Source organism: Triticum aestivum, chromosome 6B, assembly GCF_018294505.1.
Source record: "Triticum aestivum cultivar Chinese Spring chromosome 6B, IWGSC CS RefSeq v2.1, whole genome shotgun sequence".
NCBI classification, from domain to species: Eukaryota; Viridiplantae; Streptophyta; class Magnoliopsida; order Poales; family Poaceae; genus Triticum; species Triticum aestivum.
In genome coordinates this window covers 67,061,028-67,133,116 of record NC_057810.1, presented here as the reverse complement: position 1 = coordinate 67,133,116, position 72,089 = coordinate 67,061,028, and the positions used below count along the sequence as shown (strand labels likewise).

General features: G+C 44.6%; 3 protein-coding genes and 1 pseudogene across 5 annotated transcripts; 3 read left to right on the top strand and 1 right to left on the bottom strand.

The window, feature by feature from the left end:
- The first annotated feature begins 11,710 nt into the window (after positions 1 to 11,710).
- On the top strand, positions 11,711 to 12,259 carry LOC123133505 (uncharacterized). The gene has a single exon (XM_044552987.1). It carries the CDS (start codon positions 11,798 to 11,800, stop codon positions 12,062 to 12,064), a length of 267 nt encoding a protein of 88 aa, XP_044408922.1. The 5' UTR covers positions 11,711 to 11,797; the 3' UTR covers positions 12,065 to 12,259.
- Positions 12,260 to 35,586: 23,327 nt separating this feature from the next.
- Positions 35,587 to 36,222, top strand: LOC123133503 (uncharacterized). Its single transcript, XM_044552986.1, has one exon. It carries the CDS (start codon positions 35,768 to 35,770, stop codon positions 36,029 to 36,031), a length of 264 nt encoding a protein of 87 aa, XP_044408921.1. The 5' UTR covers positions 35,587 to 35,767; the 3' UTR covers positions 36,032 to 36,222.
- Positions 36,223 to 44,092: 7,870 nt separating this feature from the next.
- On the top strand, positions 44,093 to 44,761 carry LOC123133504 (uncharacterized; annotated as a pseudogene). Its single transcript, XR_006465275.1, has one exon. The product of XR_006465275.1 is annotated as an uncharacterized protein (transcript).
- Positions 44,762 to 61,445: 16,684 nt separating this feature from the next.
- Positions 61,446 to 65,119, bottom strand: LOC123135821 (F-box protein At5g03970). Of its 2 annotated transcripts, XR_006466246.1 has the most exons (4): positions 63,912 to 65,119; positions 63,563 to 63,611; positions 62,794 to 62,893; positions 61,446 to 61,787 (listed from the first exon to the last, which is right to left on the bottom strand). XR_006466246.1 is itself a non-coding variant. In XM_044555045.1 (3 exons), the coding sequence occupies exons 1-2, from the start codon at positions 65,056 to 65,058 to the stop codon at positions 62,841 to 62,843; spliced, it is 1,200 nt and encodes a 399-aa protein (XP_044410980.1). In that variant the 5' UTR covers positions 65,059 to 65,119; the 3' UTR covers positions 61,446 to 61,787; positions 62,794 to 62,840. The 2 variants fall into 2 exon arrangements, 1 of the variants encoding a protein (XP_044410980.1); XM_044555045.1 differs by lacking the exon at positions 63,563 to 63,611.
- Positions 65,120 to 72,089: the final 6,970 nt, after the last annotated feature.

The window sequence follows — 72,089 nt, the reverse complement described above, 5'->3', positions numbered from 1 at the left end:
AACGACGAACTTTCGCAACGGTGCACAGTTAGGGGGAGCACTTTCTTGAAATTTAAATGAGGGATCATCTTATTTACTACCGTCGTTCTAAGCAAATAAGAGGTATAAACATGATAAACATCACATGCAATCAAATAGTGACATGATATGGCCAATATCATTTTGCTCCTTATGATCTCCATCTTCGGGGCTCCATGATCATCATCGTCACCGGCATGACATCATGATCTCCATCATCGTGTCTCCATGAAGTTGTCTCGCCAAATTATTACTTCTACTACTATGGCTACCGGTTAGCAATAAAGTAAAGTAATTACATGGCATTGTTCAATGACACGCAGGTCATACAATAAATAAAGACAACTCCTATGGCTCCTGCCGGTTGTCATACTCATCGACATGCAAGTCGTGATTCCTATTACAAGAACATGATCAATCTCATACATCACATATCATTCATCACATTCTTCTTGGCCATATCACATCACATAGCATACCCTGCAAAAACAAGTTAGACGTCCTCTAATTGTTGTTTGCATGTTTTACGTGGCTGCTATGGGTTTCTAGCAAGAACGTTTCTTACCTACGCAAAAACCACAACGTGATATGTCAATTGCTATTTACCCTTCATAAGGACCCTTTTCATCAAATCCGATCCGACTAAAGTGGGATAGACTGGCACCCGCTAGCCACCTTATGCAACAAGTGCATGTCAGTCGGTGGAACCTGTCTCACGTAAGTATACGTGTAAGGTCGGTCCGGACCGCTTCATCCCACAATGCCGCCGAATCAAGATTGGACTAGTAATGGTAAGCATATTGAACAAAATCAACGCCCACAACTACTTTGCGTTCTACTCGTGCAAAGAATCTACGCAATAGACCTAGCTCGTGATGCCACTGTTGGGGAACGTCGCAGAACATCAAAATTTTCCTACGTGTCACCAAGATCTATCTATGGAGAAACCAGCAACGAGGGGAAGGAGAGTGCATCTACATACCCTTGTAGATTGCTAAGCGTAATCGTTCAAGAGAACGGGGTTGAAGGAGTCGTACTCATCGTGATCCAAATCACCGGAGATCCTAGTGCCAAACGGACGGCACCTCCACGTTCAACACACGTACAGCCCGGTGACGTCTCCCATGCCTTGGTCCAGCAAGGAGAGAGGGAGAGGCTGAGGAAGATTCCGTCCAGCAGTAGCACAACGGCGTGGTGGTGGTGGAGGAGCGTGGCAATCCTGCAGGGCTTCACCAAGCACCGCGAGATATGAGGAGAAAGAGATGTAGGGCTGCGCCAACAGGTGAAGAACTTCGTGTGTTGGGCTGCTCCTTTGCCTCCACTATATATAGGGGGAGATGTTGGAAATATGCCCTAGAGGCAATAATAAAAGTGTTATTATTATATTTCTTTGTTCATGATAATAGTCTTTTATTCATGCTATAACTGTATTATCCGGAAATCGTAATACACGTGTGAATACATAGACCACAACATGTCCCTAGTGAGCCTCTAGTTGACTAGCTCGTTGTGATCAACAGATAGTCATGGTTTCCTGGATATGGACATTGGATGTCGTTGATAACAGGATCACATCATTAGGAGAATGATGTGATGGACAAGACCCAATCCTAAGCCTAGCACAAAGATCGTGGAGTTCGTATGCTAAAGCTTTTCTAATGTCAAGTATCTTTTCCTTAGACCATGAGATTGTGCAACTCCCGGATACCGTAGGAATGCTTTGGGTGTACCAAACGTCACAACGTAACTGGGTGACTATAAAGGTGCATTACAGGTATCTCCGAAAGTGTCTGTTGGGTTGGCACGAATCGAGACTGGGATTTGTCACTCCGTGTAAGCGGAGAGGTATCTCTGGGCCCACTCGGTAGGACATCATCATAATGTGCACAATGTGACCAAGGGGTTGATCACGGGATGATGTGTTACGAAACGAGTAAAGAGACTTGCCAGTAACGAGATTGAACAAGGTATCGGTATACCGACGATCGAATCTCGGGCAAGTACAATACCGCTAGACAAAGGGAATTGTATACGGGATCGATTGAGTCCTTGACATCGTGGTTCATCCGATGAGATCATCGTGGAACATGTGGGAGCCAACATGGGTATCCAGATCCCGCTGTTGGTTATTGACCGGAGAACGTCTCGGTCATGTCTGCATGGTTCCCGAACCCGTAGGGTCTACACACTTAAGGTTCGATGACGCTAGGGTTATAAAGGAAGTTTGTATGTGGTTACCGAATGTTGTTCGGAGTCCCGGATGAGATCCCGGACGTCACGAGGAGTTCCGGAATGGTCCGGAGGTAAAGATTTATATACGGGAAGTCCTAGGGCTGGCCGCACCCCTTGGGGTGGGAAACCCTAAAGGGGGCGCAGCCCCCTTCCCCCCTATGTATACTTGAGGTTTTGGGGCTGCCAACACATGAGAACTTCTCCCTCTTGGTGCAGCCCTACCTCTCTCCCTACTCCTCCTCTCCCGTGGTGCTTGGCGAAGCCCTGCTGGATTGCCACGCTCCTCCACCACCACCACGCCGTTGTGCTGCTGTTGGATGGAGTCTTCCTCAACCTCTCCCTCTCTCCTTGCTGGATCAAGGCGTGGGAGACGTCACCGGGCTGTACGTGTGTTGAACGCGGAGGTGCCGTCCGTTCGGCATTAAGATCTCCGGTGATTTGAATCACGACGAGTACGACTCCTTCAACCCCGTTCTCTTGAACGCTTCCGCTTAATGATCTACAAGGGTATGTAGATGCACTCTCCTTCCCTCGTTGCTAGTTTCTCCATAGATAGATCTTGGTGATACGTAGGAAAATTTTGAATTTCTGCTACGTTCCCCAACAGGAGAGGGGGCTGTGCCCCCACCTAGGTTTCCACCCCTAGGGGCGGTGGCCAGCCCTAGATCCCATCTAGGGGGCGGCCAAGGGGGGGAGAGGGGGAAAATTGCCCCCCAAGTCAGGTGGAGGCGCCCCCTCCCCAAACCCTAGGCGCCTTGGGCCCTTGTGGGGGGGGGCGCACCAGCCCACCTGGGGCTGGTCCCCTCGCACACTTGGCCCATGCAGCCCTCCGGGGATGGTGGCCCCACTTGGTGGACCCCCGGGACCCTCCCGGTGGTCCCGGTACGTTACCGATAAAACCCGAAACTTTTCCGGTGACCAAAATAGGACTTCCCATATATAAATCTTTACCTCCAGACCATTCCGGAACTCCTCGTGACGTCTGTGATCTCATCCGGGACTCCGAACAACATTCAGTAACCACATATAAACTTCCTTTATAACCCTAGCGTCATCGAACCTTAAGTGTGTAGACCCTACGGGTTCGGGAACCATGCAGACATGATCGAGACGTTCTCAGGTCAATAACCAACAGCGGGATCTGGATACCCATGTTGGCTCCCACATGTTCCATGATGATCTCATCGGATGAACCACGATGTCAAGGACTCAATCAATCCCGTATACAATTCCCTTTGTCTAGCGGTATTGTACTTGCCCGAGATTCGATCGTCGGTATTTCGATACCTTGTTCAATCTCATTACCGGCAAGTCTCTTTACTCGTTCCTTAACACATCATCCTGTGATCAACCCCTTGGTCACATTGTGCACATTATGATGATGTCCTACCGAGTGGGCCCAGAGATACCTCTCCGTTACACGGAGTGACAAATCCCAGTCTCGATTCGTGCCAACCCAACAGACACTTTCGGAGATACCCGTAGTGCACCTTTATAGCCACCCAGTTACGTTGTGACGTTTGGTACACCCAAAGCATTCCTACGGTATCCGGGAGTTGCACAATCTCATGGTCTAAGGAAATGATACTTGACATTAGAAAAGCTTTAGCATACGAACTACATGATCTTTGTGCTAGGCTTAGGATTGGGTCTTGTCCATCACATCATTCTCCTAATGATGTGATCCCGTTATCAACGACATCCAATGTCCATGGTCAGGAAACTGTAACCATCTATTGATCAACGAGCTAGTCAACTAGAGGCTTACTAGGGACATGGTGTTGTCTATGTACCCACACATGTATCTGAGTTTCCTATCAATACAATTATAGCATGGATAATAAACGATTATCATGAAAAGGAAATATGATAATAATAACTAATTTATTATTGTCTCTATGGCATATTTCCAACAAAGGTTTATATGGTAGATGTATTAACATGCCTATCAGTCATGTTGGTGACAGACATAGGTTTCACTCAAACCACACGGTGATCAGTACAGCCTGTTATCATGCATGTTTTATGATCTGTTGTAAGGGTACTAATTGGTCTCTTCTGCTGCTTATCAGAGATGGGGGAAAGCAGCCACCGCCGCTCTGCCACACCGCAGTACGAGTTGGATACTTCCGAGTTCTTCAGTATCATACTTGGGACTTCAGTATCATCCATGACGTAGGTATATAAAACGAGAGATCTCCCCTTCACCCATCTCATTATGATATCTGTTGTTTGCTACATCACTCATTGTCCCAAACTGCAGAGGTTGCCTGACAGTTTTATGAACATGCTGGGTGAAGATCCGCCAAATAATGTGAAGCTGCGATAGGCCGGCAGCGGGTTACACAGGCTGTGGGATGTGTAGTTGGTGATCAAGGAGGGCCACATGTACTTGTATCGTGGGTGGGAGAAGTTCTACCATGCCTACGACCTGCGGCTGGGGTACTTCCTTCTCTTCAGGTATGACGACGACGCCACCATGCTCATCGTGAAGGTGTTCAACGCGACTATGTGTCGCATGCGCTACGCTGACGATGATGATGCCAGTACGTTCTGCCTCTTCTTATTCCTCTACATTTGGCTTTGTCTCACATCGATTGTTAACGGTCATTGTTGCATTTGGACAGGCAATGGGAGCAGCAGCAGCGACACTGGCTACAGCCAAAGCAGCAGTGACTATGGCTGTAGCAAAAGCAACAACGATTCTGGCTTTAGCGAAAGCAGTAGCAATTCTGGCAGCAGCAAAGACAACAAGAAGGATGATCTGGACTGGAGTGCGGGAGAAGAGGAGCAGAGTGGGGATGAGGAGCTGCAGGATGATGATGGGCATCAGGCTGAGGATGACCTAGCGCTGGTGGTGGCTGACCAAGGGCAAGAGATGGTGGTCGCTGACCATGGGCAAGAGATGGTGGTGGCTGACCATGGGCAAGAGATGGAGGTGGCTGAAGATGACCTAGCGATGTTCGTGCCCATCCTGCCTGAAGGTGGCCTCGCGATGGTGGTGGTGCCTGACAATGACCACGCACCGGTGGTGGCGCCGGCGATCCCACAACTGGGTGACATGACCACGCCAATTGTGGTAGAAGACTATATTCCACTGCCTCCACCGCCTCGCCGTTCTTGGCGCATCAGGCTGAGGAAGGAGAAGGAGAAGAACAATGAGAACTGAACTATGGCAGGTATGTCAGATCTCCAAAATGATATATATATATATATACTTAGTTACCTATGTTATCTCTAATATGCTTAGTTTCCTATAGGTTAGCTTCATTTTACCTAAGTTGTCTCTAATATGCTAACTTAGAGCTTATATGCTTAGATTCCTATAGGTTAGCTCCAAAGTTACTTATGTTAGCACAAAATGATCAAGTTTACATAATAAGCTTATAGTCTTCTTCTTATTCTTCTTCTTTTCCAAAATGACATAGGTTAGCTTCATTTTACCTAAGTTGGCTCTAATATGCTAACTTATAGCTTATATGCTTAGTTTCCTATAGGTTAGCTCCAAAATTACTTATGTTAGCACAAAATGATCAAGTTTACATAATAAGCTTATAGTCTTCTTCTTATTCTTCTTATTCTTCTTCTTATTTTTCTTCTAGTATTCTTCTAGTCTTCTTCTTCTTCTCTTCTTCTTCTTCTTCTTCTTCTTCTTCTTCTTCTTCTTCTTCTTCTTCTTCTAACTTCTTGTTTATCATTTTACAGATTTGATTTAATTCACGGAAGCTTGCATGGATGGAGTGCTTCTTTTCCATTTGTGTTTTTATATTGTATCAATGTGAAACTTTTGTGAATTGATGGATAACAGTGTTGGATGAACAATGTGAAACTTTGTAATATGTAACGATGGAACTATGTGTTAGCTATGTATGTATATATGATGAAACTTGTGTGTTGGATATGATTGTTATATGGATGCTTGTAGTATATATATGTGTTGGATATCTCATATGTGAAATAGTGACCTGAGATTAAGAATTTTTTAAAAAAAATTAAAAAAAATTGTTACTAATAGCGCACTACCATGTGATGCGCCATTAGTATAGCAGATACTAGTGGCGCATTGTGGGAAATACTAATGGCGCACTATGTGGTGCGCCATTAGAACACCAGATACTAATGGCGCACCAGTGGTGCGCCATTAGAATTTAATTCTAATGGCATGATGCTAGTGGCGCACCAGTAGTGCGCCATTAGAAGGCAAAACTGGTGCACCACTAGCATGCCTTTTCCTAGTGTTTCTATAAGTTCTGCAGGGCAGTGGTGGCAGTGTTTGGACCGCAGTACTTGCGAACACCCAATGCGGAAGACACTGCTCGGATCCTAGCATAGAATGCAACAAGAGGATTTCCTGGGATGCTTGGAAGCATCGACTGCATGCATTGGAAATGGAAGAACTGTCAATTTGCTTGGCAGGGGTTGTACAAAGGCGCCAAAAGCGGTTGCAGTGTGGTACTTGAGGCAGTGGCCACACAGGACCTCTGGATTTGTCGCTCTTTCTTTGGGATGCCAGGAACTCACAATGACATCAACGTCCCTGCAGTGCTCCCCAGTCTTTGCCAAGCTTGTTGAAGGTCATTCTCCTTCGGTGAACTTCGAGGTCAATGGGCGGCATTACAACAAGGGGTACTATCTAGCTGAGGGCATCTATCCGAGATGGTCGACGTTTATGAAGACCATCTCAAACCCTGTGCCAGGAGGCAAGAACGCCTGGTTTGCGAAGGTTCGGGAGGCTTGCGAGAAGGATGTCGAGCGGGCATTTGGTGTGCTCCAATCTCGATTTGCTGTTGTTCGGTTCCCTGCTCTGACCTGGTCGAAAGATCAAATGTGGGAGATCATAACTTGCTGTGTCATCTTGCACAACATGATCATTGAGAGCGAGCAGGAAGAGCCAGTGTTTGAGACTGAACCATATTACAGGCAGAGTCCTCTTGCCCAAGTTGATCACCAGCTACCGGCAAACTGGACTGACTACCTCAATATACGTCACGAGATCCGAGACCCACAGGTGCATCAAGAACTGCAACACGATCTGGTGGAGCACCTATGGAGGCTCAAGGGCGAGGCCGAGGCGACGCGGGAATGACGTGTGATGAAACTTGATTTTTTATTTGTTAAACTATATAATTTGTATTGAACTATTTGCTGAACTATTTGATTTATGTGATGAAACACACCGAAACACGCCGAAACACGGCGAACCATGCCGAACTATGTGACGAACTAATTGATTTCTATTTGTATGCGAAAATTCACGCCGAAACTGAAGGAAATATGCCTAGAGACAATATTAAAGTTATTTTTATTTCCTTATATCATGATAAATGTTTATTATTCATGCTAGAATTGTATTAACTAGAAACTTAGTACATGTGTGAATACATAGACAAAACATATTGTCCCTAGTATGCCTCTACTTGACTAGCCCGTTTACCAAAGATGGTTGTGTTTCCTAACCATAGACATGTGTTGTCATTTGATGAACATGAGCACATCACTAGTAGAATAATGTGATGGACATGACCCATCTGTTAGCTTAGCATTAGGATCATTTCAGTTTCATTGCTACAGCTCTCTTCATGACTTATACATGTTCCTCAGACTATGAGATATGCAACTCCTGAATATCGGAGGAACACTTTGTGTGCTACCAAACGTTACAACGTAAATGGGTGATTATAAAGGTGCTCTACAGGTGTCTCCGATGGTGTTTGTTGAGTTGGCATAGATCGAGATTAGAATTTGTCACTCTGATTGTCGGAGAGGTATTTCTGGGCCCTCTCGGTAATGCACATCACTATAAGCCTTGCAAGCAATGTGACTAATGAGTTAGTTACGGGATGATGCATTACGGAACGAGTAAAGAGACTTGTCGGTAACGAGATTGAACTAGGTATTGAGATATCGATGATCGAATCTCGGGCAAGTAACATACCGATGACAAAAGGAACAACGTATGTTGTTATGCGGTTTGACCGATAAAGATCTTCATACAATATGTAGGAACCAATATGAGCATCCAAGTTCCGCTATTGGTTATTGACCAGAGATGAGTCTCGGTCATGGTTACATAGTTATCGAACCCGTAGGGTCCGCACGCTTAACGTTCTGTGATGATTTGTATTATGAGTTATGTGATTTGATGACCGAAGTTTGTTTGGAGTTTCGGATGAGATCGGGGACATGACGAGGAGTCTCGAAATGGTCGAGACGTAAAGATCGATATATTGAAAGGCTATATTCGGACATCGGAAATGTTCCGAGTGATTCGGGTATTTTCGGAGTACCGGAGGGTTACGGGAATTCGTATTGGGGCTTAATGGGCCATACGGGAAAGGAGAGAAAGGCCTCAAGGCTAGCCGCGCCCCTTCCCTATGGACTGGTCTGAATTGGACTAGGGAAAGGGGACACCCCCTTCCTTCCTTCTCCTTCTCCCTTCCCTTTTTCCTATTCCATGTGGGAGGTGGAATCCTACTAGGACTAGGGAGTCCTAGTAGGACTCCACACTTTGGGCGCGCCCTATGAGGGCCGGCCTCCTTCTCCCTCCATCTTTTATATACGTGGCCAGGGGGCACTGATACGTCTTCAACGTATCTATAATTTTTGATTGTTCCATGCTATTATATTACCCTTTTTGGATGTTTATGGGCTTTATTTTACACATTTATATCATTTTTGGACTAACCTACTAACCGGAGGCCCAGCCCGTATTGCTGTTTTTTTTGCCTATTTCAGTATTTCGAAGAAAAAAGGAATATCAAACGGAGTCCAAACGGAATGAAACCTTCGAAAGCGTGATTTTTGGAACGAACATGATCCAGAGGACTTGGAGTGCAAGTCAAGAAGCAGCCGAGGCGGCCACGAGAGGGTAGGGCGCGCCCCCTGTCTCGTGGGCCCCTCGGGCGGCCATCGACGTACTTCTTCCTCCTATATAAGCCTATGTACCTCGAAAACATCCAGGGAGCCAACGAAACACAATTTCCACCACCATAACCTTATGTATCCGCGAGATCCCATCTTGGAGCCTTCGCCGGCGCTCCGCCGGAGGGGGAATCCGACCACGGAGGGCTTCTACATCAACACCATAGCCCTTCCGATGAGTTGTGAGTAGTTTACCACAGACCTTCGGGTCCATAGTTATTAGCTATATGACTTCTTCTCTCTTTTTGGATCTCAATACAATGTTCTCCCCCTCTCTTGTGGAGATCTATTCGATGTAAACTCTTTTTGCGGTGTGTTTGTCGAGATCCGATGAATTGTGGGTTTATGATCAAGTTTATCTATGAGAAATATTTGAATCTCCTCTGAATTCTTTTATGTATGATTGAGTTATCTTTGCAAGTCTCTTCGAATTATCAGTTTGGTTTGGCCTGCTAGATTGATCTTTCTTGCCATGGGAGAAGTGCTTAGCTTTGGGTTCAAACTTGCGGTGTCCTTACCCAGTGACAGAAAGGGTTGCAAGGCACGTATTGTATTGTTGCCATCGAGGTTAAAAATATGGGGTTTATATCATATTGCATGAGTTTATCCCTCTACATCATGTCATGTTGCTTAATGCGTTACTCTGTTCTTTATGAACTTAATACTCTAGATGCAGGCAGGAGTCGGTCGATGTCTGGAGTAATAGTAGTAGATGCAGGCAGGAGTCGGTCTACTTGTCGTGGACGTGATGCCTATATACATGATCATGCCTAGATAATCTCATAATTATTCACTTTTCTATCAATTGCTTGACAGTAATTTGTTCACACACCATAATACTTATGCTATCTTGAGAGAAGCCTCTAGTGAAACCTATGGCCCCCGGGTCTATCTCTTATCATATTTGCTTCCAATCTACTTTTATTTGCATCTTTACTTTTTGCATCTATATTATAGAATATCAAAAATATATTTATCTTATCATACTATCTCTATTAGATCTCACTTTCGCAAGTGGCCGTGAAGGGATTGACAACCCCTTTATTGTGTTGGTTGCGAGTTCTTTGTTTGTTTGTGTAGGTGCGTGGGACTTTTGAGGAGCCTCCTACTGGATTGATACCTTGGTTCTCAAAAATTGAGGTTAATACTTATGCTACTATTGCTGCATCACCCTTTCCTCTTCAAGGAAAACCAACGCAAGCTCAAGGCGTAGCAGGCACCCCATAGACACACAAATTGATCATTGATCTCTTAGCCGTGTGCAGTGCCCCACTCCACCATAATCCACCTCGGTCATATCGTTGCAGTGCTTAGGCGATGCCCTGCGCCGGTAGCTTCATCATCACCGTCATCACGCCGCCGTGCTGACGAAACTCTCCCTCGACACTATGTTGGATCGTGAGTTCGTGGGACCTCACTAAACCGAACGTGTGCAGCGCGGAGGTGCCGTACTTTCGGTACTAAGATCGATCGGATCGTGAAGACGTACGACTACATCAACCGCGTTGTCATAACGCTTCCGCTTACAGTCTACGAGGGTACGTGGACAACACTCTCCCGCTCGTAGCTATGCATCACCATGATTTTGCGTGTGCGTAGGAAATTTTTGAAATTACTACATTTCCCAACAGAAACATGCCGAACCGCGCCGAATATGGGCTGATTCACGCAGATATCGAGCCTTTTTGGACATAATTGGGCCGAAATAGGCGCTGGAGGCTACATGGGGGGCAACGGCTGGGTGCCGAACCGCCCCCGGCGCCGAGTTTATCGCCGGCTCACCCCAGATTGCTCTTTTTCGACGCCCTGCAGGACCAAACGGCTGGAGATGCTCTGATTAAGGTGTACTCCCTCTGTCCTTGAAAAAGTACACTTCCAACTTTGTTGGAGGGTCAAATTATCACAAAGTTTAACCGAGTTTGTGCAAAAATATATCAATGTTTGTGAAACCAAATAGATATATAATAAAAATATATTTTATCATGAATTTAATACTAGTAGTTTGATGGTATAAATGTTGATGTTTTGTTGTATAAATAAATACGATCAAACATAAAAGGTTTAACTTTTCAATAAAGTTGAAAATACACACTTTTATGTACAGAGGGAGCATGCGGACTACCAAACACATCCATAGCTAACTTGTGCGCGACTTTGTTCGCCAGATCGTCGCACTCAGCTCACAACTCCACGTTCCAGGAAGGAAGTGGAGACAGTGGTCGTGCCTTGCGTCGCGCGGCAACGCTGACCGCACGACTCATGAGATCGACGGTCAATAACAGGAGGACAAATACGTGCCACTCTCCCACTCCGCTTCTTCCGGCGCGTTTCCTCGCGGCGACAAAATCCTACGGTGCCTGCTCGCTTGGTCTTGTACGTCACGGGTGACATGACTTTTCCCCGTGCTCCCCAAGTTGCCTCGATCCTTCTTCTTTTGCTTTAACTTTTCCGCGCCTCAGCTTGCATGCCAAGTCTAGTCTAATCTTCCCGCCGCGCCTCCATCCATCCACCAGGGCGGGCCTATATAAACGGCCGGGCACGCGCCTCAACTCAACCCTCCCACGCAAGTCCCAAAGCAATTTGGAAGCAGCAAGCAGCGCAAGAAGAATTTGTTAGAGAAACTGATATGGCGTCCATGATGGGAGGAGACTTTGTGGAGGCCTACGTGCTCAAGAACGCCTACAAGGAGAAGCTGAGGCGCATGGACCAAGCCGAAGCCGCGGCGGCGGCGCTCGACGGCGCGAAGAGCAGGAAGGACATGGAGGCCGCCGGCGCCGCTGGAGAGAATAAGGCTGCTGTTGGTGGTGGTGCGAGCAGCAGGGGAGGCTTCTTTGGCCTCATCAAGAAGAAGGTGCACCCCAAACCCAAAGCAGCGGCGGCTACTTCCTCTTGATTATATTGCTGTTCTGACATGCCACGAAGTTGTAAGCCACAGCTGCTAGAGCTGCCGCGCCTTTCTTCTAGCTAGGATCAGGAGCGGGTGTGTAGAGTTTGTTGTTTCGATCAGCTTCTCTTGGAAGAGTGTGTGTAAAGCAAGTTCTTTTGTTATTTGGTCAAAAAAAGTTGACAAAAACTAAGCGAAGAGTAATCCTGCATCAATTGAGTTGACCTCCGTTTCTACTTGTCTTGGCTGTTTGGTTCCTCGTTCGTTTGGGCAAAGCGTTTCTGTTCAAGCAAGGTTTTTTATTTTAATTTTCTTTTACGAAAAGAGGGGACTACCCGGCCTCTGCATCAGAACGATGCATACGGCCACCTTTATAAATAAGCAAATAGGTTCAAACTTCTGTTCAAACAAGGTCCCATGCATAAACTGCCCGACTGCATATTGAGCTGAGTTCAGCCACTAAAGGAGATCAAGTTGATTCTCTGTTAGAGCACTATTGCGTTTGGGGCTGATACTATGCCTTCTCGCTCTCTTGTTGTTGTTGTTGATGATGATGATGATCATCATTGTTGGAATTCCACCCTCAATTTAACGATTGGTAATCATTATTATTATTATTATTATTATTATTATTATTAAAACCTACAGTTTTGTCTCCCGCAAAAGAAAAGAAAAACTATAGCTTTCTAACAACTTGTCTTGCTCTCGATTGGCGTGTATCGAGTGATATTTGATCATACCCCGAAGAGAAGGCCGGGTGCATGCTCGTTGTATTTGTATTTCTTTAATGCTTTATTTTGTGACAATAAAATCCACTCTTCGTAAAAAAAAGGTGATGTTTAATAATAATGACAAGGACATCAATATTGGCAGCTACAGTAGACGGCAAGAACTTAAATGAAGACGATGATGCGCTATCGTGTCCTTGTCAGAAATTGGCACATCAGCTAAAAAGTATGATTGCATTATCAATATGAAGGTGGGGTGCCTATGAAGTTTTTTATGAAAAGGGGGTTTCTCCGGCCTCTGCATCAGAATGATGCATACGGCCAACTTAACTAATAAGCAAATAGGTTCAACAAAGGTCTTAAAGTCTCAACAAAAAGGAAAAAAAGCTCACATAGAGCATAAAAAATAAGTAGACATAAAGCCACAACCGGCTGGCATAAGAAAGATAGGAAAACTAATTGCCTATCCTATTACATGACCGTCATCCAAACCGATTGAAAATAGCCCGTGCTACCATCTCCCACCGGATAGATCCAGTAACCAAAACGCTCCCTGGCCTTCATCGGAGTGAGTAGCGATCACATACGGATCAACGCAGTGACTCGGAAGATAACCTGCAAAAAATAAATATTTGTTGTTCTGTTAAAAATCAAATCATTTCTGCAGTTTCAGACTGCCCACAATAAAGCACATACTCCTAGGCGAATGTGTCTGGCTGTTTCGGAATCTATCCCGTTAAGCCACGTCCCAAATAACGTGCTGACAGAATTCGAGGGAGTAATGTTAAAGGCTATGTGAACCGTCCGCCATAATTTTTTTTCCCAACGGGCAGCCAAGAAAGAGGTGTTTCATAGATTCATCCCGATCACAAATATTACACCTTGTAGGTCCTGTCCAGTTGCGCTTTACCAGATTGTCCTTAGTTAAAATGACTTAGTTAATATATTTTTTGGAACCGATGACTTGGTTAATATGAAGGCGAGGTGCCTATGAAGTATGTTTACTTGTAATATCAACATCAAAGGTTGAGATTGCTAATCAGACCCGCCGTCTGGTAAATTGGCATATCAACTAATCGGATATTGCTCCCCACACAAAAATAAAAGCTAAACAGATATTGCTAGAATTAATTGATGAATTTGACAACTCAAGGTCACAAGAATGGGACGCTCGGGCACCCCCGCCATGGAGGACCCGGGCCATGATGGCCCACCTGACCTCACATAAGTTTCTCCCCATCCGCTCGTCAGTCCAAACCCTAGCCATTTCATTCCCCTTCCGTCTAATCCCCTCCGCCACCCAAGCTTATCTTCCCCTCCTTCCGACCGTCTCCGGCATGGCGGGCAGCGGATCCGAGTCTCAGCTTCAGATCCGTCGACCCCGAACTAATCCCACGCGGCCCCGAGGAGGAGATGGCCGTCTGGCTTGCGCTCTGCCGTGTCTTGGAGGAGGCCCGTGCACGGCTGCGCTAGGAAATCGATTGCGTCCGCCCAAATGGCACATGAATCCGGCGCTAGGCCAGCTGTAGTTGCCTCGCCGGAGGCCATGCGGTCTGTCTGGCGTCCGAACGCGTTGGCGGACGTGCAACCCCTCCGTTGGCGCGCCGATATTCAGGACGCACCATCGTCCCACGAGGCCATGGCACGGCGTGCCCGCCGTGCAAGGCACCGGGCGCGGGAGGCGGCGGAAGCCCTCGCGGCGGCGGACGTCGGCGAGGTGGAGTCCGTCATGGGGCATCAGTCCGGGCAACGCAACCGTATCGTGGTGGACGTCGGCGGCTCATCCCCGGATGGATTCGTCATTGATCTGACATCCACCGGCACCATTTGGGTTTCGGGCTCCGACTAGGAAGAGTAGGGCATGCGAGATGGCAACGCCTCGAGTCCCGTGAGTCAGCTCGTGTCCTATGCCCTACTTTACTTTGCTGGTGACCGGACCAACACTTTGAGGAGCGCAGCCGGCCGCTGGACATGGCCAGGGCGGAGCCGGGCGAGCGGGGAGCGTAATCGGACGAGCTTCGCTTAGATTAGATTTTACGTTGCATGTAATAATATGGATTTGAGGTATCTAGATGTGAAATGCACTTTTTAAGGTGTGACCGGTGCCAAGTCCGGCTTTAGATGCTCTAATCTCCCACGCTTTCTATCTCCAACTCCAACCCATCGTCACGCATGACCTTCGATAAGATCAAGACGTCTGCCTCGTGCCATATGTGAGCAGCAAGGAGTTACCATTTCCTTTCAGCTGACATCGTGTTTGGACATATCAGGCACGACGAAGCATTGAAGCGTACGCGTGTCCGTCGATTGGCATGCAGCGGCCAACGCTTGCTGTCATATTTGACACACCGGTGCCGGACAAGCATGCTGACACAGCCGGATCTGCGCACCATGCTGAAAAATGATTTGCTGCCTAGCTACTTCCTTGACATTTCCAGGACAGTGCATTTTTTTTCCAGGACAGTGCATCACACGTTGACATTAGAATGTTTGGCAGTTGCAGCTATAGCCAAAGCAAAGTCAGCTTATACCTGTGTATCACATGCTTAAGCTGTGGAGAGGATGTCTCCAGAAGTGGCTTATTTATGATGCCTTGCAGGCAGAATTGGAAAAGAGAGCCACTTCCGTACGTATCTTCACACTCGAAAGTCCACGATCACAACAGCTCAGAAGTGAAGCTATTATGCAATGGTGCGAAAAGGAGAGATAGTGTGCATCAAAAGTCTGCGGAGAAGATCAAGATGGTTACACCAGCTTAAGTTGTGATACAGAATACGTGATGGTATACATCGACCAAATTCTTCAAGTCCAATCCTTCACTACACAAGTACATTCACTATAATACAAGTATATCAACCAAAAAGTCTAAGGTGGGAAGACGTATGTCCACCCATCCGCCAACGCTTCTCCAGCGGCGCGACTATTGGAAGATCCTTCGTCGAAAGTCCACGATCACAAGCTCAGAAGCAGGGCCGGTCCTGGGAAGGGGCGAACGGGGCGGCCGCCCCGGGCCCCCAAAAGTCACGGGGCCCCTCCCAGGTATACGTACGTACGTATATACAGGTCTTCGATCGGGAAAAACTGAAACTAATCTTCTCTCACGTCTCAGCGCTCCTCGCTCAGCTTCTGGCCGATCGCCCGATCACTACTAGCCTGGAAAGTAAAGACATGTTGGGCCTGGCCCATGTTTGTACGTAGTCACGTGGAATCCGGAGATAGGAAAAGGAATCGTTGGATTGATTTACTCCTGTAAACTTTGGATCGATTGTTCCCTGCCCTTTTTTCCTGTTTGTCTAATCTCTTCGACTCTGCCTCCTCACGAACGACGCGGCGACTGCGGCAGGTACATCTGGTCACGCCCTCTTCCCTCACATGATCTTTGTCCTATTTCTTTTCTTTCTAATCCTAATTTCCAATTTCTCGATCGATCGAACAGCTTAACAGGGACTGACGAATTGTTTTCAGGGCAGTTGAATCACTGTGCCCACGTTGCCGATTAGATTACAGTGAGAAGGTACTAATTAGGCCCTAGCAGTTTCTCATTATATTAGATGATTTTTGGTACTTTATCTAATATTTTAATTTTTAGTTAGCTTTGCGCGAATTTTGAAAGCTAATTGTTCCTTTGAATTTGAGCAGGGTCATGTCAAGTTTCGGTAAAAAGTATCCATCCGGAAGTCAAAAAAGAAAAAAGAAGAAGGAGGCAGATGAGGAGAAAGATGCATTGAGTGGATCTCTTTTTAAATATTACTAGAAGATTCCCCGCGCGTTGCTGCGGAACAATTTGTGGCAGACATTTTATTATATAAATAATCAGCAAAAAAAGAAGATATAATATAGACTCAATGGGCTCTGCAGTCTAGCAAGATGTTCACAAAGACTAAGTGACGATTCATAACATGTTCAAAATAATTTTGCTCAATAGCACAATGCGTATGCAAGAATTAACTCCACAGCCAATGACTGAATCACAACACTAACTATCAGACATGTGTATGAACAATTCAATGATCTCTAAATCCCTGATGCTAACTGTACTTCTCAATGACAAAAGTGAAGCACTGACGATACTGGACTAAATCAGTGAGAGGAAGTTTTTGACAAAAATGACATGGTTTGCTGATCATTCCAACTCGGGGTGCCTAGCTCCACCAAAACTCGAAGAATCAACGAATAATAAGTAGTGTGGATCTGCTTAGTAATAATCACCTGAATGACATTATCAGACTCTGCTTAACAACGTGATAACGAAATTGCGCTGTCACCATTTCACTGTATACCAATTGATTCTGACTTGTTTTATCGAGAGCCCATGATGCCAGTAGGTCCTGTGTAGACTGAACAAAAAGAAAGACAAAACAGATTGGAAGTACTGTGTCACCAGATCAATCTGATTAAAATTGATGTCCATACACCTCTATTTTGGGCTTGATTATCCTTGCAGTAGATTTGGATTGCTGGCTGCAGAACGCATATATGCTAAGAAGATTTTTAAGGCTTGGGAAAGAGGAACTCATGGTTGAAGGCGTGTTAATGGATGACAAAGGTTGAGCTGTACCTCTCCAAATGGAAGATTGAACTTGAATACTTGATAGAAGACTGCAGATGGACGGCAGTTGGCAACCGAACAAATCTCGTTTCACCGGAACTCCCCACATGTCGACGGTCACCAGTTGATCCCCCATCCCAGCCGGAGGGACGCGCCCGACGGGACTCAGAGGCCGGGTGGCGAGGACACAGGCCGCCGCTGCTTCCAGTGGTCGCGCCACGTGGATGTGCGACTTAAGCCGCAGCAAACTCAGAATCTGCAGCCGCAGCACGTTAGAATGGTGGGAATCATATTCTTATGTTGTCTTACGTGCTGAAATAAAAATAAGGCCGCATGCCATGTGTTTATCCAATTCAAATAAATTTCAGAGATGAGATTTGTATCGACTAACAGTAACAGGAGCAGCATGAGTCCTATGGACGGCGAGGCTAATTTGTGAGATTCTATTACCTGCTCATGGTCGATGTCCTCGGCACTGTCGAAGGAAAGAAAGTAGCGGGACTTATTCTTAATCCAGCGGCATCATCCAGGGTCGGTACCGCAACTTCCTCCATGGAGCGCGTACACAACGACATGAAGGCACATCCCCATGAAGCGCTTTGCCGATGCTTAAGCTTCGATCACCCTGTTCAAAACGGTGGTGGTAAGGGCATGGTGATGCTTCGATGGGTGTCGGTTGGGACTCCAAATTCGTCAGTCCAGGCATCCAGCAAACTGATTTTTCGAGCGAAAAACCTAGATCAAGGGTGTTGGTTATGTGGAAGACTACAGGAATGAAGCAGATCCGTTCCTTAAAAGGGAGATGAATAACTCCATCCATTATTAATGTTTGCTTAGTGGAGAAGAAGAAGAAGAGGATCTGATGTAAAATATGAAGAGAGCCGTGCAAAATCAATCGGCTCAGTAGGAACGGGAAAAAAATTCTGTGCGGACGGGTTGCAGACCCCTCGCTGTGCATACCCTGTGTGAGATGATGCCACGTGGTCCACCTCGCCATCCGACGATTCGCTGCTCATCCGCTCGCTTCCTTGGTTCTCTCGGCTCAAGCGCCCCTACGTTCGGCTCCAAAACTGCCCATCTACGTGCGGTCCCGGCTTCCGTCAATTACGCAGCGATTGAATCCGAACAGATACGGGTAGCTTCTGCTTTTTCGGTGCAGCGGCGATTAGATCATGAATTTTTCATGGTCGAGCGACCGGAACACTGTCCTCTACGCGATTGGATTAGCGGCCAGTTCGCTGGCTCGACGCTCACTGGAGCGGACGGAACGGTAACCATCTCCGCCGCGTGCCCAACGCGTCCTCTCCCTCCCATAACCGGATCGGGCCGGAGTAACAGCCGCGGCCGCCACAGGTCGTGCTGCAGCAGTCTGATCGGCATCTCAGAGTGGAGAAGGTTGGGAGTGGCCATGGCGGAATCTGACACCGTCGCCTCCAAGGACGACCATGGTGGTTCTTCTTCTGGCTTGCAGCACATAAACATTAAACCTCGTTGATGAGAACAATTGCTCCTCCACCTTGTATCTTTCGATGTCTATGATGTCGCACGCCACGACATGTACTATGGATCTGCCACGAGTCATGTCAGCAGGAGGACACGGCCACCATGACAGGAGAAGGAGGCCAGCAAGATGACGCGTTCAGTCCTGACTTCAACTGAAGTTTAGGGCTAAACAAAAAAATTAGCATCCTCGCTGTGGTTGAATAGCAAATGAGAGAAACTAGAGAAACAATTATAAATTTTTAACTACAGATTTATGAAGACATCCAGATAACAGATGCAGACTTTTTTTTGCACGAAATCAAAAGACATTCCATTAGCTATTATTTACATCATTTGGTCCTTACAATCTCAGTACCAGCAGGAACCTATATCATGTTTGGCTGATTTTGGCAGAACATGAGATGCTTCCTTACATGACATATCTACATGACAAAAGCTACACGACAAATTTCAGGCTTTTACATATGATATGATCAATAATGATGCTAGTATGGAATCTGTCTTGCTTTGCGCTCTTCATCTTGATGATCGACGACAAGCAATCTGATGGTATTACCATTTTCTGAAAACATGCTTGTGCTGCAAAGTTCAGAGCATGTCTTATAGCTAAACGTTCAGCTAGTTGCATATTTTTCCACTTGATCAACATTGCCCCTTCTGGCTACTTGTACAGATCCTAAGTGATCTCTTATTCCATCTTCTCCAATGGTTTCCTCTCAGCCTCCTTTTCTCCAATGCTAAAGTTGTTCCGATTGTTCCGATTTCTTCTGCAAAGAATGAATTATCAAGTTTGTTCAGTTAGACAGTGAAGTATGCATGTGGTATCTATGACATCGCAAGATCGCAACTTGACAAGTGAAACACATGGAGGAGACTTGGTCGAGGGTGAGACAATCCTTTGTGTTGCTATTATTTACATCATCAAGGTTGTTCTGCTGACACCTACGATTCCTGATAACTTAGGTACTAAACATACTGAACAGTGATTAATCAACGGTTTGGTCACCACTTCCTGACACCTACAATTAGGTTATCCGTAGGTATTAAACATAACGAATAGCTTAGGTACTGACCACTTCCTGACACCTACAATTAGGTTCAGGGTACTGAACATCTGATTATGTTCAGCTTAGATAATGAACATAAACCTGAACAGCTACGATTCCTGACAGCTTGGTCACCACTTCCACTAGAACGAAATAGATGGACACTGGAAACCAAAAACAATGAACATGAGAAAAGGGAGCAGCTGCGAGCAGAAGAAAAAGGGAATTGAAGACGTACCCGCGTCGTCTGGCTGGCAGCCAAACTCCTGCTATCCCGTGCCGGACAAGGGGCAAGAGTGGGACTAAGGAGATAACGGCGGAAGCACAAGATCGGCCGGTGGCGAACGATAGAGACAACTACGACGGCGGTGGCGGCAACTGCGACAAGGGATGCGGCGGCGCTTGAGCTGATTGCAGTCCAGATGGGTAGGGATCGTGTGCTTAGTCCAGCCGAGCCGAAGCTTTAGAGGCTGCGGGGCAGTTTTGGAGCCGAACGTAGGGGCGCTTGAGCCGAGAGAACCAAGGAAGCGAGCGGATGAGCAGCGAATCGTCGGATGGCGAGGTGGACCACGTGGCATCATCTCACACAGGGTATGCACAGCGAGGGGTCTGCAACCCGTCCGCACAGAATTTTTTTCCGTAGGAACGGGGGAGTAATTGGGGAGACGACAGGATGCGGCGCCAGACCAGGAGCTCATATATTTCTTTGTAGAAAACAATGGCGCTAAGTGGGCTTTTCTGACATATATAGTAGATGGACCAATATGCAGGCCACATGGGCCACACGGAAATTGAAGCGTACTTGCACAGCCCAACTAAAATAGATCGAGACGGAGGTAGGCAGCCAGCGGGGGAGCTCCTATACGCCGCTCTCTGCGGCAAACAGCTGCAGTTTCGCATAGGGAGGTCTCTTCTTGGGCCGGCCCATGAACGAAACAAATCGGTAGTGAGCACGAAATTTTTTTCCGTAGGAACGGGGGAGTAATTGGGGAGACGACAGGATGCGGCGCCAGACCAGGAGCTCATATATTTCTTTGTAGAAAACAATGGCGCTAAGTGGGCTTTTCTGACATATATAGTAGATGGACCAATATGCAGGCCACATGGGCCACACGGAAATTGAAGCGTACTTGCACAGCCCAACTAAAATAGATCGAGACGGAGGTAGGCAGCCAGCGGGGGAGCTCCTATACGCCGCTCTCTGCGGCAAACAGCTGCAGTTTCGCATAGGGAGGTCTCTTCTTGGGCCGGCCCATGAACGAAACAAATCGGTAGTGAGCACGAAAAAGAAAGACGCCATACGACGGGATCGAACACAGGATCGCATGCAACTTACCACACGCTCTAACCGGTTGAGCTACGGAAGGTTACTGATCAAGAAGCATCTTGAAAATTTATTAGAAACAACATCCAGCTCAGATGCAACATATACATAAAATTTTAAAATAACATGAGTTGCTTACACAAAATTTTGAAAACTGAAACATTTTCAAAAACAGGAACATTTTCCGAATTTCTGAATGAATTTGGAAAAAAGGAACATTTTCTGAAATTCCTGAACAAATTTGGAAACCTGAACATTTGTTGAATTTTTGAACATGCTTAGAAAAAGAGAAACAATTTTTAGAATTCCCACTTTATTTGAATTTTAGAAAAAACATGAATATTTTTTAAAGGAGAACAAATTTTGAATTGTGAACTAAACTTTTTGTAAACATAAATATTTTTAAAAACATGAACTAAGAATTTTAGAACAAACTTTTGAAATGGGAACAATTTTGAAAGTAACAAACAAATTTTGAATTTTTAGAACAAATTTCGGAATGGAGAACAATTTTGAAAATCCCAAACAAATTTGAAATGCGAACAATTTTATTATACGTGAACAAAAATTTGAAAAATAAGAACATTTTTTGCAATTTGTGAATTTTGTTTTTGAAAACAGGCACATTTTTTGAAATCCATGTCATTATTTGAACTTTTTTCAATTCTGGAACAAATTTTTTGAAATGGGGAACATTTTTTGAATCTGTGAACAAATTTTGTAAAACAGAAACATTGAAAAAGGAAAAAGAAAGAAACAGAAAAAAGAAAAGAAACAGAAAGAAGAGTTTTGAAAAGGAATTGGTGATTTTGAAAAGAAACAGGAATTGGTGATTTTTTAAAAAAAATGGGGACAACTTTTTAAATTCAGAACAATTTTTTTAACTGAGAACATTTTTGAAAAGGTGAACATTTTTTATATACATGACCAAACAGTTGAAACGGAAACTTTTTTCTAGTGCTTCGAACATTTTTTGAAAGTGCGACCATTTTTTATATAGGTGAACATTTTTCAGCTGCGTAAACTGAACATGATTTAAAAAAATAAGAACATTTTTTGAAAAATTTGAAAAACAAGAACATTTTTTAATACATGAACAAAAATTTAAAACATAAGAACATTTTTTGAAATTTGTGAACAATTTTTGAAAACAAGCATTTTTTCAAATCCATGCCATTATTTTTCAAATTTCTCAAAAAATGAACAAAAATAATTTGAACAATTTTTGAAAAAACAGGAACATTTGCTGAAAATTCGGAACAAAAAATTGAAAGCAGGAACATTTTTTGAATTTAAGAACAAATTTTGTGAAATGGGAACATTTTTGAATTTTTGAACAAAATCTGAAAAACAGGAAAAAAAATTGAAATTCGTTTAAAAAAAATAAACTTGAAAATAAAAAAGAAACAGAAAAAAGGAAACAGAAAAAAAGAAAAAAGAAAAAGAAGAGAAATAGAAAAATGAAAAACGAAAAAGAAACTGAAAAAGAAAAAGGCGGTTCATGAACCTTCTAGAAGGTTCCCAAAACCGGAAAAAAAAACCGGCTGGAAACATCATAGAAGGTTTCCAAAACCGGGGTCCGCCGTAACGCTAAACGGGCCAGCCCACTCGGTCGCTCCCTCGCACCTGCCCTTTGCGAAGCCTCGACTACTTGCCGCAATGAGCGGCAAGTAGGATTTTCCGGGCGGCTGGAAAGAACGAACGAATCGGTATGTTCCCTATTCCCCTGTCCCACTAAGCGGTGGCAGCTCTTAGTAATTTCGTGATCTTTGATCAGACGGCTCCTGACTATTAAGCTATACCGCATCAACGGCTATAACAATTTGAGTGACGTGGCCTCATGAGAAGGCAAAAAAATCATCTAGTGGGGTGCCCTTATTTAGATATAGAAGATAAGAGTGATACAAGCACTCCAAGAAATCCAGACAAGTTGGCGATAGTTCTTGCGGGTGGCCAAACTAATGGCAATCAGGAAGATGATGGTCATATTCGTACAGAAGGCAATGTTGATGTCAACATGGATGATCACGGCATAATCTACTAGTGTTGACAAGGAACCGGTTAATGTGGATATTTAAGAAAATACTGAATGTCCTTTGGGTGAAAATTGAAGACATTTTTCGTATAGTCATTACTCAACAGAGATGAGCAATGGAGAGGTGCGTGATAGGAAATGATTAGTTTTTTTAAAACACGTAAAAAAAGTGTTTTGTTTTTTTCAATTCTGATAAATGCACGAGTGCAATGGGGAATGATGGGTTTTGTGATTGGAGGCATATTAATGAGAGACTGAAAGAGCACGAAGCTAGTGTCGACCATATTACCAACATGAACTCTTCGAATGAACTAAGAGTTAGACTGACCAAGCATGAAACAATGTATAAAGAGTTACAACAACAAATCACAAAGGAGAAGGAACACATAAGGAGAAATTTTTGAAGGTAATATGTGACACATTATGTTATATGCACAATTATTTTAGATGCACTTAATTATTTTCTTCGATACAAATTTATGTAAATATGATGATTATTAGTTAGATATTTATAATAAGGGCCCTGAAGGGCCCCGGATTATAGTTTTGCCCCTGGACCCCAAAATCTCAGGACCGGCCCTGCTCAGAAGTTAATCTATTATGTATATGCAATGGTTGCAAAAAGGAGAGATAGTGTGCATCAAAAGTCTGTAGAGAAGGTCAAGATGGTTACACCAGATTAAGTTATGATACAGAACTAGAACATGATCGCGCGCGTTGCCGCGCTCGTCCAGTTTAATGGAAAATTATAGAAATGTCAACCAAAGTTATAGAATTACAATGTTGCGAATATATAACTCCATCTGATGAATATTTGATATAGTATTTTGGTGGCAATTCACTAAACTAATAACGCGGGAACTTGGAAGTAGACCTATTTGGTGCAAAGCCACACAACAGAACATCATATTGGTTAGCTCGTGCCATGGGCATGGAACAAAGGTGTCTAGGCAACTTTAAGTGACGTGTCACAGATGAAAATGCAAACGGGCGGGGGGGGGGGGGTGCCTCGGTGGCAGCTCATTCTGTTATGTAGTTGAATTATCATTCTGTTTTACAATAAAGTTACATAGGGAAGGATTGTTTATGTACTAACCAGCTTTGCCATATGGTGATTTTTATGCTTATCTTCGTAATATTGACTATATCAGCATTTGGTTTACTTGGTGACCTATGTAGTGCAGGCTTTGATGTAGGATGTTCTACTTATTTTTATTTTTTGTGCATACAATCATCTCGAGCGTACATGGATACCTCTCAGAACATGGTGCAGCTGTTGCCGCCGCCGGCATCGTTGCTATTTCCTTCATCCATCACGAGAGGAGCGGAAGGCTCGCAACGAAGATCGGTCGATGCCTTTTGTTTTACATAAAGATTCATCGGTGTCTACCAGCAGCCCAAGTCTGATTAAGCACAATGGGCCTAAGTACCCGTATGGAGCACCAGCCCAAGAAGAACAGACGATGGGATGGACCAGTCCAGACCTGATTAACCACAATGGGTCTAGGTAAGTGTACGGAGCAGCAGCCCAAGAAACACCATACGATGGCCGATCGATCTAATCAGACGACAGCGACGTCAAAACGCTGTGAGGAGCCGTAGCTCGTTCTGTTATACAGTTTCTTAATACGTGATGGTAGGCATGAAAGCATCGACCAAATTCTTCAAGTCCAATCCTTCACTGTACAAGTACATTCACCATATATATAAAAGAATTAAAGGTGCTAAGCTATGTCTGTTGCCATGCATTTGAAGTGCTTTGCCATGAGGGCTTCCCCCCAAGTGACATGTGGCAATTTTTATTCAATTCACACTACTAGGAAAAGGCATGCTAGTGGCGCACCAGTTTTGCCTTCTAATGGCGCACTACTAGTGCGCCACTAGCATCACATCATTAGAATTAAATTCTAATGGCGCACCACCGGTGCGTCATTAGTATCTGGTGTTCTAATGGCGCACCATGTGGTGCATCATTAATATTTCCCAAAGTGCGCCACTAGTATCTGCTATACTAATGGCGCACCACATGGTAGTGCGTCATTAGTAACAATTTTTTTTTAAAAAAATTCGTTTTTTCTTAATCTCAGGTCACTATTTCACATATGAGATATCCAACACATATATATACAACAAGCATCCATATAACAATCATATCCAACACACAAGTTTCATCATATATACATGCATAGCCAACACATAGTTCCATCGTTACATATTATAAAAGTTTCACATTGTTCATCTAACACCGTTATCCATCAATTCACAAAAGTTTCACATTGATACAAAATAAAAACACAAATGGAAAAGAAGCACCCCATCTATGCAAGCTTCCGTGAATTAAATCAAATCTGCAAAATGATAAACAAGAAGTTAGAAGAAGAAGAAGAAGAAGAGAAGAAGAAGAAGAAGAAGAAGACTAGAAGAATACTAGAAGAAGAATAAGAAGAAGAATAAGAAGAATAAGAAGAAGACTATAAGCTTATTATGTAAACTTGATCATTTTGTGCTAACATAAGTTATTTTGGAGCTAACCTATAGGAAACTAAGCATATAAGCTCTCTAAGTTAGCATATTAGAGCTAACTTAGGTAAAATGAAGCTAACCTATGTCATTTTGGAAAAGAAGAAGAATAAGAAGAATAAGAAGAAGACTATAAGCTTATTATGTAAACTTGATCATTTTGTGCTAACATAAGTTATTTTGGAGCTAATCTATAGGAAACTAAGCATATAAGCTCTCTAAGTTAGCATATTAGAGCCAACTTAGGTAAAATGAAGCTAACCTATGTCATTTTGGAAAACAAGAAGAATAAGAAGAAGACTATAAGCTTATTTTGTAAACTTGATCATTTTGTGCTAACATAAGTTATTTTGGAGCTAACCTATAGGAAACTAAGCATATAAGCTCTAAGTTAGCATATTAGAGCCAACTTAGGTAAAATGAAGCTAACCTATAGGAAACTAAGCATATTAGAGATAACATAGGTAACTAAGTATATAAATATCATTTTAGAGATCTGACATACCTGACATAGTTCAGTTCCCATTGTTCTTCTCCTTCTCCTTCCTCAGCCTGATGCGCCAAGAGCGGCGAGGCGGTGGAGGCAGCGGGATGTAGTCTTCTACCACAATTGGCGTGGTCATGTCGCCCAGCTGTGGGATCGCCGACGCCACCACCGGTGCGTGGTCATTGTCAGGCACCACCACCATCGCGAGGCCACCTTCAGGAAGGACGGGCACGACCATCGCTAGGTCATCCTCATCCACCACCATCTCTTGCCCATGGTCAGCCACCACCATCTCTTGCCCTTGGTCAGCCACCACCAGCGCTAGGTCATCCTCAGCCTGATACCCATCGTCATCCTGCAGATCCTCAACCCCACTCTGCTCCTCTTCTCCCCCACTCTAGTCCGGATCATCCTTCTTGTTGTCAGAATCGCTGCTGCTTTCGCTAAAGCCAGAATCGATGTTGCTTTTGCTATAGCCATAATCGCTGTTGCTTTGGCTGTAGCTAGTGTCGCTGCTGCTGCTCCCATTGCCTGTCCAAATGCAACAATGACCGTTGACAATCGATGTGAGACAAAGCCAAATGTAGAGGAATAAGAAGAGGCAGAACATACTGGCATCATCATCGTCAGCATAGCGCATGTGACACATAGTCGCATTGAACACCTTCACGGTGAGCATGGTGGCGTCGTCGTCGTACCTGAAGAGAAGGAAGTACCCCAGCCGCAGGTCGTAGGCACGATAGAACTTCTCCCACCCACGATACAAGTACATGTGGCCCTCCTTGATCACCAACTCCACATCCCACAGCCTGCGAAACCCGTTGTCGGCCTGTCACAGCTTCACATTATTTGGCGAATCTTCACCCAGCATGTTCATAAAACTGTCAGGCAACCTCTGCAGTTTGGGACAATGAGTGATGTAGCAAACAACAGATATCATAATGAGATGGATGAAGGGGAGATCTCTCGTTTTATATACCTGCGTCATGGATGATACCAAAGTCCCAAGTATGATACTGAAGAACTTGGAAGCATCCAAGTCGTACTGCGGTGTGGCAGAGCGGCGGTGGCTGCTTTCCCCCATCTCTAATAAGTAGCAGAAGAGACCAATTAGTACCCTTACAACAGATCATAAAACATGCATGAAAATAACCACTCTATATGCATGAAAGTAAGCTGGACAACAAGCACAACAAGTAAGTGCTTGTCAGCAAGGAGTTTGATTCAAGGACAAGAATCTCACAAGTACAACAGTTGTCAGCAAGGAGTTTGACCACAAGGAGTTGTCAGCAAGAATGATCCAATAAAACATTTTTTTAGATGACCCATAAGACAAACTGAAAATAGTTGTTGTTGCTGAACTAATCTGACCACTATAACCTATTCATCATTCATCCATAGTTGTTGTTGCTGCTACAATTTCAGCAAGCAACATGCCTAAATCCAGTGCTTGTTTGACTTTACTGAATTACCAACACATGGCACACAACATATTTATATTTTGTCAGGTCACACAACACATGCCTGAGGAGGAAGATTGAATTTTCTACAGAAGCATCATCAGGTACACTTCAACATGTGCTAGCAGCAACAAATGGTCAATATTCATTCTTATTTATGGTCAATATTTATAACCTATCAACAAATGGCAAGAATATTGAGTAATCTACTGCAGTTTGATCTACTGCAGATAATCTATTGCAATTTGATCTATTACATAAACATGGCTGATCTTCATTTTGCATAAACCTGGTTGAGTATTACAGAGCAATTGACAGCAAATTGACCTGGTTGGAACACTGAACATTTTCAGTTAACTGTAGCAAGAAAAACTTCCAAAAACTAGCAGATCTCCAAGAATGCCAAGAGTATTACTCAATGAATTTGATGGCATCAAACTAAATTTTCACTATAATATGTTCAGTGAGCATGATATATACATGGATGAAACAGATCAAGCGACTATTACTATTTCCACCATGTCAATATTGTGTTCCAACAACTTACAATGGATTCATAAACCAGTGTATAATGGATTTATAAACAGATCAACAGAAACAGTGTATAAGGTTCTCTCTCTTGGCTCTTTCTGTTACTTGTTGTAGACAATTCTGAAGGATTATATGGCTAGTGTGCTTATGATTTTGGTACAAGGTACTTCTAATTACTGAAGCTGCAGACATGTACATGTAACAAGTTCCTTCCTAAATTGCAGTGCAAATGGTCAAGGCCCACATCAATTGTATCTTCTTTTTTTGGCAAGAAAAGGCATCTCAAATTCACCAAGCACAACCACACAGCATGGCAGATATAACTACTCTTAAAATGATTCATCACAAACTCAGAGTAGCTGATATGATTTCACTTACATTAAGATCGACCAACTGTAACACCCCAATTAGGTCTAATTTTGATTCAGTTGAGACCCTAAACCAGGAATATCAGAAGAATCTAAACTAGCACACACGGGTGAACAGCAGAACAATCTAAACTAGCCATGCGTGTAGAACTGAGGAGCAAGAAGCCTGCCGCCATGGCCCTAGGGTTTGCAGGGGAGGGGGTGGAGGAGAAGGGAGGAATCACCTGGGGAGGGGATGCAGGAATGGATGAAGATGCCGGCGTTGAAGCTCCGGCAGCGACTGGGCGTTGAAGCTCCGGTGACACGCGGCGGGCTCCTCCACTCGCCTGTCTCTGTGTCTCGCCCGATCCGTTCCACGCGGGTGCCCTCGAGGCTTGGGCGGGAGGACATCGAGGGTGGGGGCGCGGGAGGAGGAGGGACGGCGAGGGAGGCGGCGCTCAGCTCGGGGAGGGGGCGTTGGGGGCGGTGGTGGTCGGGTGCGGCGGGGGCAGCGAGAATGGCTGGGGACGGCGAGCACGGGGGCGTGCAGGCGCGGCGGCGGCGTACGGTTAGGGCGGAGGGGGCAAAGTTAGGTCGAGTGGGGATCTAGCGAGGGAGGGGAATAGGTGGACTGGGGGGGGGGGGAAGCTTACTAATGGCGCACCCCATAGAGGTGCGCCATTAGAATGTTTTTTTATTACAGTTCGAGCACTCTGGTTATATTCCGCCTAACCCAATCCACATTAGAACCCGCCCACTAGCCCGACTTGTCAGCACGCAGCACACACACTAGGAGGTCCTAGGTTCGATGTTCGATTCACAGGCTCCCCAATATTTTTTTATGCATTTTAAATGTTGTTTGATATTTATTTGTGTTTAAATATGTTCAAACTTGTTTAAATCATAACAGTAATATTTTTTATAAAAACAGTAATAATTTTTAAAAAAATATGTTCAAATTTGTTATTTGAAAATATTTATGAATATGAAAAAATATTCATATGGGGGGATGGTGCGGGGGGTCGTCGGCGACGGTGGAGTGGGGGAGGGTGCGGGCCGGGGGTCGGCGACGGCGGCCGGTGGAGCAGGGGAGAGGGTGCGGTGGGTCGTCGGCGACGGTCGAGTGGGGGAGGGTACGGGCCGGGGGTCGGCGGCGGCGGCCGGTAGAGCGGGGGAGGGTGCGGTGGGTCGTCGGCGACGGTGGACGGCAGGGGCACGCGGGGTGGGCGCGTCGGGGCCGAGCTCGCCGGCTGCTGCAGGGGCCGATGGAGTCCCGCGGGGGTCGGGGCGCCGGCGTCGGGGCAGCGCAAGACCACAGCGGCGGCGGCCGCAGGGGGCGGAGCAAGGGGGCGGTGGCGGGTACGTGGTGGGGGCGACGGGGCGAGGGGCGGTGTGGCGGCGGCGGGTGGTGGGGCAAGGGGCGGCGAGGGGAGGGGGGCGACGGGGCGAGGGGAGGTGGGGCAAGGGGGCGGCGAGGGGAGGGGGGGCGACGGGGCGATGGGAGGTGGGGCTCGGCATTACTAACAATTTTTTTTTCAAAACTACTAATGGCGCACGTTGTCTTTGGTGCGCCATTACTATGTCAACTAGTAATGACGCACTGTACAACGGTGCGCCATCAGTAACAATATTTTTTTTCAAAACTACTAATGGCGCATCAGGCACCAGGTGCGCCATTAGTAATATATTACTAATGGCGCACCAGAACAAGGTGCGCCATTAGTATATATTAATGGCGCACCACATGCATGGTTCGTCATTAGTGGTCATATCATCTATAGCCCTTTTCCTAGTAGTGTCACTACTAGATTTTTCTTTTTGTGCCTGCGGTGCAACGCAGTTTCTCACATACACGCAAATACACTCATCCTATGAACGCATGCATGCATCCCCTTGTTCAATTCACTACTAGATTTTTCTTTTTGTGCCTGCAGTACAACACATATGCTCACATACACGCAAATACACTCACCCTATGAACGCATGCATGCAGCCCTATCTTTATGAGAACCATTTGAGATACTGAGCCGACTCTACATCTTGAGACTGGGAAGTCACCACAGGTGCTTTCGTGGTCGATGAAGAGTCTCCTCCCACTCAACAAATATCACCAAAGAGCCTTAAATAAATGCTGACAAATGGGAGCCTGGTTCCATCACAGCACAACATAGATGCTCACATACAATCACCCCTATGAATGTACCTACGCACATTTTACACCTATAAGGTTATCACCCCTATGAATGCACCCACACATATTGCACCTATAACGTTATCCGGAGAGCCTGAAATAAATCCGGAAAAAGAGCCTTAAATAAATCCAGGAAAATGGGAGCCTAGTGCCATCATAGTACAACGTAGATGCTTACATACACCCACTCATATGAATGCACCCACGCACACCTCACCCCTATAACGCTATCCAAAAAGCCTGAAATAAACCAAGAAAAATACGAGCACCAGCGCCAACACAATAGAACACAGATGCTCAGTTACACTCACCCCTATGAATGTGCACACACATCCTACCCCTATAACAATATGAGTAGTTCAACATGTAGCAGTTTTTTGTTCTCATTCTACCTTCTATATAAAGTTAGGTTAATTATGATGCAATACCTAACAACTTTTTCTGCAGGACACCATAGGATAAACAGATTAAAGAAAATTATGTATCTTAGAGTATCCAGGTTAGTACCATTTAGACTGTGAGAATTAGGCTTGATTTGATTGATAATGCATCTCTAATTCGGTTGATCATGCGTGCTATTTTTCACGACTAAGGGTTACGGGTTGCAACAGATATTACTCAAAATATCGTGTACAAAGAAATCGTCACTGCACTGTAATGTCAAATGTTCTATCTTTTTACTAGAGTATCTTCGTTTGATTTTTGCTGTTTTGTGAACTAAAATTTGTATGCATTACATAAAACAATGGCATTGTTGGGTTTTTGACTGGGCTGCCAACGTCGAGCCTAAAAGACTGGACCTTTGTATAAAGGTTAATCCTTTCTATTTTCTAATTCACTTTTTTGTTTTGCGTTCTTTTGTATATTTCTTTATTCACTAATATAAATTTTCATCTGTTGTAGGATGGGATATTATCTGTACAATGTGATCTTCAAAATGTATGATGGGGCAATTTTCCTTGGGTTTGAAGGAAGTTTCATTTTGTACAACTTTTGGTTGCACGAGACAATTTTCAGACTTCGACTATCTTGGTGGGAACAATATTGGCTGGAACATTTAAAATATATATAGCTAATGGTATGTAACCATGGGTGAACTATTTTTCGGTACCTTTTGGTATTTATCCAAGATGAATTTTCTTGCATATTACCAACTGCCAGGTCGCTTACCCATGCCTTCTTTTCTTTTATAAGAAAAACAACACGGCCACGGACACAGGCTTCATGACGAGCGCGCCTCCGCCTGCTAGTAATACAACTACATGAACCAAAAGGCTAAGTGGGAAGACATATGTTCCACGCTTCTCCAGTGCCACGATTATTGTAAGATCCTTTATCATGATGTTAGAGTGGAGCACCGCTTCATGTCCGGGGTGAAAACTCTTGTTCTAACCTCAAGAAAAATGGTCTTGTGAAACTATCACTTAATAATATTATTCGAAATTTAGTTTTTAAGATCACACCATGTGAAGCACAATTCCGAACCCTAAACCCTAATCAGTTTCACAATCATACATTACAAATCCTGCCACATAATCTAGAGATGACAGAAAAATATATTGTACAATGGGTTGTCTCTTAACCTTAACTAGACATTCCAAAAATATAATGAGATTTATTGCTAAGAGATCATCTTAATTAAGAGACGACACAATATTTCTTCAGATTTCTCATTCCCTCAGCTCAGCATTTATCCTACATGACACTGCTAAGATATATAATAACATTGTACATGCCCTGATTAATTAGGAGTACACAGGCGAACCAACTTGTGGTCGGATGGTTATGATGACAGTGGTATCCTCTACCCACTCACCAACTGATTCGTATGTATCCCTGTGAAGTTGAGAACCAACATTATTAGCCCCCGAAATGAAAAAAATGCACCTTATCGCTACCTACCGACAGCTATCTAGCCAATCAGGCAGTGACATCTTGTACCGTATATTAACTCATGTGTTGTATACAAAGTTTCCCAATGTTGATGAAATATTGATATTTCAGCAGCTGGTCCATCATTAGATTACTATTTTTATCAGTCTAGCGGGTCCAGAGTAGGAAAATTCGAATCTGAACCCGGGCTCATCTGCACCTGCGCTCACGAAAAAAATCAAAATAAATACTAAAACATTCAAAAAATTCCAAAAAAAATTGGGGTGGTGGACAATTTGATGCGTGAGGTACGCTTCAATAATTTTCAAAACATTTGGACTTCTGTGCAGCTCTCAGCAAAAAAGACAAACCGGAGGTCTGTAAAAATGTGTACTGTTCATATACTGTTCTGGTCAGATTTGTCTTTTTTGCTGAGAGCTGCACAGAAGTCCAAATATTTTGAAAATTAGAGCGTACCTCACGCGTCAAATTGTCTACCACCCAATTTTTTTTTGAATTTTTTGAATTTTTCTGAATTTTTTATGATTTTTTTTGACCGGGTGCAGATGCACCCGGGCACCGAAAAGCCGCTCTCGTCCAGAGTACTACTTTTCATCAGAGAAAGACACGCATGCGTCTGCCTCTTATCTCTCCGCTACAAACAAATTCATGGACTTTATTTCACTTTATCCAATTGAAAACATTCATATATTTTAAACCATAAGTTCTTATTGGAAATAATTTATATATACATAAATTCCCAGCGCCAAGACCTTTAGAACTAGACCGATCTTGGATACATTTCAAACACATTTAAATTTCAGCATTTCACATTTCGTATGTGAAACAAACACATTTCACTTGAAAATGTGAAATAAACCTTTTTCAATAGAAAAACGTGAAACCAATCTATTTCACTAGAAACATATATTAACCCAAATATGAAACTGAAATGACAACTTATGAAACTGATTATTTAAAATGTATAACAGTTTATTTCAAAAGTGCGAAATATGTCATTTCAAAATGTGCAATTGAAATTGATGTCAATTTTTTCTGGAACAAGCCATTACCATATTTCAGAATGTGAAACAATTTTTTCAGGTGTGTGAAACAATAACTACAGAGAGTGGATTTGTAATGTATGATTGTGAAACTGATTATTTGAAAATGTGAAATCATTTATTTCAAAAATGTGAAACATGTCATTTCACAAAAATGCAATTGAAATAGATGTGATTTTTTGTGAAACAAGCCGGTAAAATATTTCAGAATTGCGAAATAATAACTACAAAAAATAATTTTGTAATATACAATTATAAGACTGACTATTTTAAAATGTGAAATAGTGTATTTTGAAAGTGCGAAATATGTCATTTCACAAATGTGCAATTAAAAAATATTTGATTTTTGTGAACCAAGCCAATATCATATTTCTGAACTGTGAAATAATAACTGTCGAAAGTGAAAATGTAATGTATGATTGTGAAACTAATTATTTCGAAATGTGAAAACAATTTATTTCAAAAGTGTGAAAATATGTAATTTCACATAATTAAGTGCAACTGGAGAAAGATGTGATTCATTTATTTACTATTGCACAATTCAGAAACTATGTATCGCTTTTCACTGGCTTGTTTCACAAAGATCAAGTCTTATTTCATATTTTTGTAGTAAAATAGGTTTGTTACACATATGGAATGTGAAATGTTGAAATTTAAATGTGTTCGAAATGTATCATGGTCTAGTTCTAAATGTCTTGGCGTCAAGAGTTCAAATATATAAATTATTTTAAAAACTAACTTATTGTTTAAAAGATATGGATGATTTACTTTAGCCAAGGCAAAAATAAAAGGTTGGATTTTATTGCGTGAGAGAAGAGAGAGAATGGACTGAGGATGTGGTTCTGACAGAAGAGACAGAAAGTGATATGGATGGGGTCATGCATGGGGTAGATAATTACTTGGTCGTGGGTCCACTTGCTGTATTGGTCGTGTATTTATTTCGTACATCAAAAAACAAGGAGAAATGGCTGATCAGCACGTGAATTTTAAAGCATAGAACAGAGGAGACAGATTCTTCACCTAGCGTTAACGCTCAAACTGACTGCGTGTTAGCCCCCCGCGTTGCTGGAACGAAGTGGAGACAGCGGTCGTGCCTTGCGTCGCGCGGCAACGCTCCGGAGAATGACTGTTTGGTCACACGCGAGGCGAGCGCTCGCCGCTGGTGACACGGTACGCCCACGTGCGTCTCTCCTCGCGCCGGCAAAATCCGACTGTGCGTGCTCCCTTGCTTGCCGCAAAAGCAGATAGACTTGGTCATGTACGTCACGCGTGACATGCCCTTTTGACCGTGCTCGCCAAGGTGCCTCGATCCTTCTTTTGCGGTAAATAGTCCGCGCTTCAGCTTGCATGCCAAGTCTCCCAAAGGGCCCATATAAGGCTGGTTGTAATGAGGAGTATCATATGCTGGTATCATGCATATGATACTAGTGTATGATACTACTTTCGTAATGCATAGTATCATAAGTTAGTATCTTAGGCTGCCTTATTAATTGTCATGCATGACACAAAATAGTACAACATTTAATATGATACGGTACCTTTCTTCCCTTATTTAATTGTGTGCCACATCATCCAAAAAGTCTAGTAAGAACAAGTACAATAAGGTGATGTAGGCGGGCTGTAAGACATTAAATATTATATTTTTGCTTACTTAAAAGAGAGAGAGAAAAAAAAGAGAAGCGGGCTACTAGTTAACAGCTGGCTGCAGCACGTGCTCCTAGGTACTTTGTGAGAGAGTGAGATGGGTCATGTATCAACAAAGTAGTACATATTTATATCTAGCTATTGTACTTGTTGGCTATAAGCTTGACTATATGTGATATGGCAACATCATATAGCCAGCAGCTGGCTATATTATTAACCATGCTCTAAGCATGCATGATACCACTTACGATACTACCATTACGACCAGCCTAAACGGCCGGGCACGCGCCTCAACCTTCCCACACGTAGCAAAGCATTTGGAAGCATTATTATCCATCCTAGGCTCCCAGTAGCTAGCAGCTTACTTAAGCAAGGAAGCAGCAGCGCGAGAAGAGTTCAGCACAGAGGAACATGGCGTCCATGATGGGAGAAGACTTCGTGGAGGCCTACGTGCTCAAGAACGCCTACAAGGAGAAGCTCAGGCGCATGGACCAAGCCGAAGCGGCGGCCGCGGCGCTCGACGGCGCGAGGAGCGGCAAGGACATGGAGGCCGCCGGTGCTGCTGGAGAGAAGAAGGCTGCTGCTGGTGGCGCGTGCAGCAGGGGAGGCTTCTTTGGCCTCATCAAGAAGAAGGTGCACCCCAAACCCAAAGCATCGGCGGCGACTTCCTCTTGATTATATTACTGTAGTACTTGCCATGCCACGAAATTGTAAGCCGCAGCTCGTAGAACTGGCCGCAGCTTTCTCATAGCTAGGAGCGCGCGCGCGCGTGTGTGTAAGTTTGTTCTTTCGATCAGCTTCTCTTGGAGGAGTGTGTAAAGCAAGTTCTTTTGTTAATTGGTCAAAACAAGTTGACAGAAATTAAGTCAAGGATAATCCTTCATTAGTTGGGTTGACCTCCGTTTTTACTTGTCTGCGCTACGAAATGTGTGGCTATAAATCAGTACATGCATGTGGCTGTTTGGTTCCTCGTTCCTTTGGGCTAAACATTTCAATTCAAACAAGGTCCCATAAACTGCCCGACTGCATTCGGCTGACTTCAGCCGCCAACAGAAAATTGGTGCTCTGCTAGAGCATCTAAACCCGGACATAGCGAATTTGGGCCCCTAAACGTCCACGGACGCGCCTGATCAGTGCCCGGCCATGTCCGTTTTGAGCCCCTACTTGTCCGTGCATGCAAGCATGCTTCCCATTTTTCTCTTTTATATGTCCCATCACTTGCATGTGATTGATGAAAATGAAGAGAGCGGGAAAAAAAGAAAAAAAAAGAAGGTGTGGTCCAGGTGGGCCGCGTTCTACATGGCTGACTGACCAGGTGTGTTCGGGAACCTCATATCTTCCTCAGATTTGCTATCAATATGAAGGTTCGCGGACAGCCCATACATATAGGATGGTATGAGGGTTTCGATTCGGTCACATTTTTCCTTCTCTCTTGTCCGGTCACTGACCGCGCACATCCACGAAGGTTTGAGGAGGACTTGAGAATGAATTTTGGGATAAGCCATCTTTCTAACAAGGTTAAGAGGCTTCGGATGTAGATGCTCTTAGAGCATTATTGTAGTGGAGGCAGATATATGCTACGCCTTCTCACTCTCTTTTTCCATATTAAAAACCTACTATACTTTTTTTTTGTCTCTCACAGAAGAAAAATAAAACTATGCATTTCATACAAAAGCAGAAGAAAAAATTAATGATAACATAAATAGCTTTTCCTGCTGTTGATTGGCATCCGTCGAGTGATATCTACTCATACCCTGGAAAAGTGATATTTAATCATGATGACAAGGCCATGAATATTACTCTCTCTGTACATTAATTTAAGACGTTTTTGCACTTCAATTTAAATACAAAAACGCCTTACAACTACAGAGGAAGTAGTAGTTACAATATATAGATCGTTAACAGCAAGAACTTAAACGAAGACGATGATCCGCTATTGTGTCCTTGTCAGAGATTGCCACATCAGCTAACAGATACTGCTAGAGTTGTGGGTCAGATGAATGTGACAGCTCAAGGTCACAAGAATACGACCTGTTCTAGTGCATCCACATCCCCGGTTATGCAAGCATGAATATGATATGCTTCCAAGTTAAACATACTTACATACTATTAGTTACTAAAAGAGTAATCTCGCACGCTAGCTTTCTATCTCAACCCATCGTCACGGATGACCTTCGATAGACCGTAAAATATAATATGATAATTCCTCAAAAAAAATATAATAAGATGAAGACGTCTGCCTCTTGTGCCACATGTAGTAAGCAGCAAGGAATTGTTTCCTTTTCAGCTGACATCGCCTTTGGACATATCAGGCACGACGAAGCATCGAAGCGTACGTGTGTCCATCGATTGGCATGCAGCAGCCAACGCTTGCTGGTCAGCTTTGACACACTGGTGCAGTACAGTACAAGCATGCTGACACAGCCGGATCTGCAACACCATGCTGACAAATAATTTGCTGCCTACATCCTTGACATTTCCTGGACATCGCATCACACGTTGACATTAGAATGTTAGGCCGTTGCAGGTAGCTAAAAGCAAAGTCAGCATATGTGTGTATCACATGCTTAAGCTGCGGATAGGTTGTCCCCAGAAGTGGATTGTTTATGATTCCTATCAGGCAGAATTGGAAAAGTGAGAGCCGTTCCGTATCTTCTTACTCGAAAGTCCACCATCACAACAGCTTTGGAGCTAAGCTATTTTATGCATGCAATGGTTGTGAAAAAAAGAGAGTGTGCATCAAAACTCTGTAGAGAAGATCAAGATGGCCCCGAAACTTTTATGTGATTTTTTCTATGTTAAATGAGATTTTATGGCCAAAGGGCATTAGGAGGCGAGCCACCAGGGGCCCACACGGGCAGGGGGGGAGTAGGTCGCGCCACTTGTCCATGTGGCTAACTCATGGGGTCCCTCTGCTATTTCTTTGCCCCAATATCCATCATATATTTTAAAACAATTCTTCAAAAAATCATGCTTCGTTTTGAGCTCCGGAGAATTGCTTTCTATTCTGTTGCTATTTTCCTTCCAGAATTTCAGCTACCGGCAATCTCCTTCTCTTTGTATATCTTGTTTTCTAAGAGAGAAAAGACATTAGAGTCGCAGCATATTGTGCAATATATCATTGAAATAGGATAAATTATAATAAAAATTAGTGATGCAAAATGGATGTATCAATGTCCGGGGTGGTTGTTGGATGTAGTCGATGTCGTGCGCACCACAACGTCGCCCTTCGGGGCCGGAACCGTGGTTGCCGAGAAGGGCCGGATGGAGCGCAATGTGGTCGACCTGGGCACACAGCTCGGTCACTTGATGCCGAATGTGCGCCACCACTGGCCGCCAGAGTTACAACGACGCTTGAATCGCCTCCAACCTGGCCTCATTGGCGATGCGCCCATTCTTGACCACCTTGCCAGCGTCGCTTGCCTTGCTTGCTTGATGTGGTAGTGTGGCTTCTAGTTACGGTTCTCCAAATTGACTGGCCCAGATGTTATATACCGATCTACCTTAGCGCCTTAGATCTAGAAATGGAAGGAGTAGGTGGGAGCTTGAGAAGGGATAAAGGATACGAGGAGAAGAACAACTTCCCTCTTTTGCCAGTTCAATGTAATTGGTATTCGATGGTCACATCTGATCCAGCCACCTAATATTTAAGGGCATGTACAATTGTTGGCATTCTTATCTTAATCCTACCACATAATCTAGATATTACAAAAAAAAAGTTGTACAATGGGTTGTCTCTTAACCTTACCTCTATTAGCTAGATATTCCTAAAAAAAATATTGAGAGATTTATTGCTAAGAGATCATTTTTTTAATTAAGAGAAGGCACAATCTTTCCTCAGATCTTTTCCCCCATCTCAGCATTTGTCCTGCATGACACTGCTAAGGCTGCCCGCAGTGGGAGTATCATAGCTAATACTACCTTCGTCCTGGTTTATTGATCCCCATTGTAATTTATGCTAAACTTTGACCATAAATTTAACTAACAAAATGTTCATGCATGTCACTAAAAATTATATCATTGAAAACTATGTTCAAATACAAATCCAACAATACAATTTTGTTGACATGCACTAAGATTTTGTCAGTTAAACCTTTAGTCAAAATTTAGCACAACTTTCAAAGGGGACCAATAAACCAGAACGAAGGCAGTATCATGCATGCCAACTAGTCAATTTTGAGATGACATATAATTAAAGGAAGAAAGAGATGGTTGAGTATCATACTATATCATGATACTGTATCATAATAAATACGATACTACTATATGTCCTGCATTACAATAAATACGGTCGTCTAAGATACTACTCCCTCCGTTTCTAAATATAAGTTATTTTAGAGATTTTAATATGGACTAGATACGAAGCAAAATGAGTGAATCTGCATTCTAAAGTACATGTATATTCATCTGTATGTAGTCCATATTCAAATCTCTAAAAGGACTATTTAGAGGCCGTTCGGAAACTCCCCGCTCCATAGCTCCGCAGCGGAGCGGAGCGGCGTCCAGTACAGTTTTGGCGAGCGGCAAAATGGGCACTCCGCTCGCTCCGCTCCCTGGCGAAGGAGCGGAGTATTACCGAACACAGCCTTAGATACAGGGAGGGTGATCTATAATACTAGGAAAACGTTTAACTTAGACCGACTGATTTCTCGTTGCGTCAACCGCGTCGCGAGGCGTTGGATCGAACTCAATCCTACAACGCGCGCTTGCTCGCATGTGGTCTCACATGAGTTGGCCTGGAAGCACAACCGCGTTGGTCATGGGCCCCACCAACTTCCAACCTTATCTACCTGGAAGACCAGCATGCGGTGAGCCACAGCCACCCCTTTCTCTTCTTCCCCAAATGTGATTCTCTTCTTCGTCTCTAACCTCCTGCTCTTTCCGCCATGAACGCTACCGCAGAACACCAGTGCTTCTGTGCAGCACGCATCAACGTCGCCGGTGATTGTTGCGCAGCACTCGCCGGTGTTGCAAACTTGCAATGGTTGTCGTCTGCGTCTGTCGATGCTGCGGGAAGTGGGACGTGCTCAAGCTACAAAGCAACACGACGTGTGCGAGTTGCTGCAAGGCGGCCGGTGCAGTGAGGGACCGGCGGCCACCGTGCTGTGGAGCGGGGCACGTGCCGCAGCCATCCACGATTGCCGTCGGTGCTTGTGTTGGAGCTTTTTTTGTGCCAGACGGTGCTTCCATGGAGCTCCAATGGAGTATCGCCGAAGTTGTCCGTGTTGCCTTGTAGCTTTGCTGCGTCGCTCAGTGCTTCCATGGAGCTCCAATGGAGCATCACCGGAGTCGTCGGTGTTGCGTTGTAGCTTTGCTGCGTCGCTCTGTTCTGCCATGAAGCTACAATGGAGCATCGCCAGCGACCATCATACAAGGTCACCGCTGCTGCATCGATGGCCGGCTTGGCGTCTCCTGCAACATCGTCGCTGCTGCATACTGTGGCCGGCGTAGCCCTTCAAATTTTGCAGCATCATCATTGTTGCGTGGGCGAGGGATGAAACGAACTGTCGCCAGCGCTGCACTCATCAGGGTTGCAGCATCGCAGCTACTGTGACGTCGCCAGTGTGGGTGAGACGGCGGATGCGTCAGTGCTGCAGTCGCCAGTTTCTTTCGTTGTTGAGAGAGGAGGTGGGTGTCGCAACAGCGCTGGCGGCGGCTGGATGCAAGACTAGAGGCGAAGGAGGACGGGGGCTGAGACGCTGAGCTGCTATGATCGAACGGGCCATATGCACCTAATCAGACGGTTCGCCGGCTGATATGTAGCATCCGCCATAATACTAATGCAATAAAGATATATGATCATAAACTAGTATCATATTTCGCGTCGACATGGAGACATTACCCAGCATATCCTACCCGGGCACACTGATCGCTGGGACCGGCTTGTCTTCCAACATCCTTCTGGTGGGGTCGTCGTGACAGGCGTGATAGGGTTCATGCGTATCCACGCGAAGTTGAAAACCAACATTACTAGAAGAACACCTGTGCGTTGCAACGGGGCCGTATTAACTTTAAAAGTTCAATATCAATTATGTTAATATTACATTTAGTATTCTCATACATATTAAGTGACATTGACGACCTTTTTTACCATCAAATTCTCACATACACACCCTCTCCCTCCCTCTTCCTCACTCTCTCTCCCCCTCTCCCTCACTCGGGAGGTGGGACGAAAATAAATTCGAAACGAAGACTACCAACTGAGACATTAAGAATAGAGATCATTTAGTTGATAAGAATAAATAGAAAACGGTGTTAAAAAGGAGAAACGGATTAGAATACATTGAAAACCCAAAAGGACAATGTAAAAGGGGATTCGCCCTGCCCCCGGGCCTTGCCACCGAACCGGCTCAGTGGTCCAGTCCCTGCGCGGTCGTCTTCTCCTGTTCCCCGAGCCGCGTCGCTACAGAGCCGAGCTCCCGCGCGACCACCTCGCTGGCATCGAAGGGCAATGGATAAGGGTGACGCCCTTCCTTCCCTGCCCCCATGGCCTCACTCCTCCTCGACGTCCCCTCCCAAATCCACTTCTCCTCCTCGCTCGCTCGATCCCGTCGATTTGGACGAAGTCAGACGCCACGGCCACCATGACCGACCCCGTCCACATGGCCACTGCCCTCCCTGCGGGCTAGGAGCTTGTCGAGCAGCTCCGAACGCCTTCGCTACTTCGTCCGCGCCAATGAGATCAAGTCCAGCACCCCCGCATCGACGTCGCTGTCGTCTTCCTCAACCTTGGGCCACCGCGACATTGTCGTTCGATCCGCGCCGCCTCGAGCTCCCATGTCTTCCCCTAGGGCGCCATTGACACTGCCATGATCTCCTCTTGCCTTTCCCCTGTTTCCCCTCTTGTTTGCTCTCGTTAGGTATTTCGTCGTGGCCGAGAACCGCCGTCCGCCATGGCCATTGCAGGGGTAGCCACCGAGCTCCTCGGATTGACCCCGTGGCACATGCCCGCTCCTAGGCACGCCCATGCCCGAGCCTGCCGCTCTTCTTTCGCGCCCGCGGGCCACTCCCTCTCCATGCCCACGCCCGTGCTACATCGCGTCGGTCGCGCCCGCTGCTGCCGTCGCGCTCGCTGCAGCCACGGCAACACTGTGCCCCCGCGCGACACACACTCGGGCCGCGTGCCACACTCTTGTTGGCCGCGCTCGCCCCGTCTGCTGCCGCCTATCCTTCGCTCGCCCTGCTGTTGCGCCCCTGCCTCGCGCCGCCTCCAGTCATGGCCATCTTCTGCCAGCCGCCCCCTCGGCCACGTCGGCCACATCTCTGCCCTCCACCGTCGGCCGCTCGCCTGGCCTGCTGCGTGTTGCTTCCTGCTGCTATGCACTGCTCTACCGCTGGTACGCTACTGCGCCATGCCCTCGACACCGCCGTGGAAAAATGTGGCGGAGGGATTGTTAATGGAGTACGAGAAGGAGGTGGCGGAGAAGGTGTGGAGAGGCAGGAGGTCTGGGGCGGTGTCACCTGGCTGTGGTGGAGGTGTTTATGCGAGAAGGAGCCAGAGTGGAAGGAGAGGTCACAATTGAAAAGAATCGGAAAAAAAATCATAACTCGGAGATCTTAGTTCAAAAAAATGCTAATATCGATGGAGGAGTGATTTTTTTCAATAGGTGGAAAACATAGGAAATATTGGTTGTTATCAAGGAAAGTTAAAATTTAAGGAAACTTAGGATTTTTGAACTGATTTCTATGCAAATGGGGTTTTATTATTTGGTAACGTGATATCAGTACCTGCCCGTTTGTGACATGTCTGATTAGGAAAGTTTACAAATGTTAAGAAACTATTTATTGGGAGGAAAGTTGTGACGTGTCTGTTATTTGTTCCCTGAAACAAATTTCACTAATAAGAAAAATCGATTAATTTAGATAAGTTAGGAAAGTTAGATTAAAATGTATTATTTGTTTCCTGAAAATCTGTTATTTGTTTCCTAAGACAAATTGAACCAATAAAGGAAATAGATTGATTTGCATAATTTAAGGAAGTTAGATTAAAATGAATTATTTGTTTCCTGAAAATCTGTTATTTGTTTCCTAAGACAAACTGAACCAATAAAAGGAATCGATTGATTTGCATAATTTAAGAAAGTTAGATTAAAATATGCTAAAAAAAGATTAAAATGTATTATTTGTTTCCTGAAAATCTGTTATTTGTTTCCTAAGACAAATTGAACCAATAAAAGGAATCGATTGATTTGCATAATTTAAGGAAGTTAGATCCGTGATTTGTTATACGTTCGAAGAGTGGAGAGAAAAATAAATTGATGGACCAGGATGGGAGGGGATGGTAGGAGGAGAGACGAAAAAAAACCAGCGAAAATAAACCGCGGAGACGATTCACCAACTCGTTCATTAAGAATAGAGATTTAGCCCCTCGAGGTGCACGAAGGAAGTGGAGAAAGTGGTGGTGCCTTGCGTCGCGCGGCACCGCCCGACCGAGAGACTGTTTGGCCACAGTCCACACACGATGCGATGCGAGCCCTCATGACATCGATGGTCAATACGAGTAGACCAAATACGCACCGTACCAATCTTCCACGTGCGTCTCCTCGCTGCGGCAAAATCCTACGGTGCGTGCTTCATTGTTTGCCGCCTTTGTGGTCTTGTACGTCACGCGTGACGTGACCTTTTCCCCGTGCTCCCCAAGTTGCCTCGATCCTTCTTTTGCTTTAATAATTTGTCCGCGCTTCAGCTTGCATGCCAAGTCTAAAGTCTGATCATCCCTTGGACTCCCGCGCGTCCGTCCACCAGGGCCTGTATATATAAACAACCGGGCACGCGCCTCAACTCAACCCTCCCACACAACTACACGAGTCCCAAACCATCTGCAAGCATCGTTCATCCTAGCCAGGCTCCTAACTTACTTGTACCTTACTTAGACAAGGAAGCAACGGCAGCAGCAAGAATAGTTGAGGAGAAGGAGAGGAGGAGCTGATAAGGCATGGCGTCCATGATGGGAGGAGACTTCGTGGAGGCCTACGTGCTCAGGAACGCCTACAAGGAGAAGCTGAGGCGCATGGACCAAGCCGAAGCTGCGGCGGCGCAAAGAGCACCAAGGACGCCGCCGGTGCCGCTGGAGAGAAGAAGAAGGCTGCTGCTGGCGGCGGTGGTGGTGCGAGCAGCAGGGGAGGCTTCTTTGGCCTCGTGAAGAAGAAGGTGCACCCCAAACCCAAAGCAGCAGCCGCGGCCACTTCCTCTTGATTATACTACTGTATTCGCCATGCCACCAAGTTGTAAGCCGCAGCTTTCTTCTAGCTAGGAGCGTATGTGTGTGTATGTTTGTTCTTTCGATTAGCTTCTCTGAGGCCAAAGAAACTTTGTGTTGGAGGAGTGTGTAAGTCACTGGCTGTAATGTTTGCAAGTTGTTTTGTTCATTGGTTCAAATAAAGTTGACAAAAAAATGAATCACAATCCAGCACTAATTGAGTTAGACCTGTAAGATTGATTTGGTGGAAGTGTTCCTACTCCTCCGTAGATGAGCCGCAGGTATATATTGATCGAGGGCAGGAATAACCCATGTCGTGGTTTACAAGGAATCTGCCGGTCGCTAGGATACGGTGGGACAAGAGATAGAAGGTTACAAGGGAGAGAAGAGATAAGTAGTTAAGATTACAATCAAATATCTCTAAGTCTAACACCCTCCCTTAATCTGAACTACCTATCCTAGATTAAGATTGTTCTTGAATGCTTTAAATGGCTTGTACGGTAGAGCTTTAGTGAATCCATCAGCTACTTGATCTTTGGAAGGAATAAAACGTATCCCCAACTTCTTCTCTGCAACTCTTTCTCGTACAAAATGAAAGTCTATCTCAGTGTGCTTGGTTCTGGCATGGAAGACAGGATTGGCACTTAAATAAGTAGCACCCAAATTATCACACCATAAACACGAAGTACGATGTTGCTTTACACCCAATTCCTCAAGCAAAGACTCAAGCCAAATGATTTCTGCAGTAGCATTTGCTAATGATTTGTACTCAGCTTCAGTACTTGCCCTTGACACTTGCTTGTTTCCTGGCACTCCATGAAATAAGGTTAGAACCAAAGAAAACAACAAAGCCTCCTGTAGATTTTCTATCATCACTGCAGGCTGCCCAATCTGCATCAGAGAAAGCACTAACAAGTGTAGAATTGGAACGTTTGAAATATAGTCCCAAATCTACAGTATGCTTAACATACTGTATGATCCTTTTGACAGTTGTCCAATGAGCAGAAGTAGGAGCATGCAAGTATTGACATACTTTGTTAACAAAAAATGAAATATCTGGTCGTGTCAAGGTTAAGTATTGCAAGGCTCAAACATCACTTTTGTATCTAGTGCTTTCCTTCTCATTAAGTGGCTCCCCTTTATATGCTGACAATTGTTCTGATGAGGATAGTGGTATGGGTGAAGGCTTGCAGTCCTTCATTCCCATCCGAGCCAAGAGTTTAGTGGCATCTTTTTCCTGTTTCAACACTATACCATCCTGAACCTTCTTCACTTCAATGCCTAAGAAGAAACTCAAATCACCAAGATCCTTTAAGGCAAATTCTAAGCTTAGATCATGCAAGAGAGCATCAGTAGCATTCTGAGAAGAACTTGCAACTATAATATCATCAACATATATGAGCACAAAAATAACAGTATTTGCCTTATTGTATATGAAGAGAGATGTGTCAGCCTTTGATGCAGTAAAGCCAAGACGTTTCAACTGCATACTTAACCTGGAGTACCATGCTCTAGGTGCTTGTTTCAAACCATAGAGAACCTTGTAAAGCTTGCATACATAATGGGGTTTTTGTTTGTTTTCATAACCTGGTGGTTGCCTCATGTAGACCTCCTCTTCCAAAACACCATGCAAAAACGCGTTCTGTACATCTACCTATCTTAAGCTTCATCCCCTAGACACAACAATAGCTAGCACAAGTCTTATGGTTGCAGCTTTTACCACAGGACTAAATATATCCTTATAATCAATACCATAACGCTGCTTAAAACCTTTAGCAACAAGACATACTTTATAACTGTCAATGGAGCCATCTGCCTTTTTCTTGATCCTATACACCCACTTACAATCAATGATATTTTTACCTTTCCGGTTTGGTACTAAATGCCATGTTTTGTTTTTCATCAAGGTTGTATGCTCCTCATCCATATCCTTTTTCCACTTTTGATCTCCAAGTGCATCATCTAGTTTTGTTGGCTCTCCTGAAATGCACAACATACCATACGATATAGTGCCATCAGTTCTTATTTTTGGGTTCTTAATACCTTTTTGTAGCCGAGTTGTAACTCTGGATGTGGCTGGCTGTTGCTGTACACGCGGGCGCACGGACTCGCTGGTTGCAAAGAATCCCGGAGAAGTGCCAAGTGTTTCCACATCAGATCCGGTGGCCGCAGGTGTGGCCTGTTCGTCCACGGCCGCACCATCTGTTGCCACAGCCGATCCCTCACCAACCGCGCCAGGTGGGCCTGTTGGCCGCATGCGCGCGCCGCGCCTCGCAGTGATTGGATGCATGCGCGGGCCAGTCAAGGAAGATTCTCCGCGTGGGGACGTGGCAGTCGCGGAGCGGCTCGCCTGAGCCTGTTTCTCCAGGCCGGCCGGCTCGCGATCCGGAGAGGATGTCCGCGCCTGATCCGAGGGAGATTGACGCGCGGGGGTGGCAGGCGCCGCCAAATCGTCCTCGAACGCTGCGTCAGCTTTGTCTTCTTCTTCTACATGAAATATAGCTCCGTTTTGGACGGGACTTTGATCGTTTTGAACTTCGTTTTCTTCAGGTACCTGCACACACAGAAGACAAGAACTGGTTCTAGCAGGAATATTATCATCATGTTGGATGGTGCAATTGTTTCCCCCGTGATCAAAAGCTCGAAGTGTAGATGGAAGAAGAAGAATCTCTTGACGGAGAAGGGCGTCGGCATTAGGATGAAGATACTCGAAAGGAAAAACTGATTCATCGAACACAACATCTCGAGATATATAAACTCTGGCAGGAACATCTAAACACTTGACTCCTTTGTGCATAGGACTATAGCCCAAAAACACACATTTTTTGAACGAAATGCAAGTTTGCGTGTGTTATATGATCTTAGGTTCGGCCAACATGCGCAACCAAAGACTCGTAGAGATTTTAAGTCTGGTTTTATTCCAAACAGACGTGTGATGGGACTTTCGAATTTGATGACTTTACTTGGTCGATATTTATGAGATATGTGGAGGTGAGAAAGGCTTCATCCCAGAATTTTAGAGGCATGGAAGCATTGGCTAGCAGTGCTAGTCCTACTTCAAGAACATGGCGATGTTTGCGTTCAGCCGACCCGTTTTGCTGGTGAGCATGGGGACAAGAAACATGGTGAGAGATTCCAATTTTTTTGGAAAAAGGAATTTAGTTTCTCATACTCGCCACCCCAGTCGGTTTGCATAGTAAGAATTTTTTAGTTTAGTTGACGTTCAATGAGGTTTTGGAAGTTGGTAAAAACTTGGAAAACATCAGATCGTTTCTTTAGCAAATAGATCCAGGTGAACTCGCTATAATCATCGATGAAACTAACATAACAAGAAAATCTACCAACTGATGTGGGAACTGGTCCCCATACATCTAAAAAAATAAGCTGAAATGGAGCAGTGGATACACTTGTTGATATGGGATAGGGTAACTGATGACTCTTAGCTTGCTGGCAAGCATCACAAATTGACTCAACACTAGACTCATAAGGAAGATTATTCTTGCTAAGGACGTGCTGAACTATAACTGAAGAGGGATGACCTAGAAGACTATGCCACTTTGCCGAGGAAGGTTTGGTGACACTCCACACTTGTTTATTCGACCATGATGAAGATGAATATGATATGAGTGGATATAGGCCTCTCTCACACTTTACTCTAAGGATGACTCTCCTCATTGCCAAGTCATTGATCACAAAAGAGTGAGGATAAAATATTATGAGAACATTGTTGTCAAGGGCAAAATGATGAACAGAAACAAGATTCTTGGAAGCATGCGGAACATGTAAGACATTGTTAAGATGTAAATCTTTTACGGGGGTTTTAACAATTGATTTTCCAACATGAGTAATGTCCATACCAGTTCCACTTGTCGTGTGTATCTGATCACCGTCGTGGTACCTTTCCCATATTGTCAGCTTGTCGAGCTCCCCCGTGATATGCTCAGTGGCGCCGAAGTCTGCATACCAATTGGTGTCGATGCCGTAGTTGTTGGTGATGAGGTTGGCTGCTTTCTTCTCTTCATGATCATCATCGTACCGATGCCAGCAAGCTCTCGCGCTGCCAGCATGGAACTTGTAGCAGATTTGGCACTCGGGATAGTCACCTTCTTGCTGTTGTTGTTGTTGTGGTTGAGGGTGAAAATGTTGCTGGTGACCGCCGCTGCCACCACCGCGACCAGGGGAAGGAGAGGAGCGGTTCCCTCGACCGCATCCTCCTCTGTTGCTTCGGCCACGGCCTCCCCTGCCACGGGACTGCCCGCGCCCTCTATAGACGGCGTTGGTAGAGGCGCGGAACCCTGCTGGACCGTCCCCCAACATCTCCTTCCGCTGATCAAACGCAGCGATCTGCGCGAAGAGGTCGTCGATGGTGATGGAGTTCTTGATGGCGTCGACCGCTGCCACGATGGGATCATAGTCCCGATCAAGCCCAGCAAGGATGTAGTCCACCATCTTCGGATCCGTTACCGGACGCCCAGCCGCAGCTAGCTTGTCCCCGAGGTTTTTCATCTTGGTGATGAAGGCGTTGCTTGATATATTTGCCTTTCTTGGTGTTGGAGATGGCCGTCCGCAGATTTGTTATGCAGGATAGTGACTGCACAGCGAATAGAGTGGTAAGAGCAGTCTATAGATCGAAGGTGATGTTGGAAATATGCCCTAGAGGCAATAATAAATTAGTTATTATTATTATATTTCCTTGTTCATGATAATCGTTTATTATCCAAGCTATAATTGTATTGATAGGAAACTCAGATACATGTGTGGATACATTGACAACACCATGTCCCTAGTAAGCCTCTAGTTGACTAGCTCATTGATCAATAGATGGTTACGGTTTCTTGACCATGGACATTGGATGTCGTTGATAACGGGATCACATCATTAGGAGAATGATGTGATGGACAAGACCCAATCCTAAGCCTAGCACAAAGATCGTAGTTCGTATGCTAAAGCTTTTCTAATGTCAAGTATCATTTCCTTAGACCATGAGATTGTGCAACTCCCGGATACCGTAGGAATGCTTTGGGTGCATCAAACATCCCAACGTAACTGGGTGGCCATAAAGGTGCACTACATGTATCTCCGAAAGTGTCTGTTGGGTTGGCACGAATCGAGATTGGGATTTGTCACTCCGGTTGACGGAGAGGTATCTCTGGGCCCACTCGGTAGGACATCATCATAATGTGCACAATGTGACCAAGGGGTTGATCACGGGATGATGTGTTACAAAACGAGTAAAGAGACTTGCCGGTAACGAGATTGAACAAGGTATCGGCATACCGACGATCGAATCTCGGGCAAGTACAATATCGCTAGACAAAGAGAATTGTATACGGGATTGATTGAGTCCTTGACATCGTGGTTCATCCGATGATATCATCATGGAACATGTGGGAGCCAACATGGGTATCCAGATCCTGATGTTGGTTATTGACCGGAGAACGTCTCGGTCATGTCTGCATGGTTCCCGAAACCGTAGGGTCTACACACTTAAGGTTCGATGACGCTAGGGTTATAAAGGAAGTTTGTATGTGGTTACCGAATGTTGTTCGGAGTCCCGGATGAGATCCCGAACGTCACGAGGAGTTCCGGAATGGTCCGGAGGTAAAGATTTATATATGGGAAGTCCTGTTTTGGTCACCGGAAAAGTTTCGGGTTTTTTCGGTAACGTACCGGGATCACCGGGAGGGTCCCAGGGGTCCACCAAGTGGGGCCACCATCCCCGGAGGGCTGTATGGGCCAAGTGTGGAAGGGGACCAGCCCCAGGTGGGCTGGTGCGCCCCCCCTCCCCCCCCCACAAGGGCCCAAGGCGCCTAGGGTTTGGGGAGGGGGCTCCTCCACCTTACTTGGCGGGCAAGTTTCCCCTCTCCCCCCCCTTGGCCGCCCCCCTAGATGGGATCTAGGGCTGGCCGCCGCCCCTAGGGGTGGAAGCCTAGGTGGGGGCGCAGCCCCCTCTCCCCCTATATATAGTGGAGGCAAAGGGGCAGCCCAACACACGAAGTTCTTCTCCTGTTGGCGCAGCCCTACCTCTCTTTCTCCTCATATCTCGCGGTGCTTGGTGAAGCCCTGCAGGATTGCCACGCTCCTCCACCACCACTACGCCGTTGTGCTGCTGCTGGACGGAGTCTTCCTCAACCTCTCCCTCTCTCCTTGCTGGATCAAGGCATGGGAGACGTCACCGGGCTGCACGTGTGTTGAGCGCGGAGGTGTCGTCCGTTCGGCACTAGGATCTCCGGTGATTTGGATCACGACGTGTACGACTCCTTCAACCCCGTTCTCTTGAACGCTTCCGCTTAGCGATCTACAAGGGTATGTAGATGCACTCTCCTTCCCCTCGTTGCTGGTTTCTCCATAGATAGATCTTGGTGACACGTAGGAATTTTTTTGAATTTCTGCTACGTTCCCCAATAGTGGCATCATGAGCTAGGTCTATTGCATATATTCTATGCACGAGTAGAACACAAACTAGTTGTGGGCGTTGATTTTGTTCAATATGCTTACCGTTACTAGTCCAATCTTGATTCGGCGGCATTGTGGGATGAAGCGGCCCGGACCGACCTTACACGTACACTTACGTGAGACAGGTTCCACCGACTGACATGCACTTGTTGCATAAGGTGGCTAGCGGGTGCCAGTCTCTCCACTTTAGTCGGATCGGATTCGATGAAAATGGGTCCTTATGAAGGGTAAATAGCAATTGGCATATCACATTGTGGCTTTTGCGTAGGTAAGAAACGTTCTTGCTAGAAACCCATAGCAGCCACGTAAAACATGCAAACAACAATTAGAGGACGTCTAACTTGCTTTTTGCAGGGTATGCTATGTGATGTGATATGGCCAAGAAGAATGTGATGAATGATATGTGATGTATGAGATTGATCATGTTCTTGTAACAGGAATCACGACTTGCATGTCAATGAGTATGACAACCGGCAGGAGCCATAGGAGTTGTCTTTATTTATTGTATGACCTGCGTGTCATTGAACAACGCCATGTAATTACTTTACTTTGTTGCTAACCGGTAGCCATAGTAGTAGAAGTAATAAGTTGGCGAGACAACTTCATGGAGACACGATGATGGAGATCATGATGATGGAGATCATGGTGTCATGCCGGTGATGATGATGATCATGGAGCCCCGAAGATGGAGATCAAAAGGAGCAAAATGATATTGGCCATATCATGTCACTATTTGATTGCATATGATGTTTATCATGTTTATACATCTTATTTGCTTAGAACGACGGTAGTAAATAAGATGATCCCTCATTAAAATTTCAAGAAAGTGTTCCCTCTAACTGTGCACCGTTGCGAAAGTTCGTCGTTTCGAAGCACCACGTGATGATCGGGTGTGATAGATTCTAACGTTCACATACAACGGGTGTAAGCCAGATTTACACACGCGAAACCCTTAGGTTAACTTGACGAGCCTAGCATGTACAGACATGGCCTCGGAACACAAAATACCGGTCGAGCATGAGTCGTATGGAGGATACGATCAACATGAAGATGTTCACCGATGATGACTAGTCCATCTCATGTGATGATCAGACACGGCCTAGTTAACTCGGATCATGTAATCACTTAGATGACTAGAGGGATGCCTATCTGAGTGGGAGTTCATAAGATGAACTCAATTATCCTGAACATAGTCAAAAGATCTTTGCAAATTATGTCGTAAGCACGCGCTTTATTTCTACTATTTAGATATGTTCCTAGAGAAAAAAAATTAGTTGAAAGTTGATAGTAGCGATTATGCGGACTAGGTCCGTAAACTGATGATTGTCCTCGTTGCTTCATAGAAGGCTTATGTCCTTAATGCACCGCTCAGTGTGCTGAACCTCGAACGTCGTCTGTGGATGTTGCGAACATCTGACATACACGTTTTGATAACTACGTGATAGTTCAGTTAAACGGTTTAGAGTTGAGGCACCAAAGACGTTTCTCGAAACGTCGCAGAACATATGAGATGTTTCGAGGGCTGAAATTGGGATTTCAGTCTCGTGCCCACGTCAAGAGGTATAAGACCTCCGACGATTTTCTTAGCCTGCAAACTAAGGGAGAAAAGCTCAATCGTTGAGCTTGTGCTCAGATTGTCTAAGTACCACAATCACTTGAATCGAGTGGGAGTTAATCTTCCAGATGAGATAGTGATGTTTCTCCAAAGTCATTGCCACCAAGCTGCTAGAGCTTCGTGATGAACTATAACATATCAGGGATAGATATGATGATCCTTGAAATATTCGCGATGTTTGACACCGCGAAAGTAGAAATCAAGAAGGAGCATCAATTGTTGATGGTTAGTGAAACCACTAGTTTCAAGAAGGGCAAGGGCAAGAAGGGATACTTCATGAAACGGCAAATCAGCTGCTGCTCTAGTGAAGAAACCCGAGGTTGAACCCAAACCCGAGACTAAGTGCTTCTGTAATAAGGGGAACAGTCACTGAAGTAGAATTACCCTAGATACTTGGTAGATGAGAAGGCTGGCAAGGTCGATAGAAGTATATTGGATATACATTATGTTAATGTGTACTTTACTAGTACTCCTAGTAGCACCAGGGTATTAGATACCGGTTTGGTTGCTAAGTGTTAGTAACTCGAAATAAAAGCTACGGAATAAACGGAGACTAGCTAAAGGTGAGCTGATGATAAGTGTTGGAAGTGTTTCCAAGGTTGATGTGATCAAGCATCACACGCTCCCTCTACCATCGAGATTGGTGTTAAACCTAAATAATTGTTATTTGGCATTTGCATAGAGCATAGACACGATTGGATTATGTCTATCGCAATACGGTTATTCATTTAAGGAGAATAATGATTACTCTGTTTATTTGAATAATACCTTCAATGGTCTTGCACCAAAAATGAATGGTTCATTGAATCTCGATCATAGTGATACACATTTTCATGCCAAAAGATATAAGATAGTAATGATAGGACCACTTACTTGTGGCACTGCCATGTAAGTCATATTGGCATAAAACCGCATGAAGAAGCTCCATGTTGATGGATCTTTGGACTCACTCGTTTTTGAAAAGTTTGAGACATGCGAACCATGTCTATTGGTGTATACGCATGAAGAAACTCCATGCAGATGGATCGTTTGGACTCACTTGATTTTGAATCACTTGAGATATGCAAATCATACCACATGGGCAAGATGTCTGAAAAGCCTCGTTTTCAGTAAGATGGAACAAGATAGCAACTTGTTGGAAGTAACACATTTTGATGTGCGCAGTCCAATGAGTGCTGAGGCATGCAGTGAATATCGTTATGTTCTTACTTCACAAATGATTCGAGTAGATGTTGAGTATATTTACTTGATGAAACACAAGTCTGAATTATTGAATGGTTCAAGTAATTTCAGAGTGAAGTTGAAGATCATTGTGACAAGAGGATAAAATGTCTATGATATGATCATAGAGATGAGTATCTGAGTTACGAGCTTTGTCACGCAATTAAGACATTGTGGAAATTGTTTCACAATTAATACCGCCTGGAACACCATAGTGTGATGGTGTGTCTGAACATCATAGTTGCACCCTATTGGATATGGTGCATACCATGATGTCTCTTATCGAATTACCACTATCATTCATGGGTTAGGCATTAGAGACAACCGCACTCACTTTAATAGGGCACCACGTAATTCCGTTGAGACGACACCGTTTGAACTATGGTTTGGAGAAACCTAAGTTGTCGTTTCTTAAAGGTTTGGGGCTGCGACGCTTATGTGAAAAAGTTTCAGGTTGATAAGCTCGAACCCAAAGCAGATAAAATGCATCTTCATAGGACACCCAAAATAGTTGGGTATACCTCGTAATTCAGATCCGAAAGCAATAGGGATTGTTTCTTGAATCGGGTCCTTTCTTGAGGAAAGGTTTGTCTCGAGAATTGAGTGGGAGGATGGTGGAGACTTGATGTGGTTATTGAACCGTCACTTCAACAAGTGTGTAGCAGGGCACGGGAAGTTGTTCCTGTGGTGCCTACACCAATTGAAGTAGAAGCTTATGATAGTGATCATGAAGTTTTGGATCAAGTCACTACCGTACCTTGTAGGGTGACAAGGATGCGTACCGCTTCAGAGTGGTACAGTAATCCTGTCTTGAAGGTCATGTTGCTAGACAAAAATGAACCTACGAGCTATGGAGAAGCGATGGTGGGCCCAAATTCCGACAAATGGTTAGAAGCCATGAAATCCGAGATAGGATCCATGTATCAGAACAAAGCATGGACTTTGGTGGACTTGCCCAATGATCGGCAAGCCATTGAGATAAATGGATCTTTAAGAAGAAGACGGACGTGGACGGTAATGTCACCGTCTATGAAGCTCGACTTGTGGCGAAGAGTTTTTCACAAGTTCAAGGAGTTGACTACGATGAGATTTTCTCATCCGTAGCGATGCTTAAGTCTGTCGGAATCATGTTAGCATTAGCTGCATTTATGAAATCTGGTAGATGGATGTTAAAACGAGTTTCCTTACCAGTTTTCGTAAGGAAAGGTTGTATGTGATACAATCAGAAAGGTTTTGTCAATCCAAAGGATGCTAAAAGGTATGCTAGCTTCAGCAATCCTTCTAAGGACTGGAGTAAGCATCTCGGAGTTGAAATATGCACTTTGATAAGATGATCAAAGATTTTGGATTTATACAAAGTTTATGAGAAACTTGTATTTCCAAAGAAGTGAGTGGGAACACTATAGAATTTCTGATGAGTATATGTTGTTGACATATTGTTGATCAAAAATGATGTAGAATTTCTGGAAAGCATATAGGGTTATTTGAAAAGTGTTTTTCAAGGGAAAACCTGGATTAAGCTGCTTGAACATTGAGCATCAAGATCTATGAGGACAGATCAAAAACCGCTCAATGGTACTTTCAAATGAGCACATACCTTAACATGATCTTGAAGGTGTTCAAGATGGATCAATCAAAGAAGGAGTTCTTGCCTGAGTAGTAAGGTATGAAGTTAAGAGTTAAAGCTTGACCCCGGCAGAAGAGAGAGAAAGGACGAAGGTCGTTCCCTATACTTCAGATGTAGGCTCTATAGTATGCTATGCTGTGTACCGCACCGGAAGTGTGCCTTGCCATGAGTCAGTCAAGGGGTACAAGAATGATCCAGGAACGATCATTGGACAGCGGTCAAAATTATCCTTAGAGGAATAAGGAAATGTTTCCCGATTATGGAGGTGATAAAGAGTTCGGCATAAAGGGTTACGTTGATGCAAGCTTTAACACCTATCCGAATGACTCTGAGTAGCAAACCGGATACGTATAGTGGAGCAACCATTTGGAATAGCTCCAAGTGGAGCGTGAAAGCAGCATTTACAATATGACATAGAGATTTGCAAAATACATACGGATCTGAATGTTGCAGACCCGTTGACTAAAACCTCTCTCACAAGCAAAACATGATCAAACCCCAGAACTCATTGAGTCTTATGATGATGTGAACTAGTTTAATGACACTAGTAAACTCTTTGGATGTTGGTCACATGGCGATGTGACGTGTTAGTGTTAATCACATGGCGATGTGAACTGGATTATTGACTCTAGAGCAAGTGGGAGACTATTGGAAATATGCCCTAGAGGCAATAATAAATTAGTTATTATTATTATATTTCCTTGTTCATGATAATCGTTTATTATCCATGCTATAATTGTATTGATAGGAAACTCAGATACATGTGTGGATACATAGACAACACCATGTTCCTAGTAAGCCTCTAGTTGACTAGCTCGTTGATCAATAGATGGTTACGGTTTCCTAACCATGGACATTGGATGTCGTTGATAACGGGATCACATCATTAGGAGAATGATGTGATGGACAAGACCCAATCCTAAGCCTAGCACAAAGATCGTAGTTCGTATGCTAAAGCTTTTCTAATGTCAAGTATCATTTCCTTAGACCATGAGATTATGCAACTCCCGGATACCGTAGGAATGCTTTGGGTGCACCAAACGTCACAACGTAACTGGGTGGCTATAAAGGTGCACTACGGGTATCTCCGAAAGTGTCTGTTGGGTTGGCACGAATTGAGACTGGGATTTGTCACTCCGGTTGACGGAGAGGTATCTCTGGGACCACTCGGTAGGACATCATCATAATGTGCATAATGTGACCAAGGGGTTGATCACGGGATGATGTGTTACGGAACGAGTAAAGAGACTTGCCGGTAACGAGATTGAACAAGGTATCGGCATACCGACGATCAAATCTCGGGCAAGTACAATATCGCTAGACAAAGGGAATTGTATACGGGATTGATTGAGTCCTTGACATCGTGGTTCATCCTATGAGATCATCGTGGAACATGTGGGAGCCAACATGGGTATCCAGATCCCGCTGTTGGTTATTGATCGGAGAACGTCTCGGTCATGTCTGCATGGTTCCCGAACCCGTAGGGTCTACACACTTAAGGTTTGATGACGCTAGGGTTATAAAGGAAGTTTGTATGTGGTTACCGAATGTTGTTCGGAGTCTCGGATGAGATCCCGGACATCACGAGGAGTTCCGGAATGGTCCGGAGGTAAAGATTTATATATGGGAAGTCCTGTTTCGGTCACCGGAAAAGTTTCAGGTTTTTTCGGTAACGTACCGGGACCATCGGGAGGGTCCCGGGGGTCCACCAAGTGGGGCCACCATCCCCGGAGGGCTGTATGGGCCAAGTGTGGGAGGGGACTAGCCCCAGGTGGGCTGGTGCGCCCCCCCCCCCCACAAGGGCCCAAGGCGCCTAGGGTTTGGGGAGGGGGCTCCTCCACCTTACTTGGGGGGCAAGTTTCCCCTCTCCCCCCCTTGGCCGCCCCCCTAGATGGGATCTAGGGCTGGCCGCCGCCCCTAGGGGTGGAAACCTAGGTGGGGGCGCAGCCCCCTCTCCCCCTATATATAGTGGAGGCAAAGGGGCAGCCCAACACACGAAGTTTTTCTCGTGTTGGCGCAGCCCTACCTCTCTTTCTCCTCATATCTCGCGGTGCTTGGTGAAGCCCTACAGGATTGCCACGCTCCTCCACCACCACCACGCCGTTGTGCTGCTGCTGGACGGAGTCTTCCTCAACCTCTCCCTCTCTCCTTGCTGGATCGAGGCATGGGAGACGTCACCGGGCTGCACGTGTGTTGAACGCGGAGGTGCTATTCGTTCGGCACTAGGATCTCCGGTGATTTGGATCACGACGTGTACGACTCCTTCAACCTCGTTCTCTTGAACGCTTCCGCTTAGCGATCTACAAGGGTATGTAGATGCACTCTTCTTCCCCTCGTTGTTGGTTTCTCCATAGATAGATCTTGGTGACACGTAGGAAATTTTTTGAATTTCTGCTACGTTCCCCAACAGTCCTTACCGATGACCTGCTCAAGAATTTCCTGAGTGAGAGAATTCAGCAGGTACCTCAGAACCTGTTGATCCTTCGACAACCACGGGCCATATAGAGGATTGGGCTCTATGGCCGCGGTTTTGTCCGCCTTGGTGACTTCTGTTGTCTTCGGCGGTGCGGCGTCGCTGCCGTCGAGGATACCGGTCACTTGCGTGCCTCGCTATGCCGGCATGACCCGCGCCTTCCATAGGAGGTAGTCCCCCCTTGCGAGCTTCTCTATTGGTGGAGCACCTAGGTTGAGGCCGATGGCGCTCGAGCTCGTAGACATGGCGATGGAAGGGTGTTAGGGTTTTGGTTTCGGTAGATGATAGGAAGAGAGTTGGCTTTGATACCATGTAAGATTGATTTGGTGGAAGTGTTCCTACTCCTCCATAGAGGAGCCGCAGGTATATATTGATCGAGGGCAGTAATAACCCCTGCCGTAGTTTACAAGGAATCTGCCGGTCGCTAGGATACGGCAGGATAAGAGATAGGAGGTTACAAGGGAGAGGAAGAGATAAGTAGTTAAGATTACAATCAAATATCTCTAAGTCTAACAAGACCTCCCTCTTTACTTGTCTGCATTATCATTATTTTGACGGTGAAAAGCAGGTGCTCTTCCCATTTTATACAGATAGGAAAAAGGAGAAAAGAAATATTCAAGTGTTATTTACAAACCTAGCCACGGAATTTTTTGCATAGCGCAAGGGCGGGCTGCACAGCCCGCCGCTACGGCCAAACGCACTTGATTTAAGTCCTATGACAAATTTGGCCACATCTAGCACAGCACGCGAAACATCCTTGAATATACGCGCATTGCGCTTCTTCCAAACATTCCAAAGCACAAAGATAGTCGTGTGACCAAACCTCCTGCAAGCAACCGCATCACACCCCAGGGTTCGAGATTTCCACCAATCCTCGAGAGAGCAGACTTGTGTGCACCATGGAATGTTAGTCTATCAGACAGACAAGTGATTGTTTTGTTCCTCGTTTGTTTGGGCTAATTAAACATTTCAGTTCACCTTCATGCCTTTTAAGCTAGCGAAGAAGGTCCCATAAACTGCGGGAGTGAATTGAGGTGAGTTCAGCCGCTAAAAGAGAGTTGATGCTCTGTTAGAGCATTATGCAATATTGCAGGGGGATATTATTATTGATTATTCTCTAGGAGGAAATCCCCAGCGAACTCCCTCATAGCCACAGGATCAAGATCCGACGTGGTAGTTTTCAGACGAAAATGCACTAAAATAAACGAAATGTCATGCTTTTTGTAAAAAAAAAATAAGTCATCCCCACACACTAAAACTGCAGCCGCGCCGTTCGTAAATCTAAATGCCATCCTGACCAACGAATGGCCCTGGCTATTGCAGTCCTATTGCACTGGAGGCAGATATATATTATGCCTTCTCGCTCTTTTTTTAATTATCAAAACAAAATTGTATTAAAGTTGCATCAATTAATTTGGATAGGAGTACTTTTTTTATCTCCTGCAAAAAAATAACTCTACCTTTCTCATGCAAAAGCAAAAACAACCTTTTTTTGTACGATAGTAGAAACAGCTTGGCCTTGTCTTGCTCCCGATTGTGTGCATCGAATGATACCTAATCATATCCGCAAAAGTGATGTTTAATCATGATGACAAGGCCATGAATATTACTCCCTCCTATTGGAACTAAAACCAGAACACTTATTTCTTGATGGGAGGGAGTCGTAGTTACGGTAATATATCATTAACGGCAAGAACTACTAAAGCGAAGACGATGATGCCCTATCGTGTCCTAGTCAGCTAAACGGACACTGCTAGAGTTGCAGGTGAGATGAATTTGACAGCTCAAGGTCACAAGAACACGACGGTTCTAGTGCATCCACGTTCCCCGGTTATGCAAGCATGAATATGATAGATATGCTTCCACGTCGAACATATACACTCGTTAAAAAGAGTAATCTCGCACGCTTTCTATCTCCAACCCATAATAAGATCATATATAAAAAGATCAAGACGTGCCATATGCCGTCAGCAGCAAGGAATAATCTTGTTTTCAGCTGACATCGTGCTTGGACATATCAGAAGTGTCCACCGGTGGCATGCTGGCAAAACCGCATCTGCAGTTCTGCACACCATGCCGCAATGCCAGCCTACTTCTTTGACATTAATTAATTTCCTGGACATCGCATCACACGTTGACATTAGAGCAAAAGCAAAGTCAGCAGATATGTGTGTATCACATGCTTAAGAAGGCTGTGGATAGGATATTAGGTTGTCTCGAGAAGTGGCTTACTTATGATGCCTTCATCAGGCAGAATTGGAAAAAGTGAGAGCCGTTCCGTATCTTCTTACTCGAAAGTCCACCATCACAACAGCTCAGAAGTGAAGATCATGATGGTTACACCAGATTAAGTTATGATACAGAATACATGATTGTAGGCATCGACCAAATTCTTCAAGTCCAATCCTTCACTGTAAAAGTACAGCCACGATAATACAAGTATATCGACCAAAAGTCTAAGGTGGAAATACATTACTTTTTAGAAAAGAAGGTGGGAATACATATGTCCCGCCCATCCGCTAACGCTTCTCCGGCGGCACGGCTATTGAAAGATCCTTAGTCACGATGTTGATTGGAGCACCACTTCATGTTCAGGGTGAGAACTCTTGTTCTGACCAGTGACTGTACAAAAAATGGACTTGTGGAATTATCACTTAATAATATTATTCTGTATTTAGTTTTGATGTCCACACCATGTGAAGCACAATTCGGACAAATTAGGATGCTCGGCCCCGTTGTCATTTAATTTTGTATGTTTCGTCTTATAAAAAGTCGGATAGGGGAGAAATCCTCCCCGCACTGAAAACCCATGTCCACGCTGAGAAGATAGGGGGAGGGGAGCAAAGAAGTGCCACGTGTTATGCTGGAAGAGCTCCCCGAGTGACCGTTGTGCCCTCTTTCTAGGAAAAACAGAAAATGTTTCCATTGCAAAAATGTTCTGGACGCACTGGACTTGTTACATGAAAGCATCTCAGGATAAATAAAATGTATACGTTGTATAACTATGATCAAAATGTATGCAGAAACATAATATTGTGGCGGTTTGCCTTATTTCCATATTTGGGCAACTGGTCTACAGACATGAAGAGGTTGTCCCTTCAACAGATTAGACCTGGATTACCATAGCGTCAGTTATAAAATGTAGCTTGCATCATCACATCACTGATGTAAAAGATTACGAATCTTAAGGCAAAGGCATGCAGTCAGCGATGTGTAGAAGCAAATCCGTGCTAATATTTCTTTTGCTTTGATTCACCCATGCATGTCCGGACCCAGATTAAGAAGCCTTCCCAGCATCCAAACTAGCACTGAAACAGGAGTATTTATGTAAGGTGTAGTTCAACAAACAGGAACTGCTTCCCAATTCCCAGGTAGAAATGCTGATGTGATTCAACACTCATTACTCAGAACCATGTTCTCAAAATGCCGAGCTCGTAACCAGATGGAAACTCCACACACGCACGCACAATGTGGCATCATGGAGGAACACGAGCAAAATACAAGACGCAAGATAACCAAACGCATGCACGCACACTCGCGCACACAGCAAATGCAAGCAGGATCAGTTCACAGACGAGCTTGCCAAACATGCTTGATTTGAAAGCAGTAAACTAAAGGAACGACAGGTTAAGTACTAATGAATCGGAACAGGTCAATGTTCCCTTCAATCTTCGACTGGCAGAGCACAGAAATTGTCAAATTAAGCAATTAATTCCTACAAATGGACCTCACAGCTGACCGGTGCATGCTACATAGAGAGTCAATCTGTTCGTCGAACATAGAAAATAGTAGAGCCTACAGCCAAAACCCATTTCTTCATTTCAGTCACCAGAATGTAACCTGCGGAGCAAACAATATCATCAGTCAAAAAAATTTGCACCATTCTTGCATGAAAATCCATTGCAGTTACTCTCATAATTTTGTACGACACAAAACAGTAAACATTATCTCCACCATTGTGGAAATTGTGTCAAAAAGCTTCAAAGGCGAATGATTCGTTAGACAAAACCAACACTTGAAACAGAGAATAACATTAGGAAATTTGCAGTGTAGTGGCACACCTTCAACTTCTAATATTAGAAGTATTTGGCTATATTGATCTGAGACCTAGTCCGAGTGGAGGCTAAAAGAGTGGGCATATGAGGGGCTGAATGGAGTAAGAAAGCAGAAACGTCCGATTTTTAGCTTGCAGGCATACTTGCATAGACAGGACAACATGCAAGTTACAGTTTGACTTGATAGGCCCTTAACCACATACAAAAGTTGACATCGACGTAGCAATTAGTAAAAGTAAAAAAAATAATCCCCAAAGCACAGTGAAGCATATGCATAAATAGGGAATGGGGAAGGGTTCTAGTTCATTAGCTACTACCATCTCTGAGAAGGGCACAAGCATATGCATAAATAGGGAATTTATCAGTCATTGCATGGGCTAAAGGGAGAAGAACCCGACACTACCAGAAGAACTGGGGGAGTACTTACAATTACAAGGAGGTGAAATGAAAGCAAGGCAGCTGGACGGAACTGAAAAGGCAAGTGAAAGAGCACATCCAGTAGAGAGGGGTTAAATGTAAGTAAGTAAAACTGAAGGCAGGTGCAGGCAAGAGGAAGAGAACAGAGAGCTGCCGAGGAAGGATGAGGAAACAAGGCTTGGAGAGAAGATTCAAGATGCAGTGCAAAGCATAGGAGGTGACCAGGTGGGCAACAGCTATGCTAAGCAAACAGTTGTAGAGACCTCTCTTGCAATTTGGTATTTGAAATAGCAGTACACAGGAAATCGGTACTTTTTTTAAGGAACAGTTTCGATTCCTCAACAAGTCAACATACATGCAGAAGATAGGATTACCTGCTCTGCCAGTACATCACAACAGCATATTTAACCAGACAATCATCTTATTTATTGTGCATAACATCAGATGCATCATGTCTACCACCAACGCCTGTTACTGCAAGCATAAGAAGTTAAACAACCAATGTCATTCCAACAAAAGGCCAAACAGATATGAGGAGGCATCAAGGAGATATTTAGATAAACTCATAGCTGTAGCTTGAAAAAGAAGCACAGTTTTGATACAGCATTAGGAGAAGTGACGTGACTATTCAGATTTAGGTTATTCACGGATAAATTAAGCCTCAAAAATTAAATAAACAAATTTATCAGTTTTCCCAGTACAAATGGAATTGTCACTCGCAACAGACTCTTCTAAGTAGTAAGACCTAACAGTAAACAATTATTTGAATTTTTCATTATTGATTTAAGATTATTGCAAGGCTACCAGACATAATAATATTGAATGAAAGAAATAGAACTAAGTTTGAAGCTTCCAAATGTACTTATTGAGCTGCCTATTTGACATTTCAGTTGGTTCAAGCTAGTTTTTCATGTTCTCTTCAACTTCCAACTGATAGGTATTCTATCTTGAGAAAAACTTCGCAGTAGTTGTACACTAAAAGTACACTTATAGAATTCTTGCATATGTCAATAGGCAGGCAACGGTGAAATAGTGAATTTGCCATTCTTAGTGTTCTTTTGTATATATTCATATAGCAAACTAATAAAAAACAGTTTGCTACTTGTAACTGGAACCACATTATATTATAATAGAAAATATTACCACATATTTTTTGGACTGCATCATCGTATCATCTATGACAGCCCATCACCTGGGTATGGAAGCCAAATTGGTGACATACAAAACATAGCAAACACTAGCTATAATAACTATAAGTAACAGATGTGAATCCACATATATAACCATAACATAAAAAGCACCCACATGAGCATCATAACAGAATCAAAATCTGTATACACTAAAGAGGCCATGAAGCAGCAAAAGGAACAAATGATATAACACTACTTAAAATTGTTGGCTTAACACAAAATGATGTGAACATAATTTCATCAGCCAATTATCCACACATAACTTGGTTTTTTTCTAACCTTAGTGTAGGGCATGGTATTACCTGCAGTGTAGACACTTTCAAATGGAAGATAGCGAGACACGGTCGTAGTTTTGGAAAGCTTCTTGAACTTCAGTGACTCAAGATGGATCATGAAGAGGCCGATAACTGTCCACAACAACAACACATTATTGTCTTGAGCAAACCCTACCATCTCTATGCCCCCTTTCTCCTCTGGTTTCAGGGAAAGTAGCTTGTCCAGTTGAATAGTTCTTGCAAGCACCCATGAAGCAACACCATCACAATCAGTTATCCTCTTCCATAACTGGGCGGTGCAGCAGTCTGAGTACGATATGAAGAGAAAACCTAGCACACCACCCTCTGCCCGCATAAGCTTGAAGCCATTCCGCTCCCGCTTGCCCCACATATGCACCGGCACCCGTATCACAGCCAGCTTCTGCTTCTCCAAATCAAATTCGAGAATTCCATCCAATTTCCCGGCAAGCGGCCAGTAAAGGGAATCTCCAGCCAGCGCAGCATCCTCGGCACAAACGATGGCGGAAAACTGGGATCCATCAGCCTGGTACGGCATGGGCGTCGAGATGAGACTTCCCCATACGCCTGTCTTTGACGAGTAAACGCAGGCGAGCGCTCGTCTAGGTTGCGCGCCGTGGCTGGCTGTCACCGCCAAGACCACCTGGAAATGCTGGACGTCTCCGGGAGCGCGACACACCGCCCCGCCGACCCCAATCTTCGCCGCACGTTCCGCAACCACAGCGGGAATGGCCACCCGGTGCCGGTCGCCGGTGACGGGGTCCCACACAAGGACCTCGAGATTCCCTGGAAGGAAGATGAGTAGGAGGCCATGGCGGCATCCGAGGGAGACGAAGTAGTCGCCGTCGTCGCGCTGAAAGGGGAAGGGCCCGACAGGAAGACGGTCGGGCGCGTCCAGAGTGGGCTGCAAGGAGAGGCGATCGAATCGGTTGAAGAAGCCGAGGAGGGGAGGGTTGCGGCGGTGGCGGAGGCGGAAGCGGCGCCGGAATCGGGGGTCGCAGACGAGGCCGCGCCAGCGCCTGCAGACGGCCGATGCGCGCGGGAGGGCGGAGGGCTGCGGGGGGAGGCGGATCAGGATCTCGGAGAGCAGGTCGTCGTCCTCCAGCGGGGACGCCGCCGGCGAGCGGCGGCAGTGGCGGCGGCTGGGGCTGCTCATCTCGCCCTACTCACTGGTGCGGGAGGAAAAAAAAATTCTCTCCTTGTGGAAGATGGTGCGGGTGTAGTGTGGACTGTGGTGGACTCGAATCAGAACGTGGTGAGAACCAAAACCCAAACTGGGCTGCACACTGAAGCCCACATCAGTTGCTAGATAAAGGGAGAAAGTTTTTTTGCAGACACCACAGAAAAAAAAACTCTTAATTCATTAATTAAAATTACTGTTTCTAAAAAAAATGAATATATTCAGGAACTCAAGCCTATTTTTTGTGACCCACTTTTTTTACACACGGGGGAGAAGAGGTAAAGCAAAAAAGCGCACACACCGACAATACACCTAGCAGGGAGAACAAAGAGGGAAACACAACAAAGAGCACGACCATTGTAATCGAACGGCATCGGTCAGCCGAGACCAAAACCACGGCACTGCACCGTCAACGTAATTGAAAGGCTTTACACATCCGAGACTGCACAACGCCGCGACACCACCTTTGTCACGAGGCACATTCGAAGGATCACGCGAGACCGAGACGCCACTGACATAGTCGAAGGGCATCGCCAAGCAGACCAAACCACGACATTGCACCGTCGACGCAATCGAAAGGCGCCTCACATCCAAGACTGCACAACATCGCGACACCGCCTATGTCGGGGGTAAATTCGAAAGGACACACGATGCCAAGACAATGCCAGGGTACATATGTGCCACCGACATAGTCACAGGGCATCGCCTAGCAGAGACGCACCAAAAAGCACTCGAGCACGAACACCACTGAAGGAGAGCACAAAAACCATCGTCGACCCCAAGCCAGCCCCACCACCATCGACATCAGCCACACTCAGAGCACGAAGATGACGGTGGAGTGTGGCTGATGGCATGCTAAAAAATGGCAGTGATATTTTACCGATCGATAATCCCCTCCAAAAGAAAAGAGGTAGTGATGATAATCGTTTGTGTTCACCCAGAGTCGCCACCCGTGAACATCCGAAGAATAATAAAACCAAAGCTATGCTCAGTTTTACTTGATCACAGCGTCATCAATTGATAGTTCCTTCTTTTTTGTTGCCCCTGCCACTAGCCCAGTCGTTTGCGCCTGCCCTCTCATTGACAAGGTATCCGGTGTTAATCTGCTTCTGAATGTTACAAAACATGTTTTTCTTAAACAAATCACTTGAGGAAAAGTTTGCTAATCACAATAACAAGATTATTCTCTTTTTTTTTCTCTTTGACAGGAAGAAGTGATGCCTTTTTTCTTCTTCACAAATGTTGGAACTCATCAACTCACAAAATGCACGGCCATCAAGCAAGCAAGCAAGCACGTACTACTATTAGACCGAAGCAAGTCACTCTATCTTATCATGCCAAGATAACAGAGAGAAGTTAGCATGAAAAATATTTCAGTTTGTTAGGGAGTGCGGCTAATCTACACCCGGACTCATCTGCACCCGTGCTTAGAAAAAAATTCAAAAAAAATTCAAAAAATTCTAAATTTTTTTGTGGTGGTAGATAATTTGACGCGTGAGGTGCGCCCCAAAATTCATCTCATTTGAGCATCTGAGCAGCTCTCGGCAAAAAAGACAAAATCAGGGTCTGTAAAAATGTTCACTGTTCACGCACTGTTTTGACCCGATTTGTCTTTTTTGCCGAGAGCTGCTCAGATGTCCAAATAAGTTGAATTTTGGGGCGCACCTCACGCGTCAAATTATCTACCACCACAAAAAAATTTGGAATTTTTTGAATTTTTCTAGTATTGTTTTTGATTTTTTTGCTGAGAGGGAGCAGATGAGCCCGGGCACCGTTTTGAGTTTTCGTTTGTTAGGCCACTACTCAATTTTGAAGAAAGATAAGACATGATGCGAGCTTTATCTAAACTTTGTGAAGTATGATTTTTCTTTTTTTTTTGGGGGGGGGGGGGGGGGGGGGAGTGTGGACTAGGATATCATAGTCTGCTTCTGTCAGTTGTAATGCGTATTCCATCAAACCACTCATGCAAAACGTTTGTGAAGCTGAAAGCAGAGGTGATTGAACTCCCAGCACCAGGTAAGCAGTTTCATACAGGAGCATCTTCCAACTCCCATGTCACACTCAATTGGATTCAACATCCACCAAGTCAGGATGAAGCCTATAAATTCTGAGTTCGGAACCAGATGGAAATTCAAGAAAAACACATGCAAAATGGGTCACCACGGAACATGTTTTGCATAATCACACCACTAATGCAGAAGATTTGCTAATCTCAACACGCAACTGCAGATCCAAGCTAACATTGCCCTCTCATTGGTTTAGCTATCCCCTGTTCCTGATCACAAAAACTGAAACTATTCATCTTTTTTCCCTTTTGACAGGAATAATAACTGAGACCTTTTAATTTCTTCAAAACTAACTCACAATATCTCAAATGTTGGCCAACTCATCAAATCCTACATCTCATCTCAAAGGGAAAAAGAAGAAGAAGCATGCCAGTAGCAAAATGACATTGCTGTTATCCTGGTTGAGTCCCCAGCTGTGCTATAACAAATAGCACCACACAGCCAGCTGCAGTTCACATTCACTAGACAGAATCAAATAACAAAATCAACAACAAAAAACACAGAAAACTGGAACATACTTGCTTGCAAATTAAGCGAACCGAGAGGGACAGGTACTAATTAATGGAAGCAAATTAATGTTCCTTCATGCCAGCCGAGAATGACTACATAAGTTAGATAATAGATAAAATCAAGCGATTGGTTCCTACAAGTTCATTTAACAGCTGACCAATGCATGCTACATGCAGGCACAATCTCCGCAGCCGACATTTAGAATGGGAGAAACTACACCCAACAACTCGTGTCTACATCTCAGCCACCAGAATGTAACTGTAGATTCCTGCAGAGCAAGCAATATCATATCAGTCGAACAAACTTGGTACTATTCAATCAGGAGTTATTCTCATAAAGTTTTCTATGACTCAGCAGAAAACGTTTGCTTCACAATTGCGGAAATTGTGTCAAAAGCTCCAAAGTTGAACCATTTCTGCATTATTAGACAAATTAAACCAGAATTTGAAACAGAGACCGATAATAGGTAATTTGTAGTGTAGTAGTGCACCTTCAACTTCTAATATTAGCAGTCTTTGGCTACATCTGGTCTGCGTAAAGACTAAAAGATAAGTGGGCTTATGAGGGGCTCATTAAGTAGGATAGCAGAAATGTCTGGTTTCTAGTTCGGTTTCTAGTTCATAAGCATGCTTTTAGAAATGTACGAGCTAGCTAGTCAATAACAAATCGAAATTCATCAAATTCTTGCAGTACAAGCCTCAAACAAGGGGCCATGCATCATCTTACTAACTAAGACTTCGGTCCAAAATGACTGTTAATTTTTTACTCTCCAGTCTCTACGGCATCAAGTAGTACTTCCACCACTAACATGCCAGTAAAAGTAAAAAAGGGTATTGGTGATAAGAGCAGTTTTTATGGTGAATCTAATCATGTCAGTCTGATCACTTGTTTCATATGAAGTTTTAAACATCAATGGTGGCAACTGATGAAGAAATTACAGTCCACAAAAAACATAGCTACTGATAGTTTGGACCAACCAAATTAATATTAGTGGCTAATGGCCAATTACCTATATATAAGAATTTGTCAGACAACACATGAAATGCGGAGAAAATGTTTAAACAAACAGCCTAAAACAAGAATAATCGTCGATAAATGCAAGCAACAAAATAAATCATACTCCCTACGCTTCTAAATGCAGACACGAGCATATCGCACAAATAGGGAATTAGGAAGGATCCTAACTCCTAATTCACCAGCCACCGGAGAAGATAGAGGGAGAAGAACCCACAGTACCAGAAGGAACTGGGTGAGTACTAAGGAGTAGGTAAACTGAAAGCAAGGCAGACGGATGGGAGAGGAAGGCAATTGAAATAACACATCCAGTATAAGGGGAGGCAGAGGGGTACAACATCAGCAAACAAAAGAGAAGGACGACATGTGGAAGTAAATGGGAAGCTGCTCAGGAAGGGATAAGAAGTAAAGCCTGGAAAAAGAATACAGGTGCAGCAAGCATGACAAGAGTCCTCTCTTGCAGTACAAACTATTTCAGATATCTTAGCATACATGCAGAAGCTAAGCTTACCTGCTCAAAGAGACAACCATCTTTATGTGTTTTGCAAAAGATCAGGTGCACCATGTCCACCACCGATGCCTGTTTCTGCAAGCATAAGTCAAACAACCTATGACATTCCAACGAAAGGCCAAATAGGTACAAGGAGGCATCAAGGAGATATTCAGATGAACTCACAGCTTTAGTTGGAACAAAAAGTCAGTTTGATACAACATTAGAAACAGATAAACAAAACCACATCTAATGTTGAATTTAAAGAATATCCAAAAACAGTATAAACTGATCAATATTGTAAAATTGAAGAACATGCACGCTTAGACTATTATGCTATTAGCTGGTCAGAAGAGACAAGTTAACCAGAATTATTAAGCTCCGTGCCATAATTGGAAAAAACAATAATGATACTAAAAAATCTAGCAAAAAAGTTATCATGATATTTTAGAGTATCTTTAAATAAATTTTGCCTGAAAAATGTACAAAAGAACGCATTAGTAGTTTCCATGAACAAAAGAAATGGACTTGCACCACAACAGACTCTCCTAATAGTGATAAAGTGACAAATTTTTATGAATTTGAAACGAACTCGACAGAATTGAGTTAAGATTATTAGCATGATTAGCAGATATAAGTTTTAACCAACTGAAATGTCAAATAGGCAGCTCAAGGTACATTTGTAAGCTTAAAGGTAGTTCTATTTCTTCCATTAGGTATTGACGTTACAGTTGGTTCAAACTAGTTTTTCGTGTTGTTTTCAACTTCCATCTGTTAAGTGTCTTTGCTTGGGATAAACTACACTGAAGCTATGCACTAAAAATACCCTCATAAAATTATTGCATATGTCAATAGGCAGGCAATAGCAAATTTAGTTTCATTATCACACAAAGAACCTGCCAATATTGGTGTTCATTGTTTTCTTGTATGGATACTCATATAATGAACTGAGAAGGACAGTTTGCTGGCTCTGACTTGAACCATATAGTTCAGTGATAATAATTATATGATAAAAAAGGACAGACCCAGTGCTAGAAGCTCCCACACCGGGTGGGGTCTAGTGATGGATTATACAAGGCATTGCTACATAATTTTTTGACAAATCAGATAACAACAAATAGCCCATCGCCCAGGTGACACTAACTACCAGTAGCACATGTGAACCCAGCTCATAACCATCACATAAAACACCACCACATAAGCACCGGGACAGAGACATTACAGAAAGAAAATTGCTATATGTTGAAGAGGTCATCAAGCAGCAAAAGAAATAAGTGATGCAACACTACTTAAAATTGTTAGCTTAACATGAAAGGATGTGAATAAGATCCCATCTCAATTATCAAAAATTAACTTGGTTTTGTAAATAAAGAAGTGTGGAGGCATGCTAGTGATGCTATTACCTGCAATGTAGACACTTTCGAATGGATGAAGGTGACAAAGTTTGTTGTATCCAGAAAGTTTCTTGTACTGCAATGACTGAAGCTGAACTGTGAAGAGGCCGAAAACGGTGGGCAGAACCAGCAAATTATTGTCCTCGGCAAATTGTATTATCCCTATATGCTTCTCTAAATTCAGGGAAAGAAGTTTATTCAGATCAATGGTTCTTTTCAGTTCCCATGAGCCAACACCATCAGAATCCATCTTCCTCTTCCATAATTGAGCTTGGGCAGTGAGGTCTTTCACGATGAGGAAACCCAGCCCACCACCGTCTTCCTGCACGACTGTTACACGGCCTAGAAAAACATCCACCGCCCCTGGCATCCGTATCACAGCAAGCTTCTGCTTCTCTAAATCAAACTCAATGATTTGCTTCTCCGCATTAAATGGAGAGTGGCTTGATGAACTCCTAAGTAACCAGTAAAGGGAACGCCCAACCAGCACAGCAGGCACTGTATCAATTGCGATGGGAAGGTCGTGCGTAAGCTCGGACTGAATCCATGTTGAGAAGATGATATTACCCCATACGCCGGTCTCCGACGAGTAAACGCAGGCGAACACCCGGCTTTGTTGATTGTCGGCTTCGCCTGCCGCTACCAAGACCACCTGGAAATGCTGGGCGTCTGGCCCAGCACGAAGCACCGCCCCGTTGACGATCGAACCCTCCGGATCGAACCCCGTGGGGCAGGCTAGGCGGCGCTGGTGGCCGGTGACGGGGTCCCACACAAGGTAAAGGCGCCTCAGGTCGAAGACTAGCACGAGGCCATGGCGGCATCCGATGCACCGGAAGGGGATCGAGTCGCCGTCGCGGGGCTGCAAGGAGAAGCGCCCGGACGGGACACGATTGGGCGCCTCCAGAGTACTCCCTCCGTTTGGAATTACTTGTCGCAGAAATGGATGTATCTAGATGTATTTTAGTTCTAGATACATCCATATCCGAGACAAGTAATTCCGAACGGAGGGAGTAGGTAGGAAGGAGCGGCCGAGATTATTGCCAAAGAAACCGAGGAGGGGAGGATTGCGGCGGTGGTGGATGCGGAAACGGCGGCAGAAGCCAGGGTCGAAGGCGAGGCTGCGCCAGCGCGTGCAGACGACGGAGGCGCGGGGGAGGGAGGACGGCTGCGGGGGGAGGCGGAGGAGGATCTCGGAGAGCAGGTCGTTGTTCTCCAGTGGACCCGCCGCCGGCGACGGCAGCGGGCGGTGGCGGCTGGTCATCTCGCTCGCCCTAGTCGCTGGTGCGGAACTTTTTTTTTCTTTTCGGGGAAATGGTGTGGCTGTGGACTTGAATCGCAACATAGGAAAAGATTGTCTCATTCACATACGAGTATCTCTTCCCGACTTCTGTTATAGTTGTGGAATTATTGGACATACTGAAAAATCATGCCCAACTAGATCTAGAAGAACGGGGTCTAGGCAATTTGGACCATGGCTGCGTGCAAATATGTACAAGGGGAGCTCAAGCGAAGAAAGAAGTAGGGCTCCAAATA

What these genes read in the sequence shown, in the direction of transcription:
- LOC123133505 (XM_044552987.1), top strand. Translation starts at nt 11,798, where the DNA reads ATGGCGTCCATGATGGGAGGAGACTTTGTGGAGGCCTACGTGCTCAAG.
- LOC123133503 (XM_044552986.1), top strand. Translation starts at nt 35,768, where the DNA reads ATGGCGTCCATGATGGGAGAAGACTTCGTGGAGGCCTACGTGCTCAAG.
- LOC123135821 (XM_044555045.1), bottom strand. Translation starts at nt 65,058, where the DNA reads ATGAGCAGCCCCAGCCGCCGCCACTGCCGCCGCTCGCCGGCGGCGTCC. An exon ending in TGAAAGTGTCTACACTGCAG is followed by an intron (nt 62,894 to 63,911) that starts GTAATACCATGC and finishes TTATGCTTGCAG; the next exon opens with TAACAGGCGTTGGTGGTAGA.